General features: G+C 44.0%; 1 protein-coding gene across 1 annotated transcript; it reads left to right on the top strand.

Annotated features, from left to right (window-relative positions):
* The first annotated feature begins 37705 nt into the window (after nucleotides 1–37705).
* Nucleotides 37706–66830, top strand: LOC138808613 (uncharacterized). The gene is made up of 6 exons (XM_069994900.1): nucleotides 37706–37782; nucleotides 38663–38794; nucleotides 39252–39444; nucleotides 39950–40057; nucleotides 42608–42653; nucleotides 66525–66830. The coding sequence occupies exons 2-6, from the start codon at nucleotides 38773–38775 to the stop codon at nucleotides 66828–66830; spliced, it is 675 nt and encodes a 224-aa protein (XP_069851001.1). The 5' UTR covers nucleotides 37706–37782; nucleotides 38663–38772.
* The last annotated feature ends 5259 nt before the right edge of the window (nucleotides 66831–72089 follow it).

Here is a 72089-nt window from a genome sequence, read left to right as displayed (position 1 = left end):
ACTCATGCCTGTCATCCTAGCTACTCAGGATCCTGAGAGCTGAGGATCATAGTCCAAAGCCAGCCTGGGCAGGAGATTCCTTGAGATGCTTATCTCCAGTGAACCAACAGAAAGCCTGAAGGGGCTCTGTAGCTCAAGTGGTAGAGTGCTAGAATTGAGCACCCAGTCCCAGAGTTCAACTCCTCCAACTACAAGAAGAGAAAGAAAGAAACCTGAAGTGGAGTGCTGGAAATGTGTCTTAGGCGTAGAGTGCTTTGCATGTATGAAGCCCTGGGTTTGAATCCTCAGTACTACATCCCTAGAAAAAAAAAGCCTGAAGTGGTTTTGTGGCTCAAGTGGTAATGCACTATCCTTGTATAGGAGAAACTCAGGTACAGAGCTGAGGTACTGAGTTCAAGCTCCAGGACTGGTGTTTGCACACACACACACAGACACACACAGACACACACACATACACACACATACACACAGAGAGACATACACACACGCACACACACACACACACACACACACACGCACACACACACACACACACACACACACACACACACACACACACACAGATACCATAAGTGAAGCTGTGACACTAAATGGTAAAGAAAAGAGCTTCTGCTCTGAGCTCTTGGTCAGCACCCTGACCCTGTGTTAAACCCCATAATATAAACACCCAGAGCCCAACTAGGAGAGGGCAAAGGTTTCAAAACCTGATGAGTTTCACCAGCACTAGATGACAGGAAGCATTGTGATTTTGCACAAGTGCTTAGATTTAGCAAGCATCCGGAAAACTAGGGAGGCACCTTTGCCAATTAGGAATCTTTTCATTAGGTTCAGCTCACTTGTTTTCTGCCAGAAGGACCCTTGAATTCATTGTAGCCGTTTTTTCAACACTGGAACATAGTCTAACAAAGACAGGGTGAGTGCAGGAAAATTGGACTGCCCCAAGAGGCAGCACAAATGAAGGCTTCCTGTCAAAACAGAGCACTGGGAGGAGAGATAGCTTGGGGTATAAAGAGGCCTTTTCCTCCTGGCCTTCAGAGTCTGCCCACATCCTCACTCTTTGCTCATACTCAATAATTGCTATGGATGAATTGTTTGTTACACAGATGTTCAAGAGTGAGACCTTTTGTCTGCCTGTTCCAACATTGAGACAGACTTCCTCCAGCAGTCTGGGGTGCACAGAAGCCCTCAGGGTACACTGGGAACAGTGAGAGGAGCCCTGGAACATGCACTGTCTTGAAAGCATTCTCTGTGCTATGAAATCATTCCATTCATACCTTCCTTCATAGCAACTCTAGATGTTCACTGCTAGAAATACATGCATACATACACAGACACATGGAGTTACTGGCTCTATTCTTGTAGCAGGTCCTGAGGCTTGAACTGTGACCCTAGGCACTATCCCTGAGTTTCTTTTTCTCAAGGAAACACCGTATTGTTTCTTAACCCATGATTACTCTAGGCTGGTTTGCCGCATTTACACCCACAGATGATCCAGTCAACCCAGGACCCCAATTCAATTCTCAGCACTGGCAAAAATACATCAAACCAACAAAAATGGAGGAGGAAAAATCCAGCAATTTTTACACAACCGTTTTACCTCTGTTTCCTTTGCACAGTGACCACCATGGGTCTCAATGTCTTGGCTTGAAAATTGTTTGTGACCTTGCATGGCCAAAGGCTCACGGATTGTTGGTGAAGCCTGAGCCCAACCCAGATACCTAGGCCGTGAGTTCGATCCTCGTACTGCCACCTACACACAGCTGAAGATCCTAGGAAACTCGTTCCTATCTATAGGAACATTAATAGTATGTTTGACATGTACAAATTGAATTACTATTTAGCTAGACTTTCTAGTATAATATTGTACGCATAAATCTATGTTATTGAATAATTTAATTAATAACTTATTAAGTCTTCTACTGTGATTAATTAATGGAGGCATAATTTTAGACCAAATAATTGGTAGTAATAGAATATATAATTGGTAGTAATAGAATATATAAAAATAAGATATAGACATCACTTTATATAGAGTTATACACTAGAATCTACATAAATGTCTGTCTCTGTATACATTTATTTATAGATCTATATTCATATGTAAATAAACACACACTGCAATCTACATATTTATATTTTTATATATTGGCCACTCCTAGGGTTTGATCTCAGGTCCTCAAATTTGCCGGACAACTTCATTTACATCAGACTGGTGTGCTAACATTGAGCCATTCATGAAGTTGGCCTTCTAGGGCCGGAGTTCAAATCACAGAACTGCCAAAAACTTAATCCTGGTGGAAGAAGTCAATTGTCCCACTAGTTTTCCTTATGGGTGTCAAAATTCCTGGGTCTCAGGAATGATGTATAATACATAGGCAAATTTATGTCCTATGTAATAGGATGTAAAAAATGTTATATGTGTAATCATACTCACTAAAATACACAAGAAATACATAAAAATAAAATAAAATGAATAACTACACTAACTGCAATATAAGTAAACATGTGTATGCAAATATAAATCATGTATTTAAAATGTATATGAATATTATTTTTTGAGTGCTAAGACTTGAATTCAGGCCCTGGGAACAGGCCTGACTTTCTTGTCTTCCAGCACTGTGAGCTTCCCCTTCCCCGACAATGCTGCAGATTTACTCAGACTCTGAATTCAAATCCCAGGCCTGGCAGAAAAAATGGCGTGAATTCCAAGCCAAGGAGCCTCATAATTTTTAAATATTTTTAATGAATTTATTTATATATTTTTTGTTTGTCAAGCACAGGGCTTGAACTCAGGTTGTGGCAACTCTGCCTCATCTTTGATCACTCTAGGCTGGGGTGCAACCACTGGACCCACAACCGAACCTGGGTTCCTGGGCCCCAAAGATTTACAGGAAAAATATAAATAAAATGACACAGATAAAAATCTGGCAACTTGCAGATGGCTGTCTGTTTTACATTTGTTTTTTTGCAAGGTGACCATCTTAGGTCTGAATGACATTGCTGAAAATTTTGTAACCTGACATTGCTGAAGGCTGGTGGGCTACCAGGCAAGCCATAGGTCAACACTGCAACATAGGCCCTGTGGTCGAGACCCGGTCCCGACCCCTACCAATGGTGGAAGATCCTAAGAGCCTCATTCCTATTCATAGGAATACTGATGGAAGATTATGAATGTCAAAATTAAATTAATTGTTCCTGAATGATACTACTATAAAATTAGTGATTTTAGGAGGCCAATGGATTTTAATGAATATTTTGACACATTAAAGAATACTATTAATTACATGGACACAATAGTTTTGTGATAGTGGTTAATTAAATTAATAATTCATTAAGGATGAACACAATAATATTAATTACATGGGGGCATAATAAATACCCAAGAATTGTTAAAAATGTAGTCTATTTAACTGAAGAATGTATAAACATCGCTGGCACTCTACACAGATCTATATTTATTTGTGTACTACCATCCGCATGTCAATCTTTCTTATTTTGTCAACACATGGGGCTAGATCTCAGGTGCTGGGAACTGCTTGTCAGCTCCATATGGCCCAGGCTGGCCGTGCTGACACTTACCCATTCATGAATTGGGCCTTGTAGGCTTTGAGTTCAGATTCCAGCACTCACAAAAATTGAATCGTGGAGTAAGAAGCACTGGTGACACATGTTTTCCTTTTCTGTGAGCGTCTGGGTGTCCAGTGTGAAGTTTCTTACATAGGCAAATCTATATCCCTTGTAATAAATGTAATAAATGTTCTATGAATAATACCAGTCAATAAAATAAATGGTAAATAAATGAATAAAACAACAAATAAAATGCATAACTACACTAAGCGCAATATGGGGTCAACATACGGGGCTCAGTCTCATGGCCTGAGAACTGCCTGGCAGCTGAATTGGCTACAGGCTGCCGTGCTGACAGTCACACATTCATGAACTGAGCCTTCTAGGCCCTGAGTTTAGATCCCAGCCCTGCCAAAAATGCAATCTTGGTGTAAGAAGCCGAGAGTGATACATATTTTCCTTTTCTATGAAATTGCTCGGTGCCAGGTAGGATGTATAATTCATATGCAAATCTATATGCTATGTAATAGGATATCATAAAGGTAAAAATGTCATAGGTGGAAGAATTGTCAGTATAATAAATGACAAACAGATTGAATTAGTAGTGAATCATTCTGAGATAATATTAGACAAAATAATTATAGGATGTGGATTATGTTTAATTACTATATTATTAAGCATTAACAGAATGAAAAGTAAATGGAGACAAAGTTAAATATCTAATAATTGGTAGTAACACATGATGCATAAATTAATTATAAATAGACGTCTAATTCTATAAAATATGTAATCCTATGTATGGATGTATGTACATATATGATAAACAATAACAGTATATTGAGTAATAATTAATGTTTTATTAATTGCTCAACTGGGATCCATCATTAAATGGAGAAATCATTTAATACCTAATAATTGGTAGTACTATTAGCTATAATTTAATAATATGCATATCACTGTCTCTATTTTTTTTTTGGTCCAGTCGTGGGCCTGAAGTCTGGGCCTGGGCGCTATCCCTCAGCCTTTCAGCTCAAGACTAGCACTCTACCACTTGAGCCACAGCACCACTTCCAGCTTTTTTTCTGCTTATGTGGTGCTAAGGAATCAAACTCAGGGCCTCATGCTTGCAAGGCAAGTACTCTATCACTGAGTCACCTTCCCAGACCACATATCTCTTTTTGTATATATATTTATATACAGCAATCTCTATTTATACCTCATGCACTCCTGGGACTGGGTGGTTGAGTGCTCGCCTAGTAAGCAGGAAGCTCTGGCTTCCATTCCTCAGTACCACATACAAAGAAAAACTGGAAGTTCTGCTTTCTTTCAATCAATTGTGTACTAGCCTGGAGCACAAATGCTTGGGGAGAGTGTCTAAGCCCTTACTAAAGGCCCAGGACTGCCGCCAAAAAAGGTAGACTGTTCTAACTGCAACTATAGAAGGTCAAGACTTCAAATACCTCATCACAGAGCAAGGTAGGAGTCTGGTGCTGACAGCTTCCACCTAACCTGACTTATCCAGATGTAAATCGCTGCAACCCAGCTCCACCGAACCAGACGCTGCTGGCTTACTTCAGTCATTCTAGCTGCTCATGGGCTTTAAAACCCAGCCCTGGCAGGAAGTCTGTGAGACTCTTCAAAACGTGGTTCCAAGTGGTAGGGCTGTAGCCTTGAGCAAATGTTATTAGAACAGTATCCCTATATTTGAGTTCAAGCCCCATGGGTAACCTCCCCCCCTAAAAAAAACACCCCACTAAACCATTAGATGTGAACTTGTGTGGTTTGTGAAATGTTCCTCAAAGAATGGTGATACTAAAGAAAGCACGCTGATTTTAATGACAGCTTGTGGAATAGAGGTATGTGCTGAGTCCTTCATAGGGTGCTCTGTGCTGAGTAATGCACAGGGTGCTATGTGCTGAGTCCTTCACAGGTTACAGTGTGCTGAGTCCTGCTTTGGGTTCTGGGTGCTGAGTCTTTCACATGATGCTGTGTGCTGAGTCCTTCAAACAGTGTCATGTGCTGTGTCCTTCACAGGGTGCATTCTTTCATCTGGTTCTTGTAAGAGCTCCACAACTGAGATGCTTACGCAGATAAGAATATTGAGGCTCAGATATATCCCCATAGAAGGGACAAAATTAAGTATTACTGAAGACTAGTGAGTTGTCTCCTGCAGACCATTGTTTTGCTTTGTTTTTTCTCAGTCATGAACCTTGATCTCAGGACCTAGATTCTGACCCTTACCTCTTGGGCTCAAGGCTAACACTCCACACGTGGAGCCAAGGATCCCTTTGCAGCAGAGTGCCATGGCCTAGGGGTCGATAGCTGAGGTCTGTCATCTTGCCTTCTCAGCAAGCTGAGATCTGAGGATCTGGGTTCTAAACTATCCCAGACACAAAAAGTGCCATGAGACTATTATCTCCAATTCACCACTAAGAAACATTAAGTGGAAGCTTGGTGCTTGTGGCTCATGACTATCATCCTAGGTTCTCAGGAGGATGAGAACTAAGGATCATGGTTCAAAGCTGGAAAAGCTGTTGCTGCTATTGATGCATAACATCTTGCTATTATTGGTCTTTTTATATAAATATATATAAATATCTATATACATATATATATAATTTGAATTTTTGGAAACTTTACCTGTGCTGTCAACTTTGGAAAAAGTATTCCAGTTTACCGTGTTGAGTTGGCATTGTACAGAAATTAATAGCCATATTGATCTAGAAATGTTAAACTTAATTTTTTTTCCATTTGTACAGGGGTAAATGCACTGTATTAAATATGTAAGGTCTTATCTACATGGGTTTGATTACAGAAACTAATAAAGTATTCTCTTAATAAGGAGGAAAAAAGAACTAAGGATCATGGTTCAAAGCTAGCCTGGGCAGGAATGTCCTTGAGACACTTAGCTCCAATGGACCACCAGAAAACCTGAAGTAGAGCTGTGACTCAACTAATAGAGCACAAGACTTGAGCTGAAGAGCTCAGGGACAGCACCCAAGCCCAGACTTCAACTCCTACAACGGACAACATAAAAAAAAAAAAAAAAAAAAAAAAAAAAAACAGAAATAATCTAACAAACCTGAAATACAAGGCTGGGAATGTGCCGTAGGGGTAGAGTGCTTTGTATATATGAAACACTGGGCTTGATTATTCAGGACCACATCACTAGAAAAAGTATGAAGTGGTTCTGTGGCTCAAGTGAGAGAAGGCTATCCTTGTACAAGAGAAATTAGGTACAGTGCTGAGTTCAAGCTCCACGACTGTATGTGTGCACACATGGACATACACACACAGACACACAGACACACAGACACACATACACATAGACCAGAAGTGAAGCTCTGACACAAAATGGTAAATCACTGGACTTCTCCACTGAACTTATGGTCAGCACCCAGGCCCTGAGTTTAACCCCCAAACCTACCCACCCAAGGCCCAATTAGGAAAGGTCAAAGTTTCAGAACCTGATGATCTTCACCAGCTCTAGATGACAGGAAGACATGTGCTTGGATTTCTCAAGCTTCTAGAAAACCAAGGAGAGGTATCATAGGCCTATCATCACCGGCAATGTAATATTTCATTATATATTTCATTATATATTATATTGAGCACTGTATCTGAGCACCGGAATATAGTCTCACAAGGGCAGAATAAGTGCAGGGAACTTGGACTGCCACGGGAGGTGGCACAAATGAAGGCTTCCTGCAAAAACATAACACTGGGAAGAGAGATAGCTTGTAGTGCAAAGAGGCCTTTTTCTCCCGGCCTTCAGAGTCCCCCCACACTCATCCTAACTAATTGGCCTAGATGGAGTTGTTATTACAAAGCTGTACAGGACTGAGGCCTTTTGTCTGCCTGTACAAACAATGAGAGAGACTTCTTCCAGCAGGCCTGGGATGCAGAGAAACCCTCAGGCTACCCTGGGAACAGTGAAGGGAGCCCTGGAACATACATTGTCATAAAAGTAGTCTCTGTGTTATGAAATCATTGTATTGAAAAAAAATCCTTGCTTGGTGCCATTCACCATATCTACTCTGGAGATTTGCCTGTAGGAATACACCCATACATACAAAAAGACATGGAGGTATAGGCTCTATTGGGGGTGGGCAGGTCCAGGGGTTGAACATTGAGCCTAGACGTTGCACCTGAATTCCTTTTGCTCAAGGGTAGTGCATTAACCTTGAGTCACAGCCTTACTTCTGGGTTTTTCTGGGATCTCTTAGAAATAAAAATGTCATGTCCTTTCCTATGCTGGCTGGTTTCAAACTAAGATTCTCTACATCTCAGCCTCTTAAGAAGCTGGGATTACACTGACACCTGTCTTACTTTTCTTCTTCATTTTTTTAATCTGCACAATCTGACTTCTTAACAGGATCATTCCAATAGTTTGAATTTATAAGTAAACTACCCCAATATTCTTTATAGTGCTTTCTCTGAGAAGGATTTTCTCTCCTCATCTTCTCTGGTCACAGATTTGAAGCCAAAATTGAGAAATGAGTGTCACAGGATTTGGGAGCATATGTCCACAGGACATGCCAGTTCTGTCACTTAGTATTGAGCTGAAATGAATTTACTGTCTCAAGATGAGAGGACTGAAGCTGGAGCGATCCTCATACTGTCTGCATTGCTCCTTTTGCCTATAAAATGATCTAATAATTATGAGTGTTTTGTGTCTCCATCCTTAAGTATCTGGAGAATACTGGAAGCAACTGCATGTTTCTGTTTTCTCTAGTACCTCCCGAGATTTAGACTAAGGGTTTGTGTGGAGAGGCTCCTCGGTGAATCCCTGAGAAAAGCCGCTTGAAACCTCCTCAGGAGATCGCCATCCAAAGCCAGCCCAACCAGGAAAGTCTGTGAGACTCTTATCTCCAATAAGTGGAGCAGTGGCCCAGATGGTAGAGCTCGAGCTTTAAGAGAACAAGCTGAGTGGGAAATTCAGTCCAGACCAGGCAGGAAAGCCTGGGAGGTGCTTATGTCCAATTAACAACCAGATGGCTGGAGCTGTGGCGGTGGTAGAGCCTCAGCCTTGAGCAAAACAGCTCAGGAACGCATCTTGCCCTGAGTTTAAGCCCTGGCATGGCCAAAAAGAAAATTCAAAAAGAGGAGGCCCTACCTCCTCAGTGCCCTACCTGCTTATGTGTGTAAATTACCTCCCTGAATGTAAACAGAGCACATGTAATGCTTCTGTTTTTATTTACTGATTTATTCTTCAGATATGTTCATTGTGCATACTACATCATTCTCTTCACTTCAGGCCCATCGCTTTTCTCTTCTAGGGTTTCTGGCCTCTGTCTTTATATGATGCACACTTAAGCTTTCAGCAGCCTTTATTTACATTTTATTATGAGGCCAATGCCACAAATGAGGCAGGGAAAGAGAAGATCAGGTTTCATAGTAGTAACCGGTATTCAGAAAATTAAACGTAAAATTAAACGTGAAATGGAAGCATGCTTAAGTAAAAACTACCATTAAGAAAAGATGAGGGGGCTGGGAATGTGGATTAGTGAGATTGCCTAACATGCAAGAAGCCCTGTGTTTGATTTCTCAATAGCACATACACAGAAAAAGCCAGAATTGATGCTGTGGCTCAAGTAGTAGAGTGCTATAGACAGTGCCCAGGCCTTGAGTTCAACCCAAGAACTGGCAAAAAGATACCTAGCTGGCTAAGGTAGGTAGATTGATGATAGATAGATAGATAGATAGATAGATAGATAGATAGATAGATAGATAGATAGATAGATGATAGATACATAGATACATAGATACATAGATACATAGATAGATACATAGATACATAGATACATAGATAGATACATAGATACATAGATACATAATTACATAGATACATAGATAGATGATAAATGAAGCTCATCTTGGTCGTTAGAAGGAAAGAAAGGAACAATTCTGTCATGAGGGCTTTTAAAGTGTGCCAGGACACCATCATCGCCTTCACACAATCACAGAGCAAGAAGACAGTCTCTGTCCCACTTCTCAGGCAGCCGAAGGTCCCAGAGTCAAGAGGGCACAGCCAGGTTCTAACTCAGGTGCTTGGAGACAGTAAAAAAGGGCATTGCCTCTCCTTGGACTGGGGATTTGCATTAATGATGTGGAGAATGAAGGAAGGAGAATGGCCTGGAAGAGGTAGAAGAAGGGCCTTCAAATCTGACAGACGGAGAGTCAAAAACCCACTCCATAAGGCCAGAGAGTATGGTGTTTCTACACTGTTCCTGCCCTCTCCCCCACTAATCTGGCTCACTATTATGAACTTAATGATAGCTTGAAGCTCGGTTCACCTGAGGCTGGAAGGTTAATTAGTCATTGTTTGAAGAGGCTGAGAAAAGCCTGACCCTAGTGTAAGTCTAACAAATATTTCAGGTTTCCCCCTATTTCTGGCTGTGCCTGGAATGAATGAAGTGGTTTTGCAGCTCACTTCACTGTTGAGTGTGTACATTCTGCCTCCTAATCCTGCAGGCCTAGGTCTCTTCACCTAACCTGGCTTTTGAAACTGTTTACTGTCCTCCAAATATAGTGTTTCAGTGGAGTTCTTCCTGCCAACATGGCTAAGACTTGGATCCTGAGAACTTCATTTGAACCCAGGATGGGTCAATGATGTGTCTTTCCTGCTTCTATAGCTCAAGAATTTAGAGTGCGAGTAACTTCTCATCACCAAGCGAAACACAGGAAGCTCTTGAACATCTGACCTTTCAGAAGTGGAAGTCAGAGTGTCATAGACTTTCCTGCCCTGGCTGGCTTCAGCCTGTGATACTGAGACCTCAGCCTCCTGTGCTAGGGTGATGGGCTTGAGCTACTGGTACTCTGCTAGCTTAAGAACTGTAATAGAAGTCAACTGCTTATCACAAAGGGCTTGGGGATCATATTAATCCCTTCAACATTGGACCTTTCAGAACCCTGTAGGACACAAAGTTATAATGCTAGAGTCAGAGAAGCTGGGTATATGGATGTGTTCACTTGAACCTTGAGCTCTGACTCCAATTCTGGTTACATCTGTGTTCATTTTCCACAGGATGTTCTCATAATTAGCAAATAGGAAAAGTACTTTCATTAATCCTCACTTTTTTTCCAGTTGTGTGTCTTGTATCAAGCCTGGGCACTGTCCCTGAGCCCTTCAGTTCAAGGTGAACACTCTACCACTTGAGCCACAGCGCCATATGAGGTCTTTTGGTGGTTCATTGGAGATAAGAGTCTAACAGGCTTTCCTTGTGTAGGCTGTCTTTGAACTGTGGTGTTCAAATCTCAGCCTCCTGAGAAGCTAGGTTTCCAGGAGTGAGCCACTGGCATCTAGCCTATTGTTTTTGACAGTCCTGGGGCTTGAACTTAGGGCCTGGGTACTGTCTCTGAGCTTCTTTTTCTCAAGCCTAGCGCTCTACCACTTGAGCCACTCCACAGCTTCTGGATTTTTCTGAGTATGTGGCTCTGAGAATTCAAACCTTGTCATTCATGCATGCTGAGCGAGCTCTTTACCACTAATTCACATTTTAACCCCACCCTTGCAATTTTATCCCTCAATTTGCTTCTGTGTATAAATCATGTAAAGAAATCCCTGTAGGAAAATGGCCAAAGATAAGTAAGACAAGGCTTATACTGGGGACAGAGTCTAAACATGTTAAGACTGTAACAAATACCTCCATTTAATTATGTATTTTGTTTCAACACGTAATATAGTATTAATGAAAAATGAGTCAATGTCCTAATTTATTTTGTATATTTTTTAATTGTATTTTATTTTATTTGAGAACGTACTGTACAGAGGGGCTACAATTACATGGGCAGGATAATGCATACATTTCTTACCAAGCATTGCAGCCTCCTCCTTTGTTTACCCTTCACTTCCCTTCCCCGCCTCCCCCCTCCCCCCACCCAATTTTACCCCGCTCCCCCCACCCAATTATACCCCCCTCCCCCCCCACACCGACATTGTAAAGCTGGTTTTGACATGACATTTTGTACTTCTCATTGTTGCAACAGGTCCACCTGAATCCTTAAACGACTTGTTTGTCCCCATCTCCTCCACATGTTATACTGACATCAAATATAGTGAAAGCCGGGGTTACACTGTGGGGGAGGGACATACAAAGCAACAAAGAAATAATCTTATAAATGCGTTAGAAACACATGCATGAAAGAAACGAAAACATTAAAATACATATTTAAGGGTTCATTTTCCTAACATCACATTATCTGACCTTTTCCGCTTGACTCATACCTATTCTAGATATTGCAAATAAGGGAAACCATGGGACCTATGCTTCTTTGGGCCTGGCTTACTTTTATTTTGTATATTTTTATAATACATGTACAACATGTAAAACATGTGTACAATAACACTAAATACAATAAACAATAAATGAATCAAATAAATACAAAATCAATAATAAAAATAATAATATGTAATAAATATACATATGTAAGTATATATCATATATTACACATGCATGGAAATATTTTTTCCATTGCAGGGCCTTCATTTAGTTCCTGGGAACTCTAGACTGAATTTCTTTTCCTCAAGTACAGTGAGCTTCACCTTCACCCTTGTTGCAAAAGAGTTACTGGGCAATGCAATCAAATCCCAGCAATGGCAGAAATACTGGCCCAGTTCCAAGACAGTGACTTGATTTTTTTTAATGGAAGCAGTTATGTTTATTCAGTTCCATACTGAGCATTAAAAGCAAAGCAGTGTAGAATTTTGTACAACTATTTAGACATCCTTTCCTTATGCCCAAAATGCTTCTCTAAGCATTATATTGTTTCATTTTTTGCACATTTTTAATTGTAAAAATGTTGTACTGAGAGTTACAGTTACATGAACAAGGTAATGAGTACATTTCCTATTGAGCATTGTTGCTTCCTCCTTTGTTTTCCTCTTACCATCCCTTCCCTCCAATCTCCACAATTGCTCCCCGTGCCAAGGTCAGTGACTTAATTTTTTATTTTTGGCTTGGCATGGGGTTTGAACTCAAGTATTGGCAACTCTGAACCTTCCCTGACATTGCTACAGTTATACAAAGACCCTGAGTTCAAATCCCAGGCTAGGAAAGAAAATTAGCAGATATTTCAAACCAGGGAGATTTTTTTTATTTAGTTAAATAATTAATTAATTTTGTATTTATTCTTTTTGCTTTTGCCAGCCATGGGGATTGAACTCGGGTCGTGGAAACTCTGTCTCAGCTTTAATCACCCTAGGCTAGGGTCCAGCTTCCAGACCCACAGCCAGTCCTGGGATCCTAGGCCCAGAGAGCTTGCAGGATGAAACAAAAAGTGGGACAGCACAAAAAGTCGCAAGCTGCAGAGGGATGGAGGTTTTACATTTTTTTTCTTTGCACGGTGACTCAGTTGCAAAGTGGACCTGACGTGCCATAGCTGAAGGCTGGTGGACTATCAGGAAAGCTATAGGCCGACCTGTCAACATTGGCCTCATTTTCAAATCCCAGTCCCGACAACTACCAATGGCAGGAGATCACAAGAGACTCGATTGAGAGAGCAGTTTGTGCATCAGTCAAGTCTAAAATTGGATGCAAGAATCCTAGGATGCTGATGGATCTTTTTTTTGGGGGGGGGGCGTCCTGTCATGGAGCCTGAAATCTGGGCCTGAGCAATGTCCTTCAGCTCTTCTCTCAAGGTTAGCACTCTACCCATTGAGCCACAGGACCACTTCCAGGTTTTTCTTTTTTCTGCTTATGTGGTGCTGAGGAATCAAATTCAGGCCTCATGCATGCAAGGCGAGCGCTCTACCACTGAGCCACCTTCCCAGCCCCTGATTGATCTTAATTAATAGTTTATTAAGCATGGAAAGAATAATATTCCTTCAATGACAGTATAATAAATACCTAAGAGTTGGTCGGAATGTAGTAGAGGTCATTCAGTCATAGATAGACAGCTCTGGCACTCTTTACCAATATATATTCATTTGTATACCACCGTCTGGCTATTCATATATTGCTGTTTTGGCCAAACCTGGGACTCGATCTCAGTATGTGGGAACCACCTGACAGCTTCATTGTCTAGCTGCTGCCGTGCTCACACTCACCCATTCATGAATTGGGCCTACTAGGCACTGACTTTAATTCCCAGCACTGCCAAAAATTTAATCTTGGAGTAAGAAGCTGAGTGTGACACATGTTTTCCTTTTCTGGGAGATTACTGGGTGTCAGGCATGATGGAGACCACATCTGCCCATCTAGATGCTATGTGATAGGATGTAAACAATGTAATAAATGGTATAGGTATCATCAGAGTCAATAAAATATATGGTAAATAAATGAATAAAACAAGAAATGAAATGAATAACCACATCAAACATGATATGGACTGAATATCTGTATGGAAGTATAAATCCTATCTTTAAAATCTATATAAAGAGTATGTTTTCCAGGACTGAGGCTTGAATTCAGGCCTAGGGAACAGGCCTGACTTTCTGTCTTCAAGCGTGGTGAGATTCCCCTTCCCCCACAGTGCTGCATATTTAGCCCGACCTTGAGTTCAAATTCCAGGCCTGGCAGAAAAAAATACCACAAATTGCAAACCAGGGAGTTAAGTAATTTATTTATTTTTTCTTTTGTCTTTTCTTTTTCTTTTCCTTTTTTTTTTTTTGGCCATGCATGTGGCTTGAACTCAGATCGTGGCAGCTCTGCCTAAGCTTCTATCACACTACCCTGGGGTGCAGCCTCTGGAACCAAAGCTGATCCTGGAATCCTAAGACCCGAGGTCTGACAGGAAAACAAAATGAAAATGGCACCAAAAAAAAAAAAAAAAAAAACAGGCGCGAGCCGTACATGGTAGGTGGTTTCTTGGCTTTGGTTCCTTGCACGGTGACCATCATAGGTCTGAATGACATGGCTTCAACACACAGGTGACCTGTCATTGCTGAAGGCTGGCTGGCTGTCAGAAGAGCCATAGGCCAAACACACAACAGAATGCCTGAGTTCAAATCCCCGTCCTGACACCTACCAATGGCAGAAGATCCCAAGAGACTCCTGCCCATTCATAGAAGTTCAGATGGAATGGTATCCAACTCAAGATTGAATGAGTAGTCCATGCAGTGGTCTAGTCTCAAATTAGACACAATAATTCTAGGACACATATTGAATTTAATTAGTGGTTAATTAGGCACAAAAAGAATAATATTCCTACAATTGAGGCATAACAAATACCAAAGACTTGGTAAGAATGTAGTAGATGTCATTGAATACTAGATACATGGCTATGGCACTCTGTACTAGTACACATTTATTGGTATACTACCACCTGCCTATCCATCTATGGCTATTTTGGTCACCCCTGATGCTCGATCTCAACTCCTGACAAAAATTTCATCCTGGAGTTAGAAGCCAAGTGTGACATCTGTTTTTCTTTTCTGTGAGAGTGCTGAATGTCAGGCATGATGGATAACAAGTCTACAAATCTAAATGCTATGTGATAGGATGTAATACATGGTTAGGTATCATCACAGTCAATAAAATAAATGGCAAATAAATGAATAAAACAAAAAATACAATGAAGAACCACACCAAACATAATATAGAATGAACATCTGTATGGAAGTTCAATCCTATCTTTAAAATGTATATAAGGAGTACGTTTTACAAGGGTAGGTCCTGAATTCAGGCCTAGGGAACAGGCCTGACTTTCTGGTCTTCAAGCACAGTGAGCTTCCCTTTCCCCCACAGTGCAACAGAGTTACCCGGACCCCACGTTCAAATTCCAGGCCTTGCAGACAAAAAATGTCACACATTCCAAGCCAGGGAGCTTCATTAGCATTTTTATTATTTTTTTAAAGTTCACTTTGCCTTTATTTGATACATTTTGATTTTAAAACATGAGAGTTTTCAAAAAAGGGGTTTAAACTTTTACATTTTAGCATAGCACATTGATGTTTCTATTTTGGCCATCTGCCATGAAGAGTGAGAATGAAAATGAGGACATTATTTCTCCCTAGAAGGTTGGGAGAGTTGATGTTATTTCTTTTTTTTTTTTTTTTGGTTGGTCCTGGGGCTTGAACTCTGGGCTTGGACGCTGTCCCTGCGCTCTTCAGATCAAGGCGAGCACTCTAACACTTGAGCCTCAGCACCACTTCTGGTTTTCTAGTGGTTTATTGGAGATAAGAGTCTCATGGACTTTCTTGCCTGGGCTCGCTTTTAACAGGCTTGAGTCATCGGCACCTGGCAACTGATGTTTTTCTATTCAGAGTTACTTCTGTAATTATAAACTGTCTGCAATTTGTGTGAGTTTTCCTCAGTGCCTACCACGAAATACACTAGGGGTGTCTTCATACCACAAAAGGTTGGGTTTTTGGATAAAAACTCACTTGTGTGAGGAGAGTAGGTACTTGTAAGCATTTTGGGAATAAATTGGATTGTAAAATTAAAAACAAAAACAATGGGACTGGGATGTAGCCCAACAGTGGAGTAGTTGCCTAAAGAGCATAAGACCCTGGAAGAAAAGTTTCCTAAAGCTTAGAATGTTAGAATTTTGTATGAACAAACTTCTTTCTTCGGTGGCGGGGCTTGAACTCTTGGCTTGAGCGTTATCCCTGTGCTCTTCAGACCAAAGGCGTGCACTCTACTGCTTGAGCTATAGCACCACTTCCAGTTTTCTAGTGGTTTAATGGAGATAAGAGTTTCACGGCCTTTCCTGCCAGAGCAGGCCTTGAACCACCATCTTCAGATCTCTGCCTCCTGAGTAACTAGGATCATAGGCATGGGCCTCATGGGCCTGGCACATGAACAAACGTCTTAAAGATTGATTCTGAAGAAAGAAACTTGGAATATACTTTTAGTACAAATAATTTATAATGCCATGGTTAAGACACTAATTCAGAAGTATTTATTCATTGGCTGGTTTCTTAGTTTATTCACATATATATACATTAATAATATATATACATAACATATACATTATTAACATATACATATATATTACTAGAAACATAGCTTTGAAGTGTACCTAAGAACATATGTGATCATGAAAAGTTATACAACTGCACAAACTTGATCTTTTTTTCCCTTTGTTTGGTACCCTAAATTAGGTGGGATTTGTGTACTATTGTTTGTTCTCTGTTTTTGGAGGAGTTCTCTCCCCTTTATGCCCCAAAACCCCTCTCCCTGCACTTTAACTCAGCTTGCTCTTTCTTGGCTTTGTTTTTCATAGCTGTTTTTCTACCAATTCAGCCATCCCTGTACTGTAGCCTGGTTTTTGGCCAGTTAATTGGAGATGACATCTCTCAGGCTTTTCTGCTTGGATTGGCTTTGAAACTTAGTCTTCCACTTCTCACCTCTGAGTAGCTGGGATTACAGATGTGAGCCACTGGGGTACCTATGGATAAATTAGACTTTGGTTGATGTATTCATTCTGTTTTTCTATGCATGGGATGATCTACTATAGAATTTCTGTGAATGTCCTGGGTATGAAGTAAGATACATAATGCATATGTAAGTCTGTATAGTTCTCGAAAATGTAATCAATTTAATACACAAGTATAATACTAGTCAATAAAATAATGAAGGAATGAATAATTCAAAATAAAATAAATATACTCAAAGCAATATGCAATAAGCATAAGTATGTAGATATTAATCATTATTTCAAATGTGGATGAATATTACTTTAAAAGGGCTGGGGATTGAATTCAGGCCTAGGGAACAGGCCTGAATTGCTTGTGTTCAAAGCGGGTAAGTTTCTCTGTCCCCAACAGTGCATTAGAGTTACCCAGTCTCCGAGTTTAATTCCCAGGCCTGGCAGAAAAAAAAGGCATGAATTCCAAACCAGGGAGCTTCATTAGTAATATATATATATATATATATATATATATATATATATATATATATATATATATATATATATATGTATATATATATATATCATGGGACTTGAACTCTGGCCTTGGAAGCTGTCCTTGGGCTCTTCAGCTCAAGGCGAGCACTCTATCACTTGAGCCAAAGCGCTACTTCACTACTTCGGGTTTTATAGTGGTTTAATGGAGATAAGAGTCTCAAGAACTTTCCTGCTAGGGCTGGCTTTGAACCGCGATTTTCAGATCTCAGCCTCCTGAGTAGCTAAGATTACAGGCGTGAGCCTTTGGTGCCCGACTATTTTTAATATTTTAAAATTATTTCATTTATTTATTTATTCATTCATTCATTTATTTATTGCCAAGCACAGGGATTGAACTCAGGTCGTGGCAACTCTGCCTCAACAAATATCACCCTAGGCTGGGATGGTGCAGTATCTGGACCCATAGCCCATCTTGGGATCCCAGGCCTTGGGGGCTGACAAGAAACAAAATGAAAACGGCAGTGAAAAAAAGTAACAAACTGTGGATGGATGGCGGTTTCTTGGTTTTCCTTACTTGCATGGTGACCATCCTGGGTCCAAATGACAAGGCTGCAACCTGTATGTCACCTAGCATTGCTGAAGGCTGGCAGGCTGTTAGTGAAGTCAAAGGCCAACCTGGACACCGAGGCCCTGAGTTTGCATCCCGGTCATGCCAGTATAAAGGGCTGGAGAGCCTAAGAAACTATTGTCTGTCCTTAGGAACACCAGAGGAATGTGATCAATGGTATGTTTGGATGAGTAGTTCATCAATCAGTCTAGCATAAAATTAGACCTAATAATCACAGGACACAAATTGATTTTAATTCATAGTTTATTATGCATTAAAAGAATACTATTCATTAAATGGAGTCCTCACTAAAAACCTGAGAATCTGTAGGAACACAGTATATGTCATTTAATACCAGATAGACATCACTGGCAGTATCTAAATACCTAAATATATATTTATCTGTATACCACTGTCTGCATAGAAAGGTATTGCTCTTTTGGCCAAACCTGTGGCTCCATCCCAGTTCCTGGGATTCACTTGGCAGCTGAATGGGCTAGAAGCTGCCATGCTGACACTCACCCACTCATGAATTGAGCCTCTTTGGCCCTCAGTTCAGGTCCCAGCATTGCCAAAAATTTCATCTTGTAGTAAGATTCCAAGTGTGAAACCTGTTTTCCTTTTCTGTGCAAATTCTGGGTGTCAGGTATGATGTATATGGTATTAATATGTCTGCAAAGCTACGTGCTATGGAATAGATTGGAATAAATGTAATAAATATTATAGGTGTACTCAGGATCAATAAAATAATTGGTAAATAAATAAATACTAAAATATAATGAAACACTCCAGCAAACACGATATGGACTGAACATATGGATGTTAGTATAAATCATATACTAAAAATTACTATAAATGTTATGTTCTCCAGGATTGGGGCTAGAATTCAGGCCTAGGGAACTGTCTTGAATTCCTTATCTTTCAGGAGGGTAAACTTCCCCTTTCCCCACAGTGCACCAGATTTACTCAGACTCCGTGTTCAAACCTCAGGACTAGCAGAAAATAAAAGACACAAATTCCAAGCAAGGGAGCTTCATTAGTCCTTTTAATATTTTTAGGTTTTATTTATTTATTTATTTATTTATTTATTTATTTATTTATTTATTTGTCAATCACAGGGCTTGAACTCAGGTCGTAGAAACTCTGCCTCAGCTAACATCACCCTAGCCTGGGATGGTGAAACCTCTGGACCCACAGCCTATCCTTGGATCCTAGGCCTTGGGGGCTGACAGGAAATCAAAATGAAAATGGCATCAAAAAAAGCTGTGAACTGCGGATGGTCAGTAGTTTCTCGGGTTTCCCTTCCTTTCATGGTGACCATTCCCGTGTCCAAGTGACACGGCTGCAACCTGTAGTTCACCTGGCATTGCTGAAGTCTGTCGGGCTGTCAGCGAAGCCATAGGCCAATCTGGACACCTAGGCCCTGAGTTTGAATACTAGTTATGCCACTTACAAAGGGCTGGAGAGCCTACAAAATTATTGCCTGTCCCTAGGAGCACCAAAGGAATGTGATCAATGTCATGGTTGGATGAGTAGTTCATGAATCAGTCTAGCATAAAATTAGACCCAATAATCACAGGACACAGATTGATTAAAATTCATAGTTTATTTTGCATTAAAAGAATACCATTGATTAAATGGAATCCTCACTGAAGACCTGAGAATCCATAGGAATGTAGTATATATCATTGAATACCTGATAGACATTTCTGACAGTATCTAAATATCTAAATTTATATTTATTTATATACCATTATCTACATAGAGAGTTATTGCTATTTTGGCCAAACCTGGGGCTTGATCCCAGACACTGGGATCCAATTGGCAGTTGAATGGGCTAGCAGATGCCATGATGACACTCACCCATTCATGAATTGGGCCTCCTTGGCCCTTAGTCTAGTTTCCATCATTGCCAAAACTTTCTTCCTGGTGTAAGATTCCATGTGTGACACCTGTTTTCCTTTTCAAGTACTGGGTGTCAGGTATGATGTACATAATATATCTGCAAAGCTACATGATATGGAATAGATTGGAATAAATGTAATAAATATTATAGGTGCACTCACAGCCCATAAAATAAATGCTAAATCAATCTATCAATAATAAAATATAATGAATCACTCCAACAAACACGGTATAGACTAATATATAGATGTAAGTATAAATCAAATATTTAAGATGTCTATAAATGTTACATTTTTTGGGCTGGTGCTTGAATTCACGTCTAGGGAAGTGTTGAGAAGTTAACGCATGATTCGCATAGGAAATGATAGACAAGACCTTTGGCACAATGATTATTTTAAATTAGGACTACATGAAGTATGACAATAATAGTTACGTTCAGGAAATCAAGGCATTGGGAAAGATCCAAGAATCGGTACTCACATGGTAGATAGGATTCCAACACAGTTCGCCACATCTCCGACTCTATACAAATAGGTATTTATTAGCACACAAGTTTCAGCATAAGAATGGATGAATATGGTGCACCAGCCCCACCCTGGGGCTCAAGCTCAAGTTATGGGAATGCCCTAGCACCTTAGTGGCTCACAGGCTGATGTGCTCACCTTGACCCATTCACCAATTTTGCCTGCTAGACCCTGAGTTCAAATCCCAGTACTTCCAAAAGATCCATCCTGATGTGAGAAGTCAATCAATCTACCAGTTTTCCTGTCCTGTGAAAGTCCTGCACCTAAGCGAGGATGGAGAATGCTATATAGGCAATTCTACAGCCATGGGAATAGGTTGTCATCCATGGCAGCACAGATATACCTGTCACCATACTCAATAAAATACACAATACATCCATGAATAAATCTCAAAATAAAAAAAAAAAACTACATTGAATGGAAGATGCATACCACAACTGTATGTAAATAGAGATCTTATGTTTAAAAGAGATGAGCTTTATATTTTGTCCAGTGCTGGGGCTTCAAATCAGGCCCTGGACCAGGCTTGACATTCTAGTCTTCAAGGATGTTGAGCTCCCCTTCCCCCACAGTGTAATGGAGTTAACCAGACCTAAGTTCAAATGACAGCACTGACAAAAGTTTCATCCTGATGTCAGAAGCCAGTCATTGAACCTGTTTTCCTCTCATGTGGAAGTCCTGGGTCTCAGCTAGGATAAAGAATGAATGCATAGGCAACCCTATAACCATGGGAACAGGTCATCATCCATGTCAGCACAGTTATATCTGACACCATACTCAGCAAAATGCACAATACCTCCATGAATTAGACAGAAAATAAGGAAAAGGAGTGCACTGAATGCAAGATGCTGTTCACATATATACGTCAATATAGATCCTATGTTTCAAGGATGAATCTATGCCTATCCTGGCCCTCCCTGGGGCTCGATGTCAGGTCCTGAGAACAGCCTAGCTCCTCAGTTGCTCACAGGCCAGTGACCTCTCCTTGACCCTTTCGCCAATTGGCCTGCTGGGTTCTGAATTCAAATCACAACAGTACCGAAACATGAATCCTGATATTAGAAGCCCATAGATCCACCTGCTTTCCTGTCCTGTGAAAGTCCTAGATCTCAGCTAGGATGGAGAAAGCATAGGCAACTCCATGGACATGGGAATCAGTTGCCATCCATGTCAGTATAGTTATATCTGTCACCATACTCAATAAAATACAAAATGCAGTCTTGACTAAGACACACACTGAAAGCATGAGGCATTCCACACATGTATGTAAATAGAGATCCCATGTGTAAAATAGGTGGGCATATGATTTTTGCCAGTGTTGGGGGTTCAGTTCAGGCCCTGGGAGCAGGCCTGACCTTGTAGTCTTCAAGGATGGTGATCTTCCCCTTCCCCCACAGTGCAACAAAGTTACCCAGACCTGAATTCAAATCCCAACTCTGGCAATAAAATGGCGTGAATTCTGAGCGAGGGTGCTTCATTCATAATTTTTTATTTATTTATGGGTGTTTTTTTTTTGCCAAACCCAGGCCTTGAACTCAAGTCGAGGCAACACTGCCTTTGCTGCAATTATCCTAGGATATAGCCTCTGGACCCACAGCCCATCCTTGGATCCTAGGAAAAAACAAAAACAAAAACAAAAACAAAAAACGGCCAGAAGGGGAAAAAAGCAGCAGGAATTTCCACCTCGTGCTTGTACGTTTATTTTCCTTTGCATAGTGACCCTGTTGGTCTGAACCCGGCGGCCTACAGAGTGAAGGTGACCTGGCATGGCTGAAGACCTGCTGGCTATCGGGGAAGTCACAGCCAACCATGCAACGGAGGCCATGGGTTGGAATCCGGGTCAGCTGCCCTACATTGTGGGAATGGTGGAAGATCCTGAAGTACTCGTTTCTGGACCTAGGAAGTGTGGAATGTGATCATCTCATCCTTGAATGAGTAGTTCCTGCAGGATGCAAGTAGGAAATGATAAGCAAGACTCATGGGGTATCCATTATTTTTTATGAAGAGTTGATGAAGTGTGACAATAATCATCACAGTCAAGAAATGGAGGCATTGGGGAAGATCTGAGAATTTGTAGTCACAGGGTAAATTGGATTCCATCACAGGTCGCCATGTCTCCTACTCTATTCAAATATGTACTTATTTGCATACTACCTTCAGCTTATAAATGGACGACGATTGTGCTCCCCCTCACTCCGGGCCTCGATCTCAGGTCCTGGGAATGGCCTAGATCCTTAGTGGCTCACAGGCTGGTGTGCTCACGTGGATCCATTCGCCTATTGGGCCTGCTAGCCTCCAAGTTGAGATACCAGCAGTGCCAAAAGATTCATCCTGATGTCTGAAGCCAATCATTGCACCTGTTTTCCTTTCCTGTGCGAGTCCTGGGTCTCCTCTAAGATGTAGAATGCATGGGCCACCCTGTGGCCATAGGAATAGGTTGTCATCCATGCCAGCCCAGTTATACCTGTAATCATATACTCAAGAACATACACAATACATACATGAATAACAAACAAAATGGAGAGGATAACTAACCTCAATGCAGGAGGAAGTCCACACATGGATGTGAATAGACATCCTAAGTTTCAATGATGCATTGAGGATTATTGTGGCCTCCCTAGGGCTAGATCTCAGTTCTTGGAAAGGCCCAGCTCCTTAGTGGTTCACAGGCTGGTGTGCTCACATGGATCCATTGGGCAGTTGGGCCTCCTAGCCCCCAAGTTCGAATCCCAGCTCTGCCAAAAATTCACCCTGATGTGAGAAACCAGTCGTTGCACCTGTTCTTCTGTGCTGTGCAAGTTCTGGGTCTCAGCTACGATGGAGAATGCATAGGCAACTCTCTACTCATGGGAATCAGTTGTCATCCAGGGCAGCACAGATATACCTGTTACAATACTCAATAAAATACACAATACATCTATAAATAAGACTCAAAATAAAAAAAAAAAACTACCTTGAATGCAAGATGCATACCACCCCAGTATGGAAGTAGAGATCCTAAGTTTAAAAGAGGTGGGCTTGTTATTTTGTCCAGTGCTGGGGCTTCAAATCAGGCCCTGGACCAGACCTGACATTCTAGTTTTCAAGGATGGTGAGCTTCCCATTTCCCCACAGTGCAATGGGGTTACCAAGATTTGAGTTCAAATGACAGCACTGACAAAAGTTTCATCCTGATGTCAGAAGCCAGTCTTTGTACCTGTTTTCCTCTCATGTGGAAGTCCTTGGTCTCAGCTAGGATGGAGAATGAATGCATAGGCAACTCTATAACCATGGGAACAGGTTGCCGTCCATGTCAGCACAGTTATATCTGTCACCATACTCAGTAAAATACACAATACCTCCATGAATTAGACACAAGTTAAGGAGAAGTGCACCGAACACAAGATGCTGTCTACACCAATATGTTAATACAGATCCTGTTTCAATTATGAATTTATGCCTATCCTGGCTCTCCCTGGGGCTCAATGTCAGGTCCTGGGAACGGCCTAACTCCTCAGTTGCTCACTGGCCAATGTCCTCCCCTTGACCCTTTTACCAATTGGGACTGCTAGGCTTTGAGTTCAAATCCCAACTCTGCCAAAACATTAATGCTTCTTTCAGAAGCCCATTGTTGCACCTGTTTTCCTGTGCTGTGAAGTCCTGGGTCTCAGCCAGGACACAGTATGCTATATAGGCAACTCTTTACATATTGGAATAGGTTGCCATCCATATCAGCACAGTTATATCTGTCATCATACGCAATAAAATACAAAATGCATCTCTAAGACACACAATAAAATAAATAAATACACTGAAAGCATGATGCATTCCACACATGTATGTAAATAGAGATCCTATGTGTAAAATAGGTGGACATATGATTTTTGCCAGTGTTGGGGCTTCAATTCAGGCACTGAGAGCAGGCCTGACCTTGTAGTCTTCAAGGATGGTGATCTTCCCCTTCCCCCACAGTGCAACAGAGTTACCCAGACCTGAGTTCAAATCCCAGCTCTGGCAGTAAACTGGGGTGAATTTGGAGCTAGGGTGCTTCCTTCACAATTTTTTTTAACAGACTCAGAGATTGAACTCAAGTCGTGGGAACTCTGCTTCAGTTCCAATCATCCTAGGCTGCAGCCTCTGGACCTACAACTCATCATCGCATCCTAGGACCCCAGGGCTTGCAGGAAAAAAAACCGTGAAGGGGAAAAAAAAGTGGCAGGAAGTTCCACCTGGCGCTTTTATGTTCATTTTCCTTTGCATGGTGACCATGCTGGGTCCGAACTTGGTGGTCTGCAGATTGAAGGTGATCTGGGCTTCAATTCAGGCCCTGGAAGCAGATCTGACCTTGTAGTCTTCAAGGATGGTGAGCTTCCCCTTCACCCACTGTGCTATAGTGTTACCCAGATCTGAGTTGGAATCCCAGCTGTGGCAGAAAAAATGGTGCTAATTCTGAGCTAGGGTGGTTTATTATTTTTTATTTTTATTTTATTTTATTTTTTGCCAACCAAGCGATTTGAACTCAGTTCATGGCAACTCTGCCTCAGCTTCGATCACTTTAGGCTGGTTGGCTGCCATGGGAGCATAGCCGATCCTGTGATCCTAGGCCCTGAAGCCTTGCAGGAGAAAAAAAAAAAAACCTCACTGGAAAATAGCCACGGGATGGATTTTTTTACATTTTATTCCTTTGCATGGTGACCAACCTGGGTCTGAATGACAAAGCTAAAAGTTTACTTCACTTTTCATTGGCCAAGGCTAGTGGGCTATTGCTGAAGCCACAGGCCCATATGTCATCGAAGGCCCTGATATTGAATCCTGGTCCTGACACCTACCAGTGGGGAGACTTCCCAAGAGACTTGTTCCTATCCACAGGAATAACGATGGAATGTTTGGAAATTCATGATTGTATAAGTTTCTGCGGGCATCGGTCTAATCTAAAATAGTCTAATCTAAAATGGGACGCAATGATCCTAGGATGCTGATTGATCTTAATGAATGGTTTATTAAGCATGAAAACAATACTACTCCTTCAATGGCAGCATAATACATAAGAGTTGGTAGGAATGTAGTTGATGTCATTGAATCCTAAGTAGATGTCTCTGGAATTCTATCCATGTATGCCTATTTTGTCGACCCTTGTGGCTCAATCTCAGGGTCTGGGAACTGTCTGGCAGCTTCCTTGGCTAGAGGTTGCCGTGTTGAATTAGGTCTGCTAGGCTCTGAGTTCAGATTCCAGCACTGCAAACAATTGGATTGTGGAATAAGAAGTCAAGTGTTACACCTGTTTTCATTTTCTCTGAGAGTCCTGGGTGTCAGACATGATGGAGAACACGTCTACAAATTTAGATACTGTGTGATGGGATGCCATCAGTATAATAAATGGAATGCATATCATCACAGTCAATAAATGGTAAATAATTGAATAAAACAAAAATACAATCAATAACCACAACAAACAGGATATGGACTGAACATCTATAGGTAAATACAAATACTATCTTTACAATAAATATAAATTGTATGTTTTCCAGGGCTGAGGCTTGAATTCAGGCCTAGGGACCAGGCCCAACTTTCTTGTCTTCAAGCCTGGTGAGCTTCCCCTTTGTCCACAGTGCTACAGAGTTACGCAGACCCTGAGTTCAAATCCAAAGCCTGGTAGAAAAACAAACAGCGTGAATTGCAAGCCAAGGAGCTAATTTTTTTTTTTTTCGAAGCAAGGTCTTGAACTCAGGTCATGGCAACTCTGCCTCAGTTTCTATCATCCTAGGCGGGGGTGGAGCCACTGGAGCCACAGCCTATCCTGGGATCCTAGTTCTCCAAGCTTTGCAAGTGGGAAAAATATGCACAGAAAAAAAGTGGCAGAGCCGGGCGCCAGTGGTTCACAACTGAAATCCAAGCTACACAGGAGGCTGAGATCTGAGTATCACAGTTCAAAGCCAGCCCGGGAAAGAAAGTCCGTGACAATCTTATCTCCAATAAACCACTAGAAACCCAGAAGTAACACTGTGACTCAAGTGGTAGAGTGTTCGCCTTGAGCTGAAGAGCACAGGGATAGTACTCAGGCCCAGAGTTCAAGCCCTATGACCGACCAAAGAAAAAAATGTTGCATGATTGCATTTTTACATTTTCTTCCTTTGCACCATGACCATCTGGAGCTGAATGACAGGGCTCCAAAGGGTACTTCATCTTGCATTGCTGAAGGCTAGCAGGCTATTGAGGAAGCCATAGTCCCGCACAGGAACATAGGTCTAGAGTTCGAATCCCAGTCATGCCACTTCCAAATAGTGGAAGATCTTAAGAGACTCGTTCCCATCCATAGGAATAACGATGGAATGTTATCAATGTCACAGTTGAATGAGCTAATCGTGAATGCTAATCATATAAAATTAGACATAATAATTTCAGTAGACTGATTTTATTTAATATGAAGCATTAAAAGAATACTATTTCTTACAGGGATATAATAATTTCAGTACCTTGATTTACTTAATAGTTTATTAAGGATTAAAACAATACCATTAATTACATAGAGGCATAATAAATACCCAAGAATTGGTAGAAATGTAGTCTATATAACTGAATAATGTGTAGACATCTCTGGCACTCTATAAAGATAAATATTTATTAGCATAATACCATCGACATGTCAATCTGTTCTTATTTTTTCAACCCTAGGAGTTTGATCTCAGACCCTGGGAACTGCCTGTCAGCTCAATTTGCCCCAGGATGGCATGCTGACACTCACCCATTCAGGAATTTGGCCTTGTAGGCTTTGAATTCAGACACCAACACTCCCAAACAATGAATCATGGAGTAAGAAGCTGATGGTGACACATTTTCTTTTTCTGTAAAATTCCTGGGTGTCAGGTATGAAGTGGAATACATATGCAGACCTATATCCTATGTAATCAATGTAATAAATGTTCTATGTGCCATAATACTTAATAAAATACTTAATAAAATACTTAATAAAATAATACTTAATACTTAATAAAATACATAAATAAAACAAAAAATAAAATGAATAACTACACTGAATGCAATAAAGAGTCAACATATGTATGTAAACATAATGTATGTAAAATATACATGAAAAAGATGTTTTCTAGTGCTGGGGATAGATTTCAGGCCTAAGGAACAGACTTGAATTTCTTGACTTCACGGAGGTGAGCTTCCCCTTCCCACACAGTGCAACAGAGTTACCCAGACCATGAGTTCCAATCCCAGTCCTGGCAGAAAAAAATGGCACCTTCATACAATGTGACATCCAATTCTTAGATATTTCATTATGTCTCCATTTAATGAATATAATTGTTTAAATGCTTCATAAAGTGTTAGTTTAAAATTGATCAGAGTCCTAGGATATAATTGTGTACTATTTTATCCTAGAATCGTTCAAGAACTGCCCATTCAATCATGACATATATCACATTCCATTGGTATTCATATGGATAGGAATGGATTTCTTAGGATCTCCTGCCATTTGGAGGTGGCAGGAACAGGATTCAAACTGTGGGCTCCAGCTTCCACCATTTAATCCTCAGGATAGGGAACTCACAGGTCTGTCCAAGAACATCAGCAATACCAATGATTAGGCAGGCACCCATGGCTCTCAGTAGTTCTCCTTACTTACAAGTCTGTGATAGGAGGATCATGGTCAAAGTCACCCCTGTCCAACTTCAGTGCCAACAAAGTCAGAAGTAGAGTCGTGTGGCTCCAGAAGTTGAGGGCTAGCCTTGAGCAAAAGTAGCTCACAGACTGTGCCCAGATCCAGAGTTAAAGGTCCAGGACTGGCAACAAACAGACATACAGAACAATCTGTGCAGCCATCCAGCTAAAGCAGGTCACCATCGTGTCCCCAGCAGGATTGGACAGAGTTTCCTTGGAAAGCAGCTGCTCTTATCTTGACTCCGCCCATTCTGCCTGCATCACAGTATTCTGGTCACACCCCCATTCTTTCATGGTTCTTTCTGAACAATGGGATACAAGAATGGCGGCCACACCCAAATTCCATGTTGCCCGGAAGCTCCAGGATTCCCGCTGTTGGTTGACACCACTACCAGCAGTTGAGGAAGGTAGAGGTGGCTAAGCGGTGAGCAAAAGACTCCAGGCGACTTTGGAATAGACATCCTAATCAGTGAGTGGGAGAAGAGAGTATTTCCCAGAGCCTGGGAACGTGGCCAGCCCATATTTCCCATCCCAACGTTCAGATGTCTGAAAGAACAAGACACCATGAGAAAGCTGTGGGGATGAACACCAGAACACCGGTAGAAGAATCCTCCTGACAGACCTGCAACATTCAAGAAAACAAAGAACATGAAAAAGGGAAGGATCCCCAAGACAAACACCATCGGGGAGCGAGATTCAATGGAGGGTCCGGCCAAAGGTGATGCCCACCATGGGCCTCCCGTACCTTTGGACACTGTCACAGCCACGAGGTTCCAGAATGTCAATGGTCCTGATACCACCAAGGATCTGCAGAGGTGCTACCGACACGTGGTGCCCACTATGGACCCCAGCAAAAGAAGAAACCAGGCACCTCTGTGCCAAGACCCAACCACTGAAGCAGGAAAAGTCAGATTTGCAGGATCAATGGAAGAAAGAGAGGGAGAAGATAGCCCAGGTGAATGCAGCACCTAAAATGGAGCTAGAGATTCACAAGGCACCCATACAGAGGTTGGTTTCTGCAGAAAGTAATTTACAATGTGCACCCGCCTGCTTGCAGCAGGTGGTCAATGACACAGAAAGGAAGCACGAAGCTCTCACCAGCTGCCTGCAGGCGGCAGAGCAGTGTGTGGCAGAGCTGGAGATGTCGGCTTCTGTGGTTACTGATCACAGAATGAGACTGAAATGTTCTTTGAACAGCTGCATGAGGTGACCCTTCTGCTCAAGGAAGGCGAGAAGCTTCGATGACCTGGAGCAAGTGAACTCAAAGATACAGGAGAAGCTAGACGTGCTCTGGACAACAGGGAGAAAGGAATCTGCAAGTTCCAACAAGCACTGGTGGGGCATGAGGAACTGAAGAGACTACTAGACAATGTGAGCTGACTGGTGAGCACAGCGAATCTAGAGAGAGACACCTTCACAGAAGACCTGAGCATTGAGAGGTCCACGTGGAAGGAGGAGGCCCGGCAGCTGACCCAGCGGGTGAACCAACTGACCGAGGAGAAGGAGCGAGGGTCGAGGCAGGTGTTCAGCCTAGAGAACACTGGAAGAGCCATGGCCCATCTCAGGCTGAGTGGCAGTTGCAGGCCCAGGCCTACTGCACACAGATGGAGTTGAAAAACCTGGAGGAATAACTTCACATCCAGGTCCAGGAAAACCAGAGGTTCCATCTCCAGAACGCAGAGTAGCAGGAGCAATTGTGCAGACTGGAGGAGAAGGCCAAGGATTGGCAGGAGACCCCCGAGACCCCATGATGTGCATATGTGTGTGACAGACAGCTGGAGAAACAGCTGGCCCTGCTGTGGGAGGCTCTCCACAGGGTGAGCAGTGAGGAGGAGAAGCTCGCTAGCATCCTGGACACAGAGCAGCAGGTGAAGAAAGACCTGCGGGAACAGCTGGTCCACACAGAGGAGAAGAGAGAGGAATGGAAAGAAGTGGCTGAGAAAGAAAGAAAGCCAAGCATCTCAGGACCAGCAGGACAGTCCCTGGCCCCGCTACAGGAGCTCAGAGCCATCTATGAGTGCCATATCTCCACCAATTAGCGGCTGAGCTCCGAGAAGGAGGCCCTGCAGCAGCACATAGAGAGGCAGACCTAACTCCTGGAGCAGCTGAAGAAAGTGCACAGCCCGACCAACTGGGGAGACCAGGTAGTGCCCTCAAAGTGGCAGGACACTCTCAAGTGCCTGAAAGTAATCAGACCACAGGAGGAGTGGCTGCAGGCCCAGCTGAGCTTCCTGGCGTTCCCTGGTGAAGCAGAAGTCTAAAACCCTGGAGAAGCAAAAGGTGAGGAGTCGACTCCCCCCCACGTGACCATTGCAGAGGATAGAGACATTCCCCAAACCGAGAGGGACATGGATTTGTGAGCACTCTTAGTGGCTGAAATCCACAGGGGGAAACTCCTGCAGCAGGAGTGGCAGGCCTGCTGCAGGCACCAGGTTCACCTGGCAGCTCAGTGCCAGAGAAAGCTCGAGCCACAGGCCCTCCATCACATGAGCTGGCACCACAGCTGTGTGGGGATGGGAAGTGGGACACGTGGGTGTCCAAGAAGAAAATTTACTTTGTCCACGACCTACCGGATAAGATGGACTTCCATAGTCCAGCGGGTGATCTTCAACATAGATGCAGCCAGCTGTCGGCACACATCACACTGTTGAGGAGTCCCTCATGGCATGTAAAGAGCAGATGTTCATTCTGGCTGAGGTGTGTCAGAAGAAACCTGAGCATGTGTACTATCTGTCCTAGGAGAAGATGGAGAAATGGAGAGCCGGCTGTGGGAGCCGTTGTCACTCGTCACAGGGGAAGACATGGACAATGGGCTCCAGATGCCAGCACAAGCTAAGCCTCCTGTCACTGCCGCCGCTTTGAATGACTCCAGGCTCCAGGGCGGGTGAAATGAGGGAGGAGCAGAAAGGTTTTAAAGAATTGCCACTTCAACACAGTGTGGAAACTACCAGAAGGGAGATCAAGATTCTCAACCCCATAGAGGACTCCCCCACAAAGCACATCCTGCCGCAGCTGCCCCACATCCAGAGCCACCCACAGCTCACGGGCTCAGGTGAGGAACGGTCCTTCCCTTTCTTCTGTAGACTGATGTAGATGATGACTATGTGACATGATGATTCTCCAAAGCCTCAGCAGCCACCATAAGTAGGTGGCCAGGTGGCCTTTTCTCAAGCCTCCATCTGCTGGGTCATGGGAAGGGTAAACTGCGGGTCAGGTAGGGCAAAGGCTGCTGGGAGGTGACCCATATTCAAGGGACATCTAATTGTCTATTGGTGGCCAAGGAAGAGGCCCATGCTATGCTTATCACAAAGAAGAAATTGTTTTCAAAGGGAAAACAAGCCTCCAATAAAGATTTGTTCTTCCAGTCCTGGAGCTTGAACTCAGGTCCTGGTCACTCTCCCTGAGCTCTTTCTCTCATGGCTAGCACTCTACCACTTGAACCACAGGGCCACTTCTTGTTTTCTGATGGTTCATCGATGATAAGAGTCTCACACACTTTCCTGCTCAGGCTGGCTTTGAACCGTGATCCTCCAGATCTCAGCTTCCAGATTAGCTAGGATGACAAGCATGAGCCACCAGTGTCCAGCATTTGATACCTTTTGAAGGCATCTTGGCCAGTCTGTAAAAGGAGACCTAAAGGGCCTGGATAGACCTTGACCTAGTCAAGGAGCTGGGTGGGGTAAGGCTGACCTTCTAGCCATTCTGTTCCCCAAAATTAAAGATGCCATGCGGTGTTGGATACATCAAACACCTAGGCCAATAACCACCAGACTCAGTAGGGAAAAGGTAGAGAATACCCAAAGATTTCAGTGTAGATATCTTTGATTTGCATGCATGTGGTGTGTGTGCATTTGTGTGTGTGTGTGTGTGAACTCAGGGCCAAGGCTCTATCCCTGAGTTTTCTTGCTCAAGGCTAGTGCTCTGCCACTTGAGCCACAGCCCCACTTGCTTTTCGATGGTTAATTGTAGGTAAGTCTCAAGGACTTTCCTGTCCACGGTGGCTTCAAAGCATGATGGGATCCCCAGGGAAACAAGAGTAAATACAACTGATACAATCCCTATGGTGGACAACTCCTGCCTCCTGATGGCTAGAGGTGGAACATGCGTCCCTCTGCCATCATGGAGGACTATCGTCCTCTAGAGTTCAATTTGGGGAAGTGACCAGGGACAACTTGACTTTCGCTCACCCTGAGTTATGATTCCACAACAGATCTGTTCCACCCTAGGCCAAGAGAGCTCCAGGAGGCCCTGCTCCCAGGGGCACAAGGAAGTGAGAAGTCAGCCCCAGGCCCAGCTAAGAGCCTTTGCCCATGGACACCCCAACTTGCCCTTCCTGATTACCATAAGGCCTGTCAAAGAACAACCCCCAAAAAACAAACCAAAATTGGATCTGTGAATCAAAGTGGTAGAGCTCTAGCATTGAACCAAAGAGTTCAGGGACAGGGGCCCCAAGTTTTTAGTTCAAGACCCCCAGCTGACCTTCCCCCATAAAACACACATTAGCTAAATGTGAACAAGTAGGATTTGTGAAGTGTTTCTGAATAATGATGATACTGCAGAAAGCACCCTAATTCTAATGACAGCTGAACTTGTGACATACAGGTATGTGCTGAGTCCTTCACAGGGTGCTGTTTTCTGAGTGTATCCCACATAGGGTGTTTTTTCTGAGTGTTCAAAAACCATTCTGTGTGCTGAGTCATCCCAAAGGGTGCTATGTTCTGAGTCCTTGAGACGAGTAGGCTGTGCTGGATTTTTCAAAGGGTGCTGTGTGCTGAGTCCATTACACAATGTACTTTATGCTGAGTCCTTCAAAAATGTGGTATGCTAATTCATACCAAGTGGTGCTATGTGCTGACCCCTTGAGAAGGGAGGGACAGGTGATTTTTTTCAATGGGTGCTGTGGGCCCAGTCCTTTACACAGGGTACTTTTGCTGAGTGCTTCAAAGAGGGCTGTGTGCTGAGTTACCTCAATGGGTGCAATGTGCTGCATCCTTGAGAAGAGAAGATGAGGTGAGTGCTATATGCCGAGTCCTGTAGACAGTTCTCTGTACTGTCTTTCAAATATTGGTGTGTGTTGAGTTCTTCCACAAGGTGGTATGTGCTGAGTCCTTCAAAACTGTGCTATGTGCTGAGTTTTTCAAATGGTGCTGTGCACTGAGTGTTTTACACAGGGTGCTACATACTCAGCCCTTCAAAGGGTGGTGTGTATGGAGACTTATCACAGGATGCTATGTGCTGAGTCCTGGGAAAGAGTGCTACGTGCTGAGTTTTTCAAAGTGTGCCATGCACTGAGTCCTATACACTGCATGCTATGGATTCCCTCCTTCAAAGGGTGCTGTGTGCTGAGTCCTCCCAAAGGCTATTATATGCTAAGTCCTTCAAAGGGCACATTGTGCTGAGACTTTTACTCAGGGTGCTTTGTGATGTTTTTTGAAGTATGCTGTGTGCTGAGTCATCCAAAAGGGTGCTATGTTCTGCGTCCTTGAGAGGTAGTTTTCCCCAACAATCTCTCTCAGTCTCTCAGTCTCTCAGTCTCTCAGTCTCTCAGTCTCTCAGTCTCTCAGTCTCTCAGTCTCTCTCTCTCTCTCTCTCTCTCTCTCTCTCTCTGTCTCTCTCTCTCTCTCTCACTGTGTCACTGTGCACATGTTTGATATGTGGAGTGGAGAGGCTTGGAGGAGAGTCTCCTCTTGTCGTGGGGCTGAGGGGAGATTCGATCCCCTGAGCAAGTGCTAGGGTTGGTGGGGAGTGCTGAGCTGAGGTGAGGCTGTAATTCCCATGGCCTGGAAGCCTTAGGGCCCAGTCAGGGCTGCTCTTGTGGGCAAGATAGGGGGCGGAGCCAAGGGGAAGAGGGGACTGGGCCAAGGGGAGGAGGGGGCAGGGCCCAGGGGCCTCACTGTGGAGGCAGCAGTGGCCAGGGTCTCACAGGGGCAGGTGCGCATGCGCAGAGGGTGTGAGGCGGCACGTGAGAGAAGTGGAGCTAGAGAGAGAGCGGAGAGTAGAGAGGACAGGCACGAGGGGAAGTGGCTTCACATGCTCTGTTCGTGGATGAATAGAAAAATAGCCAAAATGAGAAAAAGGCAACAAATGTACAGCCAAGAAGAATGTCGTTAGAATAAAGGTAGAGGCAATAAAGGTGCAGCCAAGTGTATAGGAAGCCTTGAACCAACACCCCCTTCCTGCAGGCATGCTTCCATGAAGCTTATGCTTTGTCTGGCGTGAACTCTCACACAGATTCAGCAGGAGGTGTCATGGAATTTCTTCCTTTTTTATTTTTTACTTGAAGCTCATGAATGTCTTGGTGCACAGAAGAGACAAATCTAAAGATCATCCAGAAAATGACTGGAAATATAAGAATAAGTATTGCGTGAATTGATCTGACAATGGCAATTATAATTATTATATGAATCCAATCCAGAGGATTGAGGGCCTCCACGTTATGCTTAAATAACGCTGCCAAAGATTGTAAATTTTTTACATCTGAATGAACTTTACTAACTGCTGTAATTTTGTCCTGTAAAGCCTCCATAACATTAGAGATATCTTTATCTATCCAAACTGCTAACAAATGATTTTTGGTGGCATTCCAATTAAAAGAAAAGTTATATTTTAGAGCAGTAACACAGATATATTTAAAACTAACCTGACATTTAACTGAGAGTTATGTTTTTAAATTTTGAACTTCCTGACCTATAGACAGAACCACTTCCTCCAGAGCATTTATTTTCATTTCTAACTTTTTATCTATAATTTATTTTTTTACTAGGGCTAATGAAACATTTTTGCTTAAATCAGTAACAAAATGAGCAGTGTTTACTTCATTTACTAAGGCTGCTGTAGAAATCGCTAAAGAGCTAATTATTGTTATTAAAGCACTTATTCCTAAAATCAAGGCCGCAACAAAGCGTTTTGGCTGCAACATAATATCCAGAGTTTTCAACATTTGTAAAGCAGAATTTTTAAACCAAGGGTCATTTTATAGATCTACACGTAACATTACATACGAAGGTCTTTTTAAAATAAAAATTACAGAATATGTTTTACCCAGAGAAGAAGTAAGACAATTAGTAAAAATACAATCCTTACAGCTAATATAATAAGATTTTCCTTGCTTAATAATGATTAAATTATCTAGTATTCCAGCTACAATTCCCATAGGATAACCCACACATGCTCTTACCCCAATTGCAGTTCTCTTAGTTTCTTTCGGCTTTTTCAGTAAAATCATGTTTTTTGCTGCAAAAAGTCTGAACAAATCCAGCTGAATGCCCGTTTTATTGTGAAAGGGAGAGTGACTCACCAAAATGGAAGCTACCCGCCCTGGAGTGAGCCATTTTTTCAGGGGTTCCTCGTGCATATCAGGAGCATAGCCATTAAACTTTGATGAATTATGTTTTAAGTAGGAGGCATAATCATAATCGGGGTTAGCAATGGAAAAATCAAAAATACTATCTGGTGCCCAATGGGGTTGTAAAAAAGAGGCCTTTTGAAATCCACATTCCCACCATTTTGGTGAGGTAATTAATGCATCCCCAAACTGATCCTTGTCATGATATTTTTGTAGGCAGTTACCTAAATGTATATACCTCTTGGGAATGAAAAAGGATTCATGATAAGTATGAAAGCCTAATATCATCATGCCAATTTCCCACATCAATCTTTTTTGAACTTTTATCATTGGATTGAAAAAGGGCATCAGTAAAAAAAGTTCTATAGTTTATAGGCGAACACCCAGGGAGATTTTCTCCTGATAGCGTTATACAAATTGGAGTGGTATCTGTCATTCCTTCATAATTAATTGTTTGAGAAGTCATATGAGAATTAGAATAGTCCTCCAAACCCCCTAGCAGGTCACTATTATTTGTCATTACTTGTATTATATCTTCATCCCTCCCATCCCATGGGATATAGAAGATGAGGATTAGGTACATATGCCCAGTATTGTTCTCCTGAAACAGAGACTGACTGCACAGCAATAATGGCAAGCATAGCAAGAAACATATTTTCAACAGTGCTAGTCTTTCCCGTAGAAACCACAATCTCCTCCGCAGAATGGGTGAGCTTCTTAATTTGTTCCCAGGTTGGTGGTTGAGCTTCTTTTGTTGTCTTTGCCTGTTGAGGAGAAAGGTGAAGACTTTTGAGTTTCTGCATCGTTTTCTTCATTTGCATCTTCTGTTTTTTTTTTTTTTTTGCTGGGTTTCTCTTATTTTTGTAGGGGCACACGAGTCGGTTGAGATTCCAGATGGGTGACTCGGCATCCTGTGGAAACACACATGTATACCCTCTTCCCGAGGTGATTAATATATCAGGCCCTTTCCAGGTGCCTGTGAGCAAATCTTTCCTTTTAACTTTTGGCTGAACTTTAAATCCAATTTCGCTCCAATGTTTTTGCATAAGTCTAAGTTTTTGGTCATTAGTATTAAGGTGACTAATTACAAATAAAGCATGATGGTTTCTCTAGTTAATAAGTCAGCTATCATATTTCCAAATGAAAGAGGTGGGAAACCACCATCTATTCCCTATAATGTAAGCTGGACCAAACTTAGTCATAACTGTTGTGGGAATCTTTCTTTTCCTTTTATTATCAGAGGTCCCTTTTTCTATAACTCTCTGTGCTTTTGGGATAACTCCTTCTGGTTTAGTTTAATCCATTAATTCTGTCTATTGTAACATATCTGGAAATTTTATATTTCTATATTTACTATGAGGGAGCCGCAAAACTGCTTTTGAATTTGCAGGAGTTTCTGGAGGCAGCGTCCCATCAGATGATATATTGATTGGGGAATTGTCCACATCTAATCTTTGGTCCTAGTCTTTATTATTTAGAGAAGCCGTCTCTATTGGACTGGAAAGAAACAACATGCTCTGTTCGCGGATCAATAGAAAAATAGCCAAAACAAGAATAAAGACAGCAAATGTACAGCCAAGAAGAATATAGTAAGAATAAAGGTAGAGGCAATAAAGGTGCAGCCAAGTGTATAGGAAGCCTTGAACCAACACCCCCTTCTGCAGGAATGCTTCCATGAAGCTTATGCTTTGCCTGGCATGATCTCTCAGGGAGACTCAGCAGGAGGTAATGTGGCAGATGGGGTCTGCTCTTAATCATGCAATAGATGTGGGATAATGAAACAAAACATGATTCTCTTTCATCATTACCCAATCTTCATGATGAAGGGAATCCTTCACTCTATTCAGTTTTGCAGCTGGGGAAAATGAGGCATGGAGAAGCCAGGTGATCTACTCATGACCCCCAGCGCACAGGAAGCTTGGCCTGACTTCTCTGCCATGCTCCCTAGGACAGTGGGTGCTATGCAGTCCACTTCTTATGGTGGGAAGTCCACTGCTTGTCAGTCGTGGGGCTTGAACTCTGGGCCAGGACACTGTACCCAAGCTCCTCAGATCAAGGCTAGTGCTCTACCACATGAGCCACAGAATCACTTCCGGTTTTCTGGCGGTTCTTTGAGGATAAGAGTCTCACAGACATTCCTGCCTGGGCCAGCTCTGAACCATGATCTTCATATCTCAGCCTCCTGTGTAGTTAGGATTATAGGCCTGAGCCACGGGCACCCGGCATTAAGTGTAATTTTGGCCTTATTTCTCTCTCTCACACAGGAACTGGTTGAATGGGTGTTGGAGGAGTTGGCCCAGCATCCCTATCTGGCTGGAACCCAAGGTGGTCCTTTCATTCTGGATGTGGGCTGTGGGTCAGGAGCTGTGTCCATCACCCTGTTGAACCAGCTTCATGAGGTAAGCCCCTCTGTGCACTGGGTGGACCATGATGTTTATGCATTGTCCATCCCATGAGTCCTTCCCCAAATCCCTCTGCAAGACCATTGAAAGAAATTGGATGAGGAGGCATTGTCCCCCTGCCCAGCACTATCCTGGGCCTCTGACCTTCACCCTCACCTATCTGGTCAGACCCTGGTTATAAGACAATGAAAACACTCAGTGTCTACTATCCTTTGCTAGTGTGTGTCATTTCAGTTAGGGGGGTGGAGTGCAGAAGAAAGACCCTAGACCTGAAACCTCCCGGGGGACGTTTGTTCTTGTGACAGAGCCCAGTCATTGCTGTGGATAAGGAGGAAGCCACCATCAGACTGACCCAGAACAATGCTCAAAGATAGGTAGGCTGTTAAAGTATCAAACACACTCATGTCTGCTTCCCACTCCCAACTATGGGGTGCAGTGTGGGTGGCTCAGCCCTGGGCATAAAGGATTATAAATGGATGGTGGCAGTCAGGAGCTGGTGGCTCCTGCCCATCATCATGGCTATTTGGGAAGCTGAGGTCTGATGGTCGTGACTCAGAGCCAACCCGGGCAGGAGAGTCCGTGAGATTCTTATCTCCCAAGAACAACCTCCCCCTCAAAACCCACACACACAAAAAGGCAGATTTGGTGTTGTGGCTCAAGTGTTAGAGCCTCAGCCTTGAACAAAAGAAGCTCAGAGATAACCTGAATCCAAGCCCTAGGTCTCACAAAATAATAATAAAATAAATGAACTGTGTATACCTTTTATCTGACGACCAAGACAGATGGATTCAGTCTTCTCGCTGGTTCCTGTAGCCAAAGGTAAAGGGCTTCCCTTGATGTTCCCCAAAACTTCTCTTTCTCTCCTTTATCTGTCCAGGTTCAGTTGCAGGGCATAATTCGGATCATCCCCCTGGATGTGACCTTAGGTACCCTCCCCCATTCGCCTTCCTTGGGGTGACTATCCTGGATGCACTCCCTGCTGGAAAGATGAGGTACCAGAGAGATGGGGGTAGGTATCCCCGACAAACTCCCACATACCCACACCCACACCCCCACACACACCACTAGGCTTACTCAGACTAGCCTTTTCCAAAGACCCTTTATCTCCTTGGATTAACTGACCTAGGAGAGGATCTTGATCCCCTGAAACTGATTATTTTAACTTGGGCTTGCTAGTTGAAATGGGAGCAAAAAAATAAAAGCCTTTGTTGCCCGTCACCCGGGGCTAAGGCTCACACTGTCATCCTAGCTACTCAGGAGGCTGAGATCTGAGGATCACAGTTTGAAGCTAACCATAAGCTAGAAAGCCTGTGAGACTCTACTTTCCATGGAACCACCAAAAAGCCTGAAGTGGAGCTCTGGCTCAAGTGGTAGAGCCCCAACCTTGAGCACGAAAATTCAGAGACAGCTCCCAGATCCTGAGTTCAACCCCACACAAGGAAATGGCCCCGTCTTCTTGCCCACAGACTGCCTGAGCTTCGAGGGCCCTATCTCGGAGTGTGTAAAACACCTGTCCCTGGGTGGTGTATCAGTGCCTTCTGAAATCCGGTGGTGGAAGCGAGCCCTTCCCCTTTGTGCATTCTCAACCCAAACTGGACGGAAGGCAGCATGTGATAAGGCCAGAAGCCTGCAGAGCAGAGAGGTTCCAGCTCTGCCAAGGTGATCAGAATGGGCTTCTTAGAGGCATCACTTGAAAAGAGGGTCTTGCTTAACAAGGGGGAGCTGACAGGAAGCACAGAGAGCAAAGTTGCAGCAGATGATGGACAACATAGCAGAGCGTGTTCATTTCCAGCCAGGACTGTTGGTGAGAAATACGGTAGAGATGTGCGAGACTGTCTGGAGACAGGCCCGATGGGTCACAGAAGAACAGCTATGCAGGGCTGGGATTGTGTCTTAGAGGTAGAGGGCTTGCCTAGCATGCAGGAAACCTCGGGTTTGATTCCTAGGTCCTGCATACACAGAAAATGTCAGAAGTGGCACCGTGGCTCAGGTGGAAGTGCTCACCTGGAGCCAAAGAAACTCGGGGATACCACCCAGGCCCCAAGGCCAACCCCAAGGGCTGTCAACATAAAACAGCTCTACAAGGAACCTTGGTGACCAGTGGATGGCTATGCCCTGTAACTCTTAATAGATCATGCATGCTTTGTGTTTCCTTCTTTGACAGAAGTGAGCTAGACACTCCTTCTGCCCTGGACACCCCGGGACGCATTATCAGCAACCCTCCCAACATCTTCCACTGGGACATGGAACAGCTGGCCCCAGAAATTCTCAGGTACTGGTTGGTTGGGGCAGGGGGATACAGGGAAGGCCCCAGAACTCCTAATGGGTCTGATCTGCCCTGGATGACCAGGCCATCCATAGGAGCCAAATGGTAGCTTAGACAGGGCTAGTGATGTGGAGGGGGCCCTTTAATGCCCATGGCCCCACCCAGATTCTGAGCCTTCCTTTGCTGTCCCTGAGGGAGATAGAGGGGAGTTTAGGTGGTAGTGTCTGGAGGAGGACTAGCTGGAAATTCTGAAGGACTAGACACCTTAAGCCATGTGCTGGTGGCTCACACACCTGTCATCTCATGCCTGTCATCCTGGCCACTTGGGAGGCTGAGATCCAGAGGATCTCATTTCCCAGACCAGGCAGGAAAGTCCCACCAGAGCCTTATCTCCAATCTGCAACTGGCAGTTGTACTGTGGCTCAAGTGGTAGAGCACTGGCCTTAAGGAAAATTAGAATTCAGGGACAGTACCGAAGCCCTGAGTTCAAACCCCGCAAGCAAAAATCAAAGAAAGGAAGGAAGAAAGAAAGACACCCCTTCTTTGCTTGCAAGAGATGTCGAAGTAGTGAGGTTGCTGTGGTTGGGAGACCAGGTGCTGGCCTCACTGTACAGACATTTCTAAGAACTCCCCAGGATTGCCCCAGTGTGAAATCACAGTAGGATGGGTGGTGCCTTACCAAGAACTCCATAGGTCGTGGCCTGTGCCAGGCAGGGAATGGGTGAATGGGAGCAGGGGTGGGATATTAGGGTCAATTATATGCTCTCCATCCATGGAAGAATGGTTTTGGATGCTGGTGTCAAAGCCTGAACTGAAGGGTTGCATGTGGTTTGTGGCCTGACCAGATGGGTTTCCTTTGGGTCTAAGAAGGTGGCTGAAGCCAGGCGCTGCTGGTGGCTCACACTGTGTCATCCTTGATACTCAGGAGATTGAGATCTGATTGATGATCGTGGTTCAAAGCCAGCTTGGGAAGGAAAATCTGTGAGACTTTATCTCCAGTGAACCACCAAAAAGCCAGAAGTGGCACTGTGACTCCAGTGATAGAGGGCCCACCTACAGCTGAAGAGCTGAGGGATTGTGCACAGGCCCAGAGTTCAAACCCCATGACAGACAACCAAAAATAAGGTAGCTGAGATTTCTGCATAGTGGTGTGTACATTTAGGAAATTCCAGGCTGTGTTATGAGCCATTCCAGATGTGTGAGAGGCCATGAATTTTGTCTACAGTTGGTCTGAGGATAGTAGTGCCATCTTCTTGGGGGTGGGATGTTCAGGTTGCTCAGGGACTTCTGAGGCCTTGGGCTACGTGTGTGTGTGTGTGTGTGTGTGTGTGTGTGTGTGTGTGTGTGTGTGTGTGTGTGTGTGTATGTGTTTCCCTCTTCTTTCTCTGTCCACATCCTGGGTCCCTGTTTGACTCTTTCTGCCTCAGATGGTGCCCCTCTTCCATGCCGACCTTGTCCTTTAGCCCCCTATCAAGGTCAACATCGAGTCCTAAATTGCCAGAGGCCTGCATTTCAGCTTTACTTTGAGACCCAAGTCTGGCCTGTCCAAATCTTTGGGTACCTCCAGGGGATTCTGGGCCAGCAGGGCCGGCTGACATAGGCTCTCCCCTACCTCTGGGGGTCCTTAGTCATGCGATGACCTGTTCTTTTTCTCAGCTGGGCCTCTGGCTGCATGTCCCTCTCGTCAGGCTGGCAGTGGAGTGGAGGAAAGGGGGTTTCTGGTGGCTCTGGCCAACTTGAGCTTGATAGCTGACTGAAGGCTGCCCATGCAAGGAGGGTACGGGGATACATGGGAGGTGAGGCCAAAGTGGCTTGGAAGTATCGGTTGGTGTCTAGGAAATGTCAACGTAACTTTTCGCAGGAAAGTCTATCTTCCTGCCCCAGCTTGGCCTATCAGGTCGTTCTAGACAATTCTGGATGTCCAGAATACAGAGGCACAGACTTTAGATTCTACATACAGTGAACTGGGGCATGAGAAACTGGTATGGCCAATACCTCAATGTTCTGGGGCATTAGCCTTGACCTGGCTATGCTCCTCTTGTTAAAAGTTCTCTTAATCCAGTGCTGGCCACATACCAGCCACTTGTGGCAGTGCTATGAAAGTGGTATGAGTGGAAGTGAGATCAAGGGTGACCGATTTATGGCCTGATTGGGGGTGAGGTGGAGGCAAAGGATGTCTGTAAAAAGAATCTTAGAGCTGGAACTCAGGGTTTAGACATTTTCCCTGAGCTTCCTTTGTTCAAAGCTAAACATATGCCACTTGAACCACAGCTCACTTTTCATCTTTTTTAGTAGTTTACTGGAGAGAAGTGTCTCACATACTTTCCTGCCTGGGCTGGCTTCAAGCTGCCATCCTAAGAGCTCAACATCGTAAGTAGGTAGGATTGCTGGTATGAACCATTGGGACCTGCTAAGGATGTTGTTGTGTGTGCTTTTTTGTGCATGAGTGTGTGTGTATGTGTGTGTTCGTGTGTCTACCAAGGCTTGAACTCAGAGCCTATGTGGTATCCTTTAGCTTGTTTGCACAAGGTTGGTGCTCTACCACTTGCACTACAGCACACATCAGCAACCAGCAGCCTCTGACTGTGTCTGGGCCATAGCAGTAAGTTCCATGGGACCTGCCCCTCCATCCGTGCACAGGACCACAGGACCAAGGGAAATGTCACTATGGATGCTCTTTTGTAGTCGGCCTACGACTGAAGACCTTCATTGGACCTCAAGCACTGGTGAGCCCTGGAACTCCAGGGATAGTGAATGCTACAAGCACCAGCCAGCCGGCTGTGGATTCCTGAACCCACAAGTCTTTCATGAGCCCAAGTCAACACCCACAGGAGGTGTGCCTGACAGATTTGCACTCTTGTGATATCTACGTGAGTAGGCTTTACCTGCCATGCCACCTTCTGCCCCTCCTGGCCCAGAACCGTGGTCTGAGACATTGATTTACTGCTCAGACCCACACTGCACCCATGACAGATTTCATTCTGTTGAGCCAGACAATGACCTCCATGCCTCAAGGCTGGACAGTTCTCTGATAATGTGGCTCAATCTGTAGGCAAAAGCCTCCAAATGGGCTGCTCTCAAGACTTGTAGGATACCTAGACATTGGGAGAAACTCAGGGACCCACTGGAAAATACTCTGCTTAGAGCCACAAAGTGAGATCCAAGCAGGCCAGGTGTTGGTCATGGGATGCTGTCACCTAGCTTCAGCTTACCACTTGAGCCAGAGGACCACTTCCAGGTTTCTGGAGTTTCAGAGTTCCCAGACTTTCCTGCTTGGGCTGGCTTTGAACTGCGACCCTCACATCTCAGCCTCCTGAGGAGCTAGGAGGACAGGCATGAGCCACCAGTGCCTGGCTGACTTGGCCTTTCACAACAGTGGACTAGGAGCTCCTGAAAGCTTTTCTTTATTTTTTTTTTGCCAGAACTGGCCTTGAAATCAGGGCTGGGCTCCGGTCTCCTAACTTTTTCCCTCGAGGTTGGCACTTTACCACTTGAGCCATAGCGCAATTTCTGGCTTTTGGTAGTTCACTGGCAAGAAGAGTCTCACTAAGTTTCCTCCTCTGAGCTGGCTTTTACCCACGATCTCTGAACCCAGTCTCCTGAGTAGCTAGGATTTACAGGAGTTGAACCGCTGTTAACATTGGGCTAGAAGCTTTTCTTAAGCAAGAGTTCTTCCCTGCGTTTGCCCTGACTCTTCAATGCAAAGGATGCCTGAGTGTCAGGAGCTGTGAAAAATAGGCTTCCAGCCACAAGAAATGTTGGGGATCCATGGTGAAAAGTCAAGCTAATCTTTCCCCTGGGCCTCATTCTGGGACCCCATCCTCTTCCCTACCAGTGACTCAAGTACAAACCTTGACCCAGACTCGCATGTCATGCCAGATTTGTCTGAAGCCACAGAACCTCCATTCCACCCACACCACCTGCTCTACACCACACCTCAGGACCTTTGCCCATGTTGTACCTTCTGCATGAGGCTCTCTATCCTGTTTCCTGCCTTAGAACTTCTGTGGAATTTTGGCAATGGTTATATCACCGGTTGGAGCAAGTCTTCCCTTCCTTTTTCCCTCGAGAGATGGAAATTGTGCAGGCTAACTGGCAAATGCTCTATCTTGGTGTGTGTGTGTGTGTGTGTGTGTGTGTGTGTGTGTGTGTGTGTGTGTGTGTGTGTGTCTGTGTGTCTGTGTGTCTGTGTGTCTGTGTGTCTGTGTGTCTGTGTGTCTGTGTGTCTGTGTGTGTCTGTGTGACTGTGTCTGTGTCTGTGTCTGTGTGTCTGTGTGTCTGTGCCAGTCCTGGGGTTTGAATTCATGGCCTGGACACTATCCCTGAGCTTTTGTGCTCAAAGCTAGCACTCTACTCCTTGAATCCCAACTCTACTTCTGGCTTTTTGGGTGTTTAATTGGACAAAATTGTTTCATATAGGCTTTCCTGCTTGTAATTGTGATCTTCAGAATTTAGCCTCCTGAGTAGCTGAGATTACTGAGGTCAGCCACAAGCACCTGCCCTCTACCTCTTTCCTCTAACCTTGGCCCTCCTGAGTCCCAGAAGAATATGTCTCACCAGGCTCCCTTTTATTTTTTCCCATTGTTGGGGCATGAACTCAGGGTCTGGGCAGGTTCCTTAGCTTCTTTTGCTCAAGGCTAGTCACAGTGCCACGTTTGGCTTTTTCTGTTTCTGTGGTACTGAGGAATTGAACCCAGGGCTTCGTGCATACTACGTAATCACTCTACCACTAAGCCATATTCGAAGCCCAAGGCAGACTTGTAACAGGAGTTATGAGGGTGGGATTTATTGGCTTACCCTTTGGCATAGAAATCGCTGACTATTTCATAACTTTGCTAAGATTTGGGACCAGTCAATGACTCGGCAATGAGGAATGATGAATGAGTGAGAGCCACCAGGCCCTAGAAGCCTAGGCTCACATCCCACAGAGGGATAGAGAATATAGATCCAGAAACTTGGATCACTCCTGGAGGCAGTGGCAGGCTGCTAGGTGTCCCAATGGGACACCTCAGCTAGAACATAATGCATCCATTGCACACACCAGCCCAGGCAAAGCCTTCGGGGATTCAGTTATTAAATGACAGAGGGATGCTTTGTTCAAGCTGCTGGCTGATACTTAGTACTCTCTGAGGGCTTGTCCCAACCGGCCCAGGTTGGGGCGGCTGGGCATGGGCAACCTGCTGAATGCCCATCATCCATACATCATCCATCCATACACAGAGACATGGAGTTACTGTTCCCTTTTGTTGAGGGGGGTTACAGTTGTGGGGTTTAACTATGAGCCTAGCTCCTTTTGCTCAGGGGAAGCACTCTGCAACTTGAGCTACAGCCCCACTCATGGAGTTATTTTTTTTCATGTGATCTCTTAGAAATAAGAGTGTTGCCAACTTTCCTGCCCTGGCTGAATTCAAATTGGCATTCACTACATCTCAGCTTCCTGAGGAGCTAGGATTACAGACAGAAGCCGCTGACACCTGGGTTTCTTTTCTTCTTGTTCTTTTTTTAATCATGACAATCTGAAATCTTCAAGGTGTCATTCCAATGGTTTGCATTCGAAGTAAACTACCCAGTCCTGGAGATCAAATGCTAGGACTGCTACCCACAAATGGAGGGAGATCCTGACAAACTCATTCCTATTTTTGTGAATGCTAATGGAATGTTATAAAAGAAATAATTAAATTTGCAGTTAATGCATGATTCTATTTTAGAATGCCACGCAAATATTATTGGATTTATGTCTTCCATTCTAGCACCATAATATGATTCCCGAAATGGAAGGATATTGACTAATTTTTAATTAATGTTTTTATAAGTATTCTACCATGATACTTCATTAAATAGTGGCATAATGTAATAACTAATTATTGGTAATAATATACATAATTGAATATCCTCACATTCCCTCTTTCTCTCTCTTTCTCTCTCTCTCTCTACACACACACACACACACACACACACACACACACACACATACATATTTATTCATGAAGAAGCCAATTTGACAAATTTTTGTCTTTGCTGTGAAAGTACGATGTATAATCCATATGCAAATATAATCTACATGAAATGATGTAATAAATGAAGTGTTATATGTATAATACATAAGGGTATTAATAATAAGGGTAATAATAAATAAGGGTAATAAACTTTATACACATTAAACCCATGTATGTAAATAGATCTCATATAAGAATATTATGCTGAGGCTTTAATTCAAACCCTGGGAACTGGTCTGAATTTCTTGTCTTTAAAGTCAGTGAGCTTCCCCTTTACCCACAATGCTACAGAGTTACCCAGACACTGAGTTCAATCCCAGGCCTGCCGGAACAATGATGCAAATTGCACGCCAGAGCCTTATTATTTATTTATTTACTTACTTACTTATTTGCCAAGCACGGGGCTTGAACTTAGGTCTTGGCACCTCTTCCACAGCCAACCCTGGGTTCCTAGGACCAGAGTTCAAATCTCAGAGCTGGCCAAAATAATAAGGAAAAGGATAAAATTGAGAAGTTCAAGAAGGTGGTTTTACTCTTTTTTCCTTTGAATTGTAACCATCCTGGGTCTAAATGACAAGGCCCAGAAAGTACACATGATCTTGGACTGGGGATTTGCATTAATGATGTGGGGAATGAAGGAAGGAGAATGGACTGGAAGAAGTAGAAGAAGGGCCTTCAAATCTGACAGAGAGTCAAAAACCTACTCCCTAAGACCAGAGAGTAGGGTTTTTCTACTCTGTTCCTCCCCTCTCCCCCATGAAACTGGCTCTCTATTCTTAACGTAAAGATACACTGAGGCTCCCTTCACCTGAGGGAAAAAGGTTAATTAGTCATCGTTTGAAGAGGCTGAGAAAAGCCTGACCCTGTTGTAACTCTAGCAAATGTTTGAGGTTTCCTTTTGCAGGCTATGCCTGGAATGAATAAAGTGGTTTTGCAGCTCACTTCACTGTTGAGTGTGTACATTCTGCCTCCTAATCCTGCAGGCCTAGGTCTCTTCACCTAGCCCTGCTTTTGAAATTGTTTTCTGTCCTTCAAATTCAGTGTTACACTGGAGTTCTTCCTGCTAACAGGGCTAAGGCTTGGATCCTGAGAACTTCATTTGAACCCAGGATGGGAAAATAATGTTTCTTTCCTGTTTCTATAGCTTGAGAACTCTAAGAACATTTAGAGTGCAAGTAACTTCTCATCACCAAGGGAAACACAGGAAGCTCTTGAACATCTGACCTTTCAGAAGTGGAAGTCAGAGTGTCGTAGACTTTCCTGCCCTGGCTGGCTTCACCCTGTGATCCTGACACCTCAGTCTCCTGAGCTAGAGTGATGGGCCTGAGCTACTGGTGCTGTGCTAGCTTCAGAACTGTAATGACATTGACAATATAAGTCAAGTGCTTATCACAAAGGGCTTGGGGAGCATATTATGCCTTTCAACATTGGACCTTTCAGAACCCAGTAAGACACAAGGTTATAATGTTAGAGTCTGAGAGGCTGGGCATATGGATCTGCTATACTTGAACCTTGAGCCCTGACTCCAACTCTGGTGTATATCAATGTTCATTTTCCAGAAAATCTTCTCATAGTTAGCAAATAGAAAAAGTACTTTGATTATCCCTCACTCTTTTTCCAGTTGTTTTTTTCATACTGAAGCCTGGGTGCTCTCCCTGCACCCTTCAGCTCAAGGCAAACACTCTACCACTTGAGCCACAGTGCCATGTGAGGTCTTTTGGTGATTCATTGGAGATAAGAATCTAACAGGCTTTCCTTGTGTAGGCTGTCTTGGAACTGTGGTCTGAGAAGCTAGGGTTTCAAGAATTCCCCACTAGCAACTGGCCTATTGTTTTTGCCAGTCCTGTGGCTTGATCTAAGGACCTGGGTACTGTCTCTGATCTTCTTTTTCTCAAGGCTAGCACTCTACCACTTGAGCCACTCCACAGCTTCTGGGTTTTTCTGAGTATGTGGCACTGAGGATTCAAACCCTGGCATTCATGCATGCTCAGCAAGCTCTATACCACTAAGCCACATCCACAGCCCCACCCTTACAATTTTATCCCACAACTTGCCTATCCTCAAGAAAAGGCTTCTGAGTATAAATCATCTAAAGGAATCCCTATAGTAAGTTGTCTAAAGATAATTAAGACAAAGCTCATACTTGGGAGAGACTCTAAACATGTGATGACAGTGACTAATGCCTCCATTTAATTATGTATCATGTTTCAACATTTAATAAAGTATTAATGAATAACAAGTCAATGACCTGATTTATTGTGTATAATTTTATACTAGATGTACAAAACATAATAAATATTATGTGTATAATAATACTAAATACAATAAACTATACAATGAATAAAATACATACAAAATCAATAATTATAATAATCAATATATAATATGCATGCATATGTACATATATATCATATTTTACACGTGTATAGAAATATTTTTTAAATTGAAGGGCCTCAATGCAGGCCCTGGGTACTCTAGCTTGAATTTCTTTTCCTCAAGGACAGTGAGCTTCCCCTTCACCAATAGAGTAAAGAGTTACCCAGACGATGAGCTCAAATCCCTTCAATGCCAGAAATACTGGCTCCAAGTCCAAGACAGTAACTTAAAATTTTTAATGGAAGCACTTATGTTTATTCAGTTCCATACTGAACATTAAAAAAAAAACCAATGTAGAATTTTGTACAGTTATTCAGATATCCTTCCCTTACCCCCAAAGTGCTTCTTTGAGCACTACATTATTTATGTATGTTTTTTATTGTAAAAATGTTGTACAGAGGGGTTACAGTTACATTAACAAAGTAATGAGTACATTTCCTATTGAGCATTGTTGCTTCCTCCTTTGTTCTCCTCCTACCTGTTTGATTTTCATCTGTCCCGCGGAAGATGGATGGGGTCCGTGGAAAGGTAAGTGTCCTGCTGGCCCATTCACCAGCCTCCTGTAGTCCCGGAGACAGTCAGATGCAGCAGGGAGTCAAGTCAAGCAGGAACTCGTTTATCACCATGTAGCAAGCAATTTTTAAAGCAAAAAACCGTGTGGCATGGAAGGGGAAGAAAAGGAACCAACCAATCACTGTAGAGGTCACCCTATCATGCACCTAAGCTTTCTATACTTTCCCTGCTGTCTTTCGAGCTATTTAAGTACAGACGTCACTTTGCCTGGTTGTGGTACACAGTCAGATTTTAACATAAACAATTCCGACTCTGCCCACTCAACTGCCTCTCAGCGCCACCTTTGCTCTCCATGTACCCTACAGATTCCTCCTTTTTGTTTTAATGGCAAACCCACCTCTTGCTGAGGTTCAGGTCAGGGCACCTCTTATGAGGTTCGCCCAATTGGCACCTCCTCTTTCCGTGGTTCACCTAAAGTATGGAGTAATCTTCAGCACTGAGCTTATCATGATAGACACGCAGAGCCATGCGTTGGATATCTTGGGCTCCATCCTTTTTGATATAACCGCAAGGCCCACATCCTGCTCATCTCCCAGTTAGTTAGTTAGTTATCCTTTTTCCCTCCTCAGTAAAGTTAATAAACGTCAGCCCCACCACAGTTAGAAATGTCTGAAGCAGTTCGATTACTTCTGGGACATATATAAAGTCACTATCTTATAAGGTTGACCTCTTTAAAGCATGGGAACAGCCTGGATATTGGGGGTACCACACATGAGGCACAGTTCATCCTCGTGGGCCCCCACACTCAGGCCATCCTTGGTAAAGGGGTCTCAATCTCCAACATCCCAGGATCCTCTAGCCAGGTCAAAGATGTCAAAATGAAGCTCAGGCCACCAGGTCGAAGGGACAGCTTCTCTTTTGGTGCTGTTGATTTCTCCATTTGATCACTGCCCAGGTCACGCATTGAGGTTGATGTGGATTCAGTAGGGCCATTGCCAGGACTAGGAGGGTCAGGACAGCCAACAGCTGGAGTATCACCATCTGTAATTGTTAAAGAACGCAAGAGCTTCTCAAGGGCTGATTGCCCTTGGGGATGGATAGTAATTATCTTTTTAGCTTTCCCTCTTTTAAACACAAGCCTCGACCAGCATAGCCGTTTTACTTTCCTTGTTGGTTAGTTTATCATTGGGCTTCTTCCTGTATAGAAGAAATGGGTAAAACTTAAAGTTCCTGGCTGGGATCCAAATGGGGGCTGTCTCCCATATGGGAAAAACATATCTCAATCCCCTGCCCATGGTAACTAGGGGGTCCGGTCTGCTCCATTGTTGTGTCAGGGGGGTCCTTCCACCTGACTTTCACTTGGGGCTTAGGATTTAGTTGTCCCCAGTGCTTCTGAAACCTGGATTCAATTGCCCCTTTTGAAAAATTTAAAGTGTTAATGGTAAACAAAGCTATCTGTAACTATATATGGGGGTTAACTCCCATTTCTTTCTATAATTGCTTGGCCTTGGAGATTATAAGGATTTCCTGTATGAGTAACATGCCATCTGTCAAAGAACTCTGACATTGCTTTACTAACAAAACAATGTCCATTATAGCTTTAACTTGTGCTAGTAGACCCAAGGTGGCAAAGCATTGAAGAAAATGTGCTTCTGAATGTTTAGGTCTTTCTCCTGCATGTGCTGTAGCCCAACATGCTCCTGAATAGGTATCTATAGAAACAAATATATATTTAAGCTTACCAAAGGCTGGAAAATGAGTCACATCAGTTTTCCAGAGGACATTGGGTTTGAGGCCTCTGGGATTTACCCCTGGTGGTTGTAGCGGGGATATTTTTAAGAAGGGCTGGCATGTTTTACGGGTATGTACTATCCTTTTGAGGTCCTCTACAGGAATCTGAGGAAATCTATGTTGAAAACCACTCCAATTATTGTGGGTTAAATCATGTAAACGGGTGGCCTCTTGTAACATTAAAGCTTGTGGACCAGTAGCTAACTGGTCTGTCCAATTATTGCCCATGGATAAAAACCCAGGAAGTTTTGAATGCCCTCTCAAATATTGAATATGAATAGGGGCTCCCCATCCATCTAATAGGCCCTTAAGGGTGTCCAAAATGGGAAAATAGGGTTTCCATCCAGCTTAATATGTGCCTGGGGAATATGAGGGAGCAAGTTAATCATATAAACTATCAGAATACAAATTAAGGGGTTTTTGAATGTCCCAAAGGACCATAATTACGGCAAACATTTCTTTTTATTGTGCTGACCCTTGACAAGGTTGAAATCTTTGTTGGCTTGGGGTCTTTTTTTGCTGCTCAAAGGCTGCATACGCAGAGCCTGTTTTACCTCCATCAGTAAAAACAGAGAAAGCACCAGGAATAGGTGTAGGAGAAAATAGAGAAGGCATTATGAGGGAAAGTCACCATAACCTGACGGTCCATTTAGATGACCCATAATGGCAGTCAATTTGACCTAGAAACCCTTCCAGGGAGAGAGCAAGTTGAGCATTGGCTCAAGTGAGCACTCAAGGTCTGCCATCTGAAAAGGAAAAACAATGGAGTGAGGGTCAAGGCCATAAGGCCTTTGGAATTGGGTCCTTCCCTTGACAATAGCAATCGGCAAGTTGGTCTGCCTGAGAGTACACCTGAGATGTGCCCCCCAGGGGAGTGTGAATCCACTCTAATGGCTCCCCTCCTTTGACTTAAAACTGCAGAAATCAATGTAACACCTGCAAACAACGAGAGGGAAATGGGCTTAAGAATAGAATACCTTTTCAGGGAAAGTTCATCCAGGGATCTTTGGAACTGTAAAAATATTGCCTGATGGCTGCTTGTAATTATAATAACTTCTTGGGGTGTCCTGTCTTTTAGTCCGGTGAATAAGGGCACAAGACTATTTTAGGGATGGTAACCCATGGAAATAGCCAATTGATTTCCCATAAAAGACTTTGAAGTTGGGTTAGGGACAGAGATGCTGGAATATCCAGCAAAGGCTTAAGGGGGCTGGCCTGAGTCAAGGTAAAGTGGGATCGGAACACCTTAAAAGGAGGTACCATTTGAATTTTATTTAGGGCTATGTTAAAAACCCCCTTTTTTAATATGGTGCGAACCTGGGCTAGAAGTCCCTCCAGGCGGCCCAGGTCTTGGTGCCCCCGAATTATGTCATCCATGTAGGCATAAGCAAGGGAGGTGTCTGAACCCAGCACAGGCCCTGAAAGTGTGGCCAAGTATTGTTAGCAAAAGGCCAGGCTATTGGCCATTCCCTGTGGCAGCAACGTCCATTCAAACCCCCGATCAGGATGGGAAAAAATTTAGAGAAGGGATGGAGAAGGCAAATTTCTTGCAGTCATCCAGATGCAAGGGGATTGAAAAAAAACTATCTTTAATATCAATTACAACCAAGGTATATTCTGAAGCGGGAGTCCAGGGCATTCCTCTTAGGGAATTCCCACTAGCTCTATCCTTTCAGTTACCTTATGTAGATCTTGGAGCATAAACCAAGCCCGGATGCTTTTTGGATAACAAATACAGGTGTGTTCCAAGGACTCACAGAAGGGAGTATGTGCCCAAGTTTTATCTGTTCCTCCAACAAAAGGTGGCATGCTACAAGTTTAGGTTTGGTCAATGGCCACTGCTCCACCCAAATAGGGCTTCTCAGTTCCCACCTAATGGGAGGTACTTGGAGGACAATTGCTTTTAGGATTGGGGGTGCACCCAAGTGGGTCCCTTATGTTCTTCTCTGTACTTATGAAAGTTAAAAAATTCTTTTTCTTAACTCCCTCTAGATCCTGTTTAAGTCTTTGTGATTCTACTCCATCCAGGATATCGATGATCTGTAGTGACCACAGCATCCATTTGTCTTAGCATGTCTTGCCAAGTAAATTGGTGGTGAGGATTTTTGTCAGTAAAGGGCATATCTTTTCCTGCTCACCATATAGGCTAGTCCATTTCATAAGGGCGACCGGCACTTTGGACTGGGTTTTGCCCCCTACCCCCAATATCGGGGGCCCGTGTGCAAGCTTCCAGTCCTAGGGAACTTCCTCCTCCCTGAGTATGGTTCAATCTGCCCTCATGTCAATTAGGCAGTGAAACTGCTTTACACCTATGAAAATACTCATTTTAGGGCGGAGTTCTCCCTCAGGGGGATGGTCCAATGAGCCTGGGTCGTCTTGCCATGAGGCTGCCTGGGTCTTACAGCAGAGGGGGTTCTTCCTTGAGCTAACGGGACTGGAGGATGCCCTTCTCCTAGTTTAAAGGCTTCCCATCTAAATCAAATTTGGATCGACAATGGTATCCCTTCCGGCACCTGCGGCAGGGTGTAGGGAGTGGTTTGGACCCCCCGGGCTGGTTGGCAGGGGTGGAGGGCAGGGGGGATTGTTTTGAACAGTCCCGCTTAAAGGGGACCTCCTGGCTGCATTTAAAACAAGTCCCTCTCCCTGATGGCCATGGGGTTCCTTGGCCCTGGGCTGCCAGAGCCTGGGTAAAAGCCTGCAGATGTCTGAGCCTGTAAAGGTAAATATAGTGATTGGGCCTGGGGCTTTGTGTTCCACATCCTGGGAGGCCACCACCCATGTGCTCAGGGAACACTGTCTCAATCCCACGCAGGCTGTGTGGTGGTCTGCATTCATCCCTTCCTAAACCAGTAGCTTTACAAAATGATCTCGGAGGTCCCCTGCTGGCGACTTGCGGTGAACACTGTTGGACTCGGTCTAAAATATCAGGTAGAAGCTCACCCAGGTTTTGTCTCACTCCTGGGGGACTCCTATGGGGGACTTTGTGGGTCCTTCATCCAATTAGTACCACTTGGCAAGTCTGGCCTGCCTCACGTGGTCGCAGTACGGGGCCAGTTATTGAGTGATGTCTGTATCTTATTTTTATATATTATATTATTATCAATTATTTGTTATAAAATTATACCTCCATTAATTAATCACATTAAGAGACTTAATAAAGTATTAATTAATCAATGACCTATATTTATTGCTTACAATCATATACTGGAACGACTAGCTAATTAGTAATTTAATTAGTACATTTCAAACATTGTATTTGTATTCCTATAGATAGGAACAAGTTTCCTAGATCTTCAGCCGTGTGCAGTCCCGGGATAGAACTTAGGGACTAGGTGTCTGGGTTGGACTCAGGCTTCACTGACAGCCTCTAGCCTTCGACCATGCAAGGTCATGTACAATTTTCAAGCCAAGTAATTGAGATCCAGGAGGGTCACAGTACTAAGGAAACAAAGGTAAAACTGTTGTATAAAACTTCCTGGTTTGTTCCTCCTCCATTTTTGTTGTTTTGATGGTTTTTTTGTTTTTTTGTTTTTGTTTTTTTTGCAATAGCTGGGAGTTGAACTTGGGTCCTAGGATCCCTGAATCATCTGTGGGGGTAAAAGCTGCACCCAGCCTAGGATAATCATGGTTTAAGACACAATAAAATGCTTCCTTGAGCAAAAGGAGCTCAGGGAAAATGTCTAGGCTCACAGTTCAAGCCTCAGGAATTGTCACAAAAAAAGAGCCAGTAGCTCCATGTGTCTGTGAATGTATTTGTATCCGGGAACATCCAGAGTCTCGATGAAGAAAGGCACACAGATAGGAAATTTGCTTTGAATAGAAAGATTTCATAGCACAGAGAGTACTTCAAGATGGTGCATGTTTCCTCGCTCTGCTAAATGTTCCCATTATAGCCTGAGGGGTTCTTCATACCCCAGGCTGCTGGAGAAAGTCTGTCTCATTGTTAGAACAGACAGAGAAAAAGCCTCACTCCTGTACAGCTGTGTAACAAACAATTCATGCGGGGCAATTAGGGAGGATGTGTGTGTGCAGGCTCTGAAGATCATGAGAAAAAGGCCTCTTTGTACCCCAAGATTGGGTCTTCGTCTGTCCTACAAAAGACAGAAGGGGTCCTAGGAATAGTAAGTGAGGCGCTCGCCCATTCCCCAGCCTCCCTCAGCCCGGGAGACAATCAGACATAGCGGGGAGCTAAATCCAGCAGGTAGATAAACTCTTTTATTCCATCCTGTAAGGTTTTCAGAGTGTCTGCTTTGACTTCGAGGTCTTTGATCCATTTTGGAGTTTATTATGGTGCAGGGTGATATATAAGGATCTAGCTTTAGTTTTCTACAAGTAGTTAACCAATTTTGCCAGCATCATTTACTGAAGAGACTGTCTTTCTTCCATTCTATTGTTTTAGCTCCCTTATCGAAGATTAGATGGCTATAGGTCTGTAGGTTCATTTCTGGGTTTTCAATTCTATTCCTTTGGTCCTGAGGTCTGTTCTTATGCCAATACCAAGCTGTTTTGATTAGTATGGCTTTATAGTAGAGTTTGAAATTTGGTATTGATATTCTTCCAGCAGTGTTCTTTCCGTTGAGGAGCATTTTTGCTATTCGGGGTCTTTTATTGTTCCATATGAATTTTTGGATTGCCTCTTCTATTTCCTTGAAGAATGAGGTTGGAATTTTGAGAAGTATTGCGTTTAATTTGTAGATAGCCTTGGGAAATATGGCCATTTCCACGATGTTAATCTTTCCAATCCAGGAGCATGGGAGGTTTTGACATTTTCTAAGTTCTGTTTTGATTTCCTTTTTCAAGATTTTAAATTTTCATCATAGAGGTCCTTCACTTCTTTGGTTAATTCCTAGGTATTTTATTTTTTGTGGGGTTATTACAAATGGAGTTGCTTTCCTAATTTCAGCCCCACTTTTCTCATTGTTGGCATACAGAAAAGCCATTGATTTTGGGGGGTTAATTATTTACCCTGCTACTTTGCCAAAGTTTTGAATCAGCTTGAGTAATTTGGGAGTGGAGTCTATGGGATTCTTTAAATACAAGATCATGTCATCTGCAAAGAGGTTTTGCTGAATAGAGAATCAGAAAACCAACAAATCAAAGAAAGGTTGGAAAAATGGGATTGCATGAAGTTGCAGAGCTTCTGCATGGCAACGGACATAGCTAGCAAGGTCAATAGAAAGCCCACGGATTGGGAGAAGATCTTCACTAGCCATACAACAGACAACGGTCTCATATCTAAAATATATACGGAACTCAAAAAATTAAATCCCCCAACAACAAATCCTCAAAGAAACAACTGCCCAATAAATAAGTGGGCGAAAGACTTGAAGAGAAACATGTCTGAAGAAGAAAGAAAGATGGCCAATAGACAAATGAAGAAATGCTCAACATCCCTAGCCATAAAAGAAATGCAAATCAAAACACCATTGAGATACCCCCTCCTCCAGTTAGAATGGCAAAAATCAAGAACTCTAACAACAACAGATGCTGGAGGGGATGTGGACAGAAAGGAACCTTACTTCATTGTTGGTGGTAATGTAAACTTGTTCAACCACTTTGGAAAGCAGTATGGAAGTTCCTCAAATGTCTTCACATAAAGCTCCCATATGACCCAGCAATCCCACTTTCGGGCATTTACCCAAATGTTTACAAACAAGGCCAAACTAAAGCTACCAGCACAACTATGTTTATTGCAGCATTATTTACCGTAGCTGAGATATAGAACCAACCCAGATGCCCCTCAGTAGATGAATGGATCAAGAAAATGTGGTATATATACACAATGGAATTCTATGCCTCCATCTGAAAGAATGACTTTGCCCCATTTGTTAGGAAATGGAAAAACTTGGAAAAAATTATATTAAGTGAAGTAAGCCAGGCCCACAGAAACATAGATCCCATGCTTTCCCTTATTTGCAATATCTAGTACATGTATGAGTCAAGCAGAAAAGGTCAGATAATATGATGTTAGGAAAATGAATCCTTAGAGATATATTTTAATGTTTTTTTCTTTCATGCATGTGTTTCTAACACATTTCTAAGATTATCTCTTTGTTGCTTTGTATGTCCCACCCCCACAGTATAACCCCTGTTTTCACTATATTTGATGTCAGTATAACTTGTGGAGGAGATGGGAAAAACAAGTATTTTAAATATACAGGTGGACCTGTTGCAACAATGAGAAGTACAAGTTGTCACATCGAAAACTAGCTATACAACGTTGGTGCATAATTTTATAATATAATCATACACTACAAATTTAATTGTTACTTTACAACATTCCATTCATATGGATGTGTATCGGAATGTATTTCTTAGGATCTCCCACCATTTGTAGGTGGCAGTCCTGAGATTCGCACCCCTGGCCTAGGTTGCTGGTTTTGGCTATGGCTTCCATGATAGTCCACCAAACTTCAGTAGTACAAGGTCATGTACATTTTTTGGGCCCTGTCATTTAGACCCAGGATGGTTGCAATGCAAAGGAATAAACTATGTAAAACTGCCTTCTGGAACTTCTCAGTTGTATCCTTCTCCTTTCCCCCCACCCCCCCCGCGCTCTTTGTTCTTCTTTTTTTTTCGGTATTGGGCCCAGAAATCTGAATCTGGGTGCTGTCCATCAACCATTCAGCTCATGACTATCACTCTACCACTTGAGCCATAGCACTACCTTTTCTTTTTTTCTGCTTATGTGGTGCTGAGGAATCAAACCCAGGGCCTTGTGCATGCAAGCTAAGTACTCTATTACTGACCCACATTCCCAGCACTTCTCCTTTTTTTTTTGCGAGTCCCAAGATTTGAACTCGGGTCATAGGATCTTAGGATGGGCTGTTGGCTCAGAGGCTGCACCCCAGCCTAGGATGATAGAAGTTGAGGCAGAGTTGCCACGAGCTGAGTTCAAGCTCCAGGCCTAGCTAAAAAAAATTAAGGCCCTGGCTTGGAATTTGCACCATTTTTCTGGAAGGCCTGGAATTTGAACTCAGGGCCTGGGCAATTCTGTGTCACTGTGGGGCAGAGGAAGCTCACTATCATTGAATACAACAATTTCAGCCCAGTTTCCAGGGCCCGAATTCAAGCCCCAGCACTGATAAATAATATTTATATATGAGATCTATTTACATACATGGGTTTATTCCCTATGACATTTGTTAACTTTATTTTTTATTTTATTTAGTATTATTACATATATAACATTTATTTCATTTATTACATCTTATCACATGGATACATTTACATATGGGTTATACTATACATCATATTGAGAGCCAGGACTTTCACAGAGAAGGAAAAAATGTGTCAAAATGTACTTCTGACTCCACATATAAAATTTTGGCCATGCTTGGACTTGAATTCACAGCCCACAATGCCCAATTCATGAAAAGGTCAGTGTAAAAAATAAGCCCTTTGCAAACTGAGCTGCCAGCCAGTTCTGAGGACCTGAGAACAAGCCATAGTAGTGGTTGATAGATATAGATATAAATATAGATATAGATATAGAGATTGAGATTGATATAAAGATAGATAGATGTGTAGTTTGCTATATATGAGAGAGAGACTATGTGAGGATATTAAATTATATATATTATGAATTATTATTAAATTATACCTCCATTTAATGAAGTATCATGGTTGAATACTTATTGAAGCATTAATGTAAATGTAGTCAGTATTCCTTAATTGGGACTATCACACCGTGGTTCTAGAATGGAAGACATAATCCAATACATTTTCTGTGGCATTGTATAAGAGAATCATGAATTAACTGCAAATATAATTATTACTTTTATAACACTCCATTAAATCTTCACATGAATAGTGAAGATTTTCTCAAGATCTCCCTCCATTTGTAGGAGGCAGTCCTGGCATTCGAACTCCAGGCCTGGGTAGTTTACTTCAAAATGCAAACCATTAGAATGACACTGTGAAGATTTCAGTTTGTCACAATGAAAAAAGAACAAGGAGAAAAGAAAGCCAGGTGTCATTTGTGCCTGCCTATAATCCTAGATCTTCAGAACTCTGACAGGTAGAGAATGCCAGTTTGAATTCAGCCAGTACAGGAAAGTTGACAGCACTGTTATTTCTGTGGGATCCCAGAAATAAAAAAAATGCCATGGGTGTGGCTGTGGCTCAAGGACAGAGCGATAGCTTTGAGCAAAATAGCTCAGGGAATGTGCTTAGGCTAATAATACAACCCTTGAACCTGCCAAAAAAAAGTAACTCCCTGTCTCCCAATATATGTATGCATGTATTTCTATCAGTGAAGGTCCAGAATCCCTAAGATGAAAGGCACCAAGCTAGGAAAATTGCTTTGAATACAATGATTTCATAGCACAGACAATGCTTTCAAGACAGTGCATGTCCCGCGGCTCCCCGATACCAGTGTAGTCTGAGGTTTTCTTGACACCAGGTACTGCTGGAGGAAGTCTGCCTCATTGTTGGAACAAGCAGACAAAATCCTCACACCTGTAAAACTGTGTAACAAACAACTCCATCTGGGCCAATTAGTGAGCAGGAGTGTGGGTGGGCTCTGAAGGCTAGGAGAAAAAAGGCCCCTTTGAATCTCAAGCTATCTCTCTCCTCAGCGCTATTTTGACAGGAAGCCTCCATTTGTGCCTCCTCCTGTGGAGGGCCAAGTTCCCTGCACTTATCCTGTCTTTGTTAGACTATGTTCCAGTATTGAAATAACTTGCTACAATAAATTCAAGGGTCCTTCTGGCAGACAACAAGGGAGCTGAACCTTATAAAATGATTCATGATTGGCAACGGTACCTTCCTAGTTTCTGTAAGCTTGCTAAATCTAAGAATATGTGTAATATCACAATCCTTCTTGTCATCTAGAGCTGGTGAAGCTCATCAAGTTTTAAAACTTTTGACCTCTCCTAGTTGGTCCCTGGGTGGCTAGGTTTTGGGGTTGAACACAGGGCTTGGGTGCTGACCATGAGCTCAGAACAGAAGCTCAATGATTTACCATTTGGTGTCACAACATCACTTCTGGTATCTCTCTGTGTGTGTGTGTGTGTGTGTGTGTGTGTGTGTGTGTGTGTGTATGAATGTGTGTGTGCATACACTTGTCCTGGAGCTTGAACTCAGGACCTGAACACTGTACCTGAGCTTCTCCTGTACAAAGATAGCACTCTACCACTTTAGCCACAGAGCCACTTCAGGCTTTATTCTAGTGATGTGGTACTAAATAATCAAGCCCAGGGATTCATACATGCAAAGCACTCTACCCTAAGACACATTCCCAGCAATCCACTTCAGGTTTCTTTCTTTCTTTCCTTGTAAGTCAGAAGAATTGAAGTCTAGGCCTGGGTGCTGTCCTTGCGCTCTTCAGCTAAATACAAGTGCTCTACCACTTGAGCTACAGCACCCCTGCAGGTTTTTGTTAATTCACTGGAGAGAAGCCTCTCAAGGAATTTCATGCCCAGGCTGGCTTTGGAAAGTGATCCTCACCTCTCAGGCTTCTGAGTAGCTAGGATGATGATGCGAGTTGTTGGCACCCAGCTTCCACTTCAAGTTTCTAAGTGGTGAATAGGAGATAATAGTCTCATGGGACCTTTTGTGTCTGGGATAGTTTGGAACTGAGGTCGTCAAATATCAGCTTCCTGAGTAGGTAGGATGACAGACATCAGCTACAGATGCCTAGACTGTAACACTCTGTTGCAAAACGGTTCTTGGCTCCCCATGGTGGGGTGTTGGCCATGAGCCCAACAGAGAATGTTCAGTGGCTAGGTCCTGAGTTCAAGGTTCAAGACCAAGAAAAATAAACCAAAACAATTGTCTTCAGGAGACAACTCACTAGAGTTAGGTACATACACAATTGGTACTGACATTGGGACATATCTGAGCCTCAAGATTCTCATCTGCACAATCATCTGACTTCTGGAGCCCTTACAAGGACCAAGTGAAAGAATTTACCTCGTGAAGGACTCAGCACATAACACCTCATGAGGGACTCATCACATAGCTGTATCCCACAAGCTGTCAGTGTTAGGGTGCTTTCCTCAGTACCACCATTCTTTCAGAAACATAACAAACCACATAAAGTTCACATCTAATGATAAAGAGGGATGGGTTTTGGGGGGGAGGTGGAGTCAACCATGGGAATTTCAGTGAAAGTTTGGGGGTACTGTCCTATGATCTTTTGCTCAAGGCTGGAACTCTACCACTGTGTGCCACAGCTCAGAATTTCACCGACTTCCTATCAGGGCTGGGTTTTAAACCCACCAGTGTCAGATGTCAGCCCCCGAGTATCTTGCATGACAAAGGTGATGGAGCCAGCACTATCTGGTTCTGTGGAGCTGGGTTGCAGCCATTTACCTCTGGCTAAGTCAGGTTAGATGGTAGCTGTCAGCATCAGACTTCTGGTTTGATCTGTGATGAGGTATTTGCAGTGCTATCGTTATATAGTTGCAGTCAGAACATTCTATCTTTTTTTGGTGCCATTTCTTGATGTTGAGTAAGTGTCTAGACACAGTCCGTAAGCTTTTATGCTCAAAGCTAGTGCTCCTTTGCTTGAGCGACAGCACAACTTCTGGATTTTTCTATGCACATTGTAGTGAGGATTGAACCCAAGGCTTTGTATGTACTAGGCAAGCACTCTACCACTGAGCCCCAGTAGTGCCAGTAGTGACAAGAGTATAAACAGATCAATGTGTAGATTGGTAGATAGATAGATAGGTAGATAGATAGATAGATAGATAGATAGATAGATAGATAGATAGATAGATAGATAGATAGATAGATAGATAGATAGATAGATTGATTGATTGATAGATAGATCGATAGATAGATAGATAGATGTGTAGATATGTATATATGCATAAAGAGAGAGGGAATGTGAGGATATTTAATTATATACATTATTACCGATTATTAGTTATGAAATTATGCCTCCATTTAATAAAGTATCCTGGTTGAATACTTATAGAAGCATTAATTAAAAATTATTCAATATCCTTCCATTAGGGGAAATCACACCATGGTGCTAGAAATAAATCCAATAATTTTTGCGTGGCATTCTAAAATAGAATCATGAATTAAGTGCAAATTTAATTATTACTTTCATAACATTCCATTAGCATTCACACGAATAGGAATGAGTTTGTCAGGATCTCCTTCCATTTGTGGGTGGCAGTCCTGGCATTCGAAATCCAAGCCTGGGTAGTTTTCTTCGAATGCAAACCATTGGAATAACACCGTGAAGATTTTCAGATTGTCATGATTATAAAAAGAACAACAAGAAGAAAAGAATCCCAGGTGTCAGCGGCTCCTGCCTGTAATCCTAGCTCCTCAGGAGGCTGAGATGTAGAAAATGCCAATTTGAATTCAACCGGGGCAGGAAAGTCTGCGACCCTCTTATTTCTAAGAGATTATAGGAAAAAAAATATGAATGGGGCTGTGGCTCAAGGGCAGAGCAATACCCTTGAGCAAAAGGAGCTCAGGGACAGGGCCTAGGCTGATAGTACAACACGGAACTGTCCCCCCCCCAAAGGAGGCAATAACTCCATGTCTCTGTGTATGGATGGATGATGTATGGATGATGGGCATTCAGCAGGTTGCCAATGTCCAGCCCCCCAATCTGGGCGAGCTGAGACAAGCCCTGAAGAGTACTAAGTGTGAACCAGCAACTTGAAAAAAGCATCCTTGTATGTCATTTAATAACTGAAGCTTGATGTTCTGGCTGAGGTGTCCTATCGGGACAACTAGAAGCTGGCCACTGCCTCCAGGGAGACGACAGTTCCTAGACTGTAGTAGTTGTCAAAGTTTCTGGCACCATATTCTCTATCCCTCTGTAGGATGTGAGCCTAGACCTCTGGTGCCTAGTGGCTATCACTCATTTATCATTCCTCATTGCCTAGTCACAGGCTGCTCCCAAATCTTGGTAAAGATATGAAATAGCGATTTCTATGCCGAAAGAGGTATGCCAATAAATCCCACCCTCATAACTCCCGTTAGAAGTGAGCCTTGGGCTGTGAATGTGGCTTAGTTGTAGAGTGCTTGCCTAGCAGCATGCACTAAATCCTCTGTTCGATTTCTGAGTACCACAGAAACAGCAAAAGCCAAAAGTCACATAGTGGCTTAAGTGATACCCTTGAGCAAAAGAAGCTCAGGAACTTGCCCAGACCCTGATTTCAAGCCACAAGACTGGCACAAAAAGATGTGAACCTGGTGAGACATATTTTTTCTGGGACTCAGAGGAAGGCCGAGGTTATATGTAAGAGGTAGGGTAGAAAGCAGGTGCTGATTGCTCACCCTTGGAAGCTACTCAGGAGGCTGAGTTCTAAGGATCCCAATTGCAGGCAAGAAAGTCTATATGAGAACATTTTCTCCAATTAAACACCCCCAAAGCCAGAAATAGAACTGTGGTTCAAGTAGTAAAGTGCTAGCCTTGAGCACAAAAGCGTAGGGATAGGATAGCATCCAGGCCATTAATTCAAACCCAGGAGAGGCACACACACACACACACACACACACACACACACACACACACACACACACACACACACACACACACACACACACACACACTCACACACTCACACCAAGAGAGAGCATTTGCCAGTCAGCCTGCAAAAATTCCATCTCTACCAACTCAATATAACAAAAGAGGTAGAAGGGAAGTAAAGACTTGTTCCAGGAGGTGATATATCCAGTGCCAAAATTCTACAGGAGTTCTAAGATGTGGATACACGAAAGAGAGCCTCAGGCATTAGGTACAGCATGGACAAAGGTCCTAAGGTGTGTTGTAGAGCAGGTGGTGTTTTTGGAATGAAGGCTCTGTGGCTTCAGAAAAGTCTGGTAGGACATTCAAGGCTGGGTCAAGGTTTGTACTTGAGTCACAGGGCAGAGGGTGGGGTCCTAGAATGGGGCCCAGGGGGAAGATTAGCTTGGCTTTACACCAGGGACCCCAGCCATTTCCTGTGGCTGGTAGCCTATTTTACACAGCTCCTAACCCTCAGGCATCCATTGCATGGAGGAGTCAGGGCAAGCGCAGGGAAGAACTCTTGCTTAAGAAAAGCTTCTAGCCCAATGCCACCAGTGGCTCAAACCCTGTAAATCCTAGCTACTCAGTAGACTGAGATAGAGATCGAGGGTCAAGCCAGATCAGGAGAGGAAAGTTAGTGAGACTCTTCTTGCAAATGAACTACAAAAAACCAGAAATCGAACTGGGGCTCAAGTGGTAGAGTGCTAACCTTGAGGGAAAAAGTTAAGAGACCAGAGACCAGACCCTGAGTTCAAGCCCAATACTGGCACAGAAAAATAAATAATAGCTTTCAGGAGCTCCTAGTCTACTCTGGTGAAAGGCTAGATCAGTTGGGCACCGGTGGCTCATACCTGTCCTCCTACCTCCTCAGGAGGTTGAGATGTGAGGATCGGAGTTCAATTCCAGCCTAGGCAGGAACGTCCGGGAGACTCTGATCTCCAAGGAACCTCCAGAGGACCGGACGTAGTTCTGTAGCTCAAGTGGTAAGCTTAAGAGCTGGGACAGAGCCCAGGTCCAGAGTTCAAGCCCCGTGACCAACACTTGGTCTGATTGGACCTCACTCTGTGGCTCTAGGCAAAGTAGTTTCCAGTTGGGCCCCTGAGGTTCTCCCAATGTGTAGGTGTTCTACAAGTCTTGAGTGGAGCCTGTTTGGAGGCCATCTCCTACAGAGCGGGCCACAGTACCAGAGAAAGATCGAGCCTTGGGGCTTGGAGATCATCAGAATTGCATGTGTCATGGGTGCAATGTGGATCTGAGCAGTAAATCGCCATCTCAGACCAGGATTCTGGGCCAGGAGGGGCAGGAGGTGCAAGATGTCACACCAAGTAACGTCCACTCATCCGGGTATCACAAGTGTGTGAATTTGTCAGGCACACTTTGGGCAGGTGTTGAGTTGGGCTCATGAAAGCCTTGTAGGCTTAGGAATTCACAACAACTGGATGCTGCTTGTAGCAGTCGCTATCCCAGGACTCCCAGCGCTCGGAGTCCTGCTTTCCTCACCAGTGCTTGGGTGCAGATTAAGATCTGCAATCGTGGGCCGACTACAAACGATCATCCCTAGTGTCCTTCCCTTGGTCCTATGGCCCCATGCACAGAAGGAGGGGTAGGTTCTATGGAACTTACTGATATGGCCGAGACCCCTCAGCCCAAGAAAGACTTAGTGAGAAACCACTTGATTTGGCTTGAGAGTTTACTGTGACTATGCCTCAGGACTGCCCCCAGTTCTAGCTCAGCTCATCATTACTACCTTCCTCTGTATGTGTGTGTAGGTGTGTGCGTTTGTGTGTGTGTGGTGTGTGTTTGTGTGTGGATGAGCAAGTATGCATCTTGGTACTAAGGCTTGAACTCAGGGCCCAGGCTCTGTCCCTCACTTTTTTCATTCAGGTCTAGCTCTCTACCACTTGAGCCACATCTTTTCTTCCAGCTTTCAGGTGGTTCTTGGGAGAGGAGAGTCTCACAGACATTTCTTGCTGCGCTTCCTCTGAATGGCAATCCTCAGATTTCAGACTCCCAAGAGCTAGGAATATGAGACATGAGCTATTAGCATTTGGCCACACTTACCTTCTTGGCTAAAACAGACTACCTCTCTCCCAGCTAAGCACCTATCTACAGCCAGGCTTCAGACGAAACATAACCTCCTCCCCTGAGGACAAAGAAATGGGATCAGTTTGACCTTTGTGGTCTCCACACAATCAGGGGCTGGTGGGAGCCGTTATGGAGGTCAGAGATCTTGGCCAGGGCAAGTAGACAGCTGTTACAATAGAAGAGAGTATGAAAAGATATCCTTGCAGCTGGATGCCAGTGGCTATAATCCTGGCTACTCAAGGCTGAAACCGGAGGATCAATCAAGATTAAAAGCTAGCCTGGGTAGACTCTTATCTCCAATAAATCACCAAAAAGATGGGAAGTGAGCTACTGTAGTTCAAGTGGTACAGCACCAACCTTGTGCAAACAAGCTAAAGGATAGCACCTAGGCTCTGAGTTTAAGCCTTGGGAACACACACACACACACACACACACACACACACACACACACACACACACACACACACACACACACACACACACACACACACACACACACACACACACACACCACCTTAGCAGGTGCCCGTGGCTCATACCAGCAATCCTATCTACTTAAGGGGCTGAGCTCTTAGGGTGGCAACTTAAAGCCATCCCAGGCAGGAAAATATGTGAGAAACTTCTGTCTACTAAACTACTAAAAAAGATGAAAGGTGAGTTGTGGTTCAAGTGTTAGAGTTTTAGCTTTGAGCAAAGGAAGCTCAGGGACAGTGCCAAGCTCTGAGTTCCAGCTCTAAGATTTTTTTTAAGACACCCCCCACCCCAATCCGGCCATAAATCCAGATTTTGGTCATCCTAGATCTCATTTCTGATCCTGCCACTTCCACAGCAGAAGTAACTGGTGTGTGGCCATGGGCTAAGAAGTGAACTTACATAAGTAGGGCATAGCCAGGTCACGGTTAATGCCCCCAGTACATTGAGGTACTGGTAGATACCAGTCCCTTATCCCACAGTTACCTGGTCCTGGAATCTAAAGTCTGTGCCTCTGTATTCTGGGCATCCGAAATTGTCTAGAAGGACCTGAGAGGCCCAGCTGGGCCCAGAAGATAGACGTGCCTGTGATAAGGTACCTTGACTTTTCCTTGATACTGACCAACACTTCCAAGCCACCTTGGCTTCACCTCTCATGTAGCCCCAGATCATCCTTGCTTGGGCAGCCTTCAGTAAGCTATCAAGCTCAATCTGGCCAGAGCCACTGGAAACCAACCTTCTCCCACTCCACTGCCAGCCTGCTGGGAGTGGGACATGCAGCCAGAGGAAAAGGACAGAACAACGCATGACTGACCCTGCCACCCCAGAGGCAGGGGAGAACATATGCCAGCTGACGCAGCTGATTCAGAATCCCCTGGAGGCGGCCAAAGATATGGACAGCCAGACTTGGGCCCCAAAGAAAAGCTGGTATATGCAAGTGTCTGGCAATTTAGGACTCATTGTAGACCCTGATATGGGGCTAAATGCAAGGTTGCCATGGAGGAGGGGCACCATCCGAGTTCAGGAAGAGGCAGATAGGCACCCTGGAAATGGACAGAGATGAGGGAAATACACACACACACACACACACAAACACACACACTCTCACACACACACACACACACACACACACACACACACACACACACACACACACACACACACACACACACACAAGGGTAAGGCAAGGCCTCAGCATTCCCTGATCACCTGAACATCCTAACCCCCAGAAAGACGGCTCTACAGTCCTCATATCAAATGTAGACAAAACTCAGAGTCTCTCACACATCTGGAATGGCTCATAACTTAGCATGGCACTTCCTACTGTACACACTGCTATGAAGAAAAGTCAGCCACCTTATTTTTGGTTGTCGGTCATGGGGTTTGAACTTTGGGCCTGTGTGTAGTCCCTCAGCTCTTTAGCTGAAGGTGTGCACTCTACCACTGGAGCCATAGCATCACTTCCGGTTTTCTGGTGGTTCACTGGAGATAAAGTCTCTCAGACTTTCCTGCCCAAGCTGGCTTTGAACTGTCATCCTCAGATCTCAGCCTCCTGAGTAGCTAGGATGTCATTTGTGAGCCACGGGCAGCGCCTGGCTTCAGCCACCTTCTTAGACCCAGGGGAAACCCAACTTGTCAGGCCACAAAGCACATGCAACCCTTCACTTCAGACTTTGGCACCAGCATCCAAAACCATTCTTCCTTGGATAGAGAGAATAAAATTGACACTACCCTCCCACCCCTGCTCTCATTCGTCCACTCCTTACGTAAGATAGGACACAACCTCTGGAGTTCTTGGTAAGGCAATGCACACCCTGCTGTGACTTCACACTGGGGCAAACCTGGGGAGTTCTTAGAAATGTCTGTACAGTGAGGCCAGCACCTGTTCTTCCAACCACAGCAACCGCACCCCTTCACCATCTCTTGCAAGCAAGGGGTGCGTTCTTTTTTTTGTTTGTTTGTTTGAGGGGCTTGAAATCATGGCTTGGGTACTGTCCCCGATGATGATTTTTGCTCAAGGTCAGTGCTCTGCCACTTGAGACATGGCACCACTTTTGGTTGGAGATTGGAGATGAGACTCTCATGGGACTTTCCTGCCTGGGCTGGGAAACAAGATCCTCTGGATCTCAGCCTCCCAAGTAGCCAGGATGACAGGTGTGAGCCACCAGAGTGGGACTTATGGTTTCTCATTCCTTAGAATTTCCAACTCATTCTCCTCTAAACACTATCACCTAGACACTCCTCTACCTCCTTCAGGCATGGCAAATGGAAGCTCAGAATTGGGGTAGGGTCATGGGTATTAAAGGTCCCCCTTCATATAACTACCCCTCTCTAAGATCCCGTCCACCTCCTCTGGATGGCCTGGTCTTCCGGGGCAGATCAGACCCACTAGGAGTTCGGCAGCATGCCCTGTATCCCCCCGCAGAACCCAACAAGTACCTGAGAATTTCTGGGGCCAGCTGCTCCATATCCCAGTGGAAAATGTTGGGAGGGTTGCTGATAAGTGGGTCCAGGAGTGCTCAGGACAGAAGGAGACACAATGCATGGATTGATCTACTAAGAGCTACAGGGCATAGCCATCCACCTGTCACCCAGGTCCCGTGGAATGCTGTTTTATATTGACAGTCCTGGGGCTTGACCTCGTGGCCCAGGCGCTGTCCCCAAGTTACTTTTGCTCGAGGCCAGCGCTCTTCCACCTGAAGCAAGGTGCGACTTCTGGCTATATCTGTGTATGCGGAACCTAGGAATCAAAACTAGGGTTTCTTGTGTGCCACGCGAGCCCACTACTGCTAAGACACAATCCCAACCTTGGAAAGCTGTTCTTCTGTGACCCCTTGGACCTGTCTTGGCACAGTCTTGCACATATTTACCGAGTTTCTCACCAGCAGCCCTGGCTGGAAATGAACACACTGTGCTATGTTGTCCTTTATTTACTGCATCTTTGCTCTCTGTGCTTCTTGTCAGATCCTCCTTGTTAAGCAATACCCCATTTCAAGTGCTGTCTTTAAGAAGCCCACTCCAAAAACCCTGGCAGAGGAGGTCCTTTTCCACTCTGCCAGCTTCTGGTATTGTCATGCTCTGCCTTCCAGTTGATGTGGGTTGAGAGCGCACAAAAGGGAAGGCTTGGCTTCCACCATCCAATTTCTTTCTGAAGGACCGGTGCTGTATTTAACTCCGTGACAAGGCACTCGAGGCCCAGGCAATCTGGGGGCAACAAATGGGGCCATTTCATTGTGTGGGCTTGAACTGAGGGTCTGGGAGCTGTCTCTCTGAGTTTTTGTGCTCAAGGCTGGTACTCTATCCCTTGAGCCACAGCTCCACTTCTGGCTTTTTGGTGGTTCCATGGAGAGTAGAGTCTCACTGACTTTTCAGCTTATGGCTGGCTTCATTTTTGATCCTCAGATCTCTGCCTCTCGAGTAGCCAGGTTGTCAGGTGTGATCCTGAGCCCGTGGTGACAGGCACCAGGGCCTTTCTTTTGAGCTTTTGTTTATCTCATGTCAACTAGCTAGCCCTAGTTAAAATAATCATTTACAGGGGATCAAGTTCCTCTGCTAGGTCAGTTAATCCAAGGAGATAAAGTGCCTTTGGAAAAGGTTAGTCTGAGTTGGCTAGGTGAGTGTGTGTATGTGTTTGAGTATGAGTTTCGGGGATACCTACCCACATCAGTCTGCTGTTTCATTCTCCCAGTGGTGAGTACATCCAGGATCTCCACCCCAAGGAAGGTGGGTATAATAGGGTTCATAAGGTCACACCAAGTATGATGATCTGAATTCTATTCCACAACTGATGCCGGGAGAGATAATAGAGAGAAGGAGAGGTTTAGTGGAACATCAGGGGAAGCCCCTTACCTTTGGCTACAAGTACCAGAGAGAAGACTGAATCCACCCTTTTTGGTAGTAAGATAACAGGTGCCCACTATTCATGTATTTTTTTGTGAGTCCTAGGTCTTGGATTCATGTAATGAGCTTCTTTGACTCAAGGCTGAGGCTCTAACCCTTGAGCGACAGCACCACATCTGCCTTTTTGTGGAGGGAGAGGTGGTTTATGGGAGATTAGAATCCCTCAGACTCTCCTGCTTGGGCTGGCTCTTAGTCATAACCATCAGTTCTCAGCCTTCCGAGTAGCCAGGATGACGGGTGAGAGCCACTGGCAACAGACCGCCACCATCCCCTACGGCCAGTGCTGGGCCACCTTCACTGCACCCACCTTGTTGTGAGTGGGAAGCAGACATGGGTGGGTTTGATATTTCAAAAGCCTACCTACCTTTTAGCATTGTTCTGGGTCAGTCTGATGGCGGCTTCTTCCTTATCCACAGCAATGACTTGGCTCTGTCACAAGAACAAATGTTCCCCAGGAGATGTTAGTTCTCAGGTCTTTCCTCTGCACACCGACCCCCCCTCCCCGAAACAACACACCCCAGCAAAGCGAAGTAGACAGAGTGAATTCATTTTCTTATGATCAGGGTCTGGCCAGATAGGTGGCAGTGAAGATCAGAGGCCTGGGATCGTGCTGTGCGGTTGGACAACGGAACACTTCCTCATCCACTTTCCTTTAAATGTCTTAGCAGAGGGTAATGGGGAAGGTCTCACCAGACAGACTGACAAGGAATAACCATCACAGTCTATCCCGGGTACAGAGGGGCTTACCTCAAGGAGCTAGTTCAACAGGCTGAGCGAGACAGCTCTTAAACCACAGCCCACCTCCAGAATGAGAGGGACACTGTGAGTCACAGCCACATGGGGAACCTGGGCCACCTCCTCCAACACCCATTCAACCAGTTCCTGTGAGAGAGTGAGAGAGAGAGAAAGTCAGAAATACACTTAAGCCAGCTGCCAATAGCACAGGCCTATAATGGTAACTACACAGGAGGCTGAGATATGAGGATCATGGTTCATAGCCAGCCCAGGCAGGAATGTCTGTGAGACTCTTATCTCCAAAGAACCACCAGAAAACCGGAAGTGGTGCTGTGGCTCAAGTGGTAGAGTGCTAGCCTTTATCTGAGGAGCTTGGAGACAGCGCCCAGGCCCAGAGTTCAAGCCCCACAACTGACAATAAGTGGATTTCCCACCACAAGAAGTGGACTGAATAGCACTCATTGTCCTAGGGAGCATGGCAGAGAAGTCAGGCTGAGCTTCCTGTCAGCTGGGGGTCATGAGTAGGTCACCAGTTTCTCTGTGCCTCATTTTCTCCAGCTACAAAACTCAACAGTGAAGGATCCCCTTCCTCATTGGATAGGGTAAGGATGAAAGAGATCCATGTTTTGTTTCATAATCCCATACTTGCATTGCGATAAATAATAGGCCCCATCTGAGCCCTTTCCAGGTATCTTCCTGTCATATGCTCACATAATTGCCAAGAACTATATCTGATGACCACTCCCTCAATGCCTGGTTCTGCCCCACAGATCCCCCTGTATTGATCCCTTCTTTCCTCACAACTGTCCTGTGAGGAGACTGAGGTCAGATGGTTTAGGCACAATGTAGAGCTTCATCTGTGGTCAAGAATCAGCTGCCATGGATTAAGAGTTTGGGACAATCCATCTAACCATTGACTGAGCATGGCACTATATGTCTAGCATCTCAACTACAGAGGACCAGGCATGGTGACCAATTCCTGTCACAGGAGGACCGCAATCCAGCCCAGCCTGAGCATATATTGAGTCTCTGTCTCAGGAATGACCAACACAGAAAGGCTTGGCTCCTGTGGTAGAAGACCTGACTGGAAAGCCTAAGGCCTTGAGTTCAAACCCTAACATACCGAAAATAATCAGAGGCCCGGTGCCAGAGGCTCATGCCTATAATCCTAGATACTCAGGAGGCTGAGATCTGAAGATCACAGGTCACTATTTAAAATAGTGTTGGCCTATCCCATCAGACATCATGATGAGAAGACCCAGCGTCTGACCCATGCCAATATGCTCCATACTAACGGGGCTCACATCCATACTAAGAGCTGGCCACGTTCCTTGTTGCCCTGGAGAGCCACCCCCTGTGGGCACCACCCCCAGGTCCTCCCAATGTCCCTCTGTCACCAACCAGGCCCAAGGGAGTGAACAATTCCAGGGCACACAAATCCCTTCATCTTATAATTTAGCGGTCCTGACTCCCCTTCAAGTCTCACCCTTCCAGGCCCCCAGACCTCAGCCATAAAGCCCATTCATCCCCCAAAGACAGCGGTTAGAAGTTATCAAAGATTCAGGTGCTCCTTTTTACAACCCACTTCTAAACACACACACACACACACACACACACACACACACACACACACACACACACACACACACACACACACACACACACAAAGCCAGCTCAAGTGGCTCCT

The sequence above is a fragment of the Dipodomys merriami genome, unplaced genomic scaffold, assembly GCF_024711535.1.
Source record: "Dipodomys merriami isolate MVZ:Mamm:240054 unplaced genomic scaffold, mDipMer1.0.p SCAF_46, whole genome shotgun sequence".
NCBI classification, from domain to species: domain Eukaryota; kingdom Metazoa; phylum Chordata; class Mammalia; order Rodentia; family Heteromyidae; genus Dipodomys; species Dipodomys merriami.
The sequence above is the reverse complement of the archived record's forward strand: the minus strand, read 5'-3'. Positions and strand labels throughout refer to the sequence as shown.

Bases quoted from the DNA above. Each gene is read 5' to 3' on its own strand.
- LOC138808613 (XM_069994900.1), top strand. From the start codon at position 38,773: ATGAGGTACCAGAGAGATGGGG. The intron at 39,445-39,949 runs GTGATCAGAATG...CTTCTTTGACAG, and splicing joins GAGGTTCCAGCTCTGCCAAG to AAGTGAGCTAGACACTCCTT. The intron at 42,654-66,524 runs GTAAGTTCCATG...CTCCACTGCCAG, and splicing joins ACTGTGTCTGGGCCATAGCA to CCTGCTGGGAGTGGGACATG.